This window comes from Heptranchias perlo, chromosome 12 (assembly GCF_035084215.1).
Source record: "Heptranchias perlo isolate sHepPer1 chromosome 12, sHepPer1.hap1, whole genome shotgun sequence".
NCBI lineage: Eukaryota > Metazoa > Chordata > Chondrichthyes > Hexanchiformes > Hexanchidae > Heptranchias > Heptranchias perlo.
The window spans coordinates 26,356,354-26,423,239 of record NC_090336.1 but is presented as its reverse complement, the minus strand read 5'-3'; the positions used below and the strand labels follow the sequence as shown (position 1 = coordinate 26,423,239).

At 46.9% G+C, this 66,886-nt stretch overlaps 1 protein-coding gene across 2 annotated transcripts; it reads left to right on the top strand.

Annotated features, from left to right (window-relative positions):
- The first annotated feature begins 7,274 nt into the window (after positions 1–7,274).
- LOC137327692 (leucine-rich repeat-containing protein 10B) lies at positions 7,275–36,678 on the top strand. 2 transcript variants are annotated; one of them, XM_067993496.1, is made up of 3 exons: positions 7,275–7,379; positions 7,458–7,692; positions 35,095–36,678. In XM_067993496.1, exon 3 carries the CDS (start codon positions 35,114–35,116, stop codon positions 35,993–35,995), a length of 882 nt encoding a protein of 293 aa, XP_067849597.1. In that variant the 5' UTR covers positions 7,275–7,379; positions 7,458–7,692; positions 35,095–35,113; the 3' UTR covers positions 35,996–36,678. The 2 variants fall into 2 exon arrangements, with proteins under 2 accessions (XP_067849597.1, XP_067849598.1); XM_067993497.1 differs by having other exon boundaries at positions 7,364–7,692.
- Positions 36,679–66,886: the final 30,208 nt, after the last annotated feature.

Genomic DNA, 66,886 nt, shown 5'->3' with positions numbered 1-66,886 from the left:
TATTATGTAACCAGCTGAGCCTTCGGGGGAAGTCCTTAGTTCTTTCTCCCTCCAAATATATATCTAATTGCCTTTAGTACGAATTTATACTGTCCGCTTTGATTGGCTTCCATGATAATTTATTTCACAGCTGTATTACCCTTTGCTTGATTTCCCTTCTTACTTCTAACTTCCTCATTTTTAACTTGTGTCCTTTGGTTTTTGAACAGTTTTCCTGGATCAACTTTGTATATTTATGTCATAATCTTGAGAACTTTAATTCGGTCACTTCTAACTCTCCTATTTTCTTACACAGTAATCACTATAGCATATATGCATTATATTCAGTAATCTACTCAGTATCAAATGCAATAATTAGAAGGACCTTATGCACTATCCTGTCTAAACCAGTGCCTATATGCATTTAACTGCATTATACTTAATTCATTGTGTAGTTGCATCTGTAATGCAGGCGCCTTTAGCTGTACCACTATATTTTGTGCTGCACTCCATAGTGCTGTTGCACATTGGGTTTGATAAAGTGCCCTGTAAGGTAGAGCTTGGATGTGAACATATGTTATGTGCTAGACCCGTAAAGCCCATGAAAAATTTAAATTAGGACTAGGTCCATAATTCAACTGGAAAACCTGAACAATGCTCACATAAAACGAATGCTGCAAAAGAAGCCCGTTTACTCATTTGGGTTTGTGCTCTTAAAGGGGCCTCACTCATTAGCATTTGCTGCCAGTACCTGATATTTATTTTACTCCTTCTTTGTTGGTGAGTTGTGTAGCTGTTTCATTGCTTTGCTGTTTAGCTATTTTGTCCCAAAGGAAGTCACAGTCAGCTTCTTAAAGCTGAACTGTCTCTGGTAGCTTGGCCTGTTTGCCTGGAAATATTTTTTACTGTGCTGCCTATATGGGTATCCCCCTTGGCATCCCTCTGGGAGGAGAAGGAGGATCAGAGGAGGTGTGTTTGACAGGTACGCTTGTAATTTAGATACTCCTTTAGGATCTGCTCTTTGCCGACGCTCTTATGTGCAGGGCCAGACAATTGTACTTGGACATGTCCAAAGGCGCCTACATGTGGTGACTATAGTTCACGAAGGATCGGGTCACAGAACTACACATTTACGCAGCCAGACCTAGAAAGCAATTCTGTAAAAAGGATAGCTGTGTCTGGGGCAGTCAACAACTGCTTTGGTGTTTTAAACCACTGAGTCTTTCCAAGCGACTGCAGCAGATCTCTGCCAAATGTCCTGTGAAGTCTGGAACCCTAGGTTCAGCAGTTAAAGGAGCCCTCAAGCTGGCTATCTGACTGTGACATCTCCAATTGCATGTGCAATTGCTCCTCCTCACTCATTATATATGCTTCATGAAGTGTTCCCTCATGCAACTCACTAACTGACCTCCTACCCCCCCCCCCCCCCACCACCCCCACTCCCCAGAATGTATCTGTGCTGCTGCTTACCAATGTAGGAGTGGATGATACAGGGTGCTGTGAGATGCTTGGTTGAGTTGGGTCATTGGGTTTTACAACCCTCTTCTGTTGGTCACCTTGAGCTGCAGTAGAAGGTTTTATAGAAAAAATAGCAGTATGACAACCCTTGAAATAGAGCTTTAAATGGTCGGATGTATTGTTCTATATTGCTGCAATGCACCTCAGGAGTGAAATATACAGGATCCACATGTACACTGATGACACCCAGCTCTACCTCACAACCACCTCTCTCTACCCACTACAGTCTCGCATTTGTCACACTGCTCGTCCGACATCCAGTACTGGATGAGCAAACATCTCCTCCAACTAAATATTGGGAAGACCAAAGCCATTGTCTTCGGTCCCGGCCACAAACTCCATTCCCTAACCACCGACTCCATCCCTCTCCCTGGCTACTGTCTGAGGCTGATCCAGACCGTTCGCAACCGTGGCATCCTATCTGATCCTGAGATGAGCTTCCGACTCCATATCCATTCCATCACCAAGACTTCCACCTCCGTAACATCGCCTGTCTCCGCCCCTGCCTCAGCACATCTGCTGCAAAAACCCTCATCCATTCCTTTGATACCTTCAGAGTTGACTTTTTCAATGCTCTCCTGTCCGGCCTCCTATCTTCCACCCTCCATAACTTGAGCGCATCCAAAACTCTGCTGCCCGTATCCCAACTCGCACCAAGTCCCGTTCACCCATCACCACTGTGCTCAATTTTAAAATTCTCATCCTTGTTTTCAAATCCCTCCATGGCCTCACCCCTCCCTATCTCTGTGACCTCGTCGAGCCCTACAACCCTCCGAGATCTCTGCGCTCCTCCAATTCTTGCCTCTTGCGCATCCCTGATTTTATTCGCTCCATCACTGTTGGCCGTGCATACAGCTGCCTAGGCCCTAAGCTCTGGAATCCCCCCCTAAACCTCTCTGCCTCTCGACCTCTCTCTTCTCCTTTAAGATGCTCCTTAAAACCTACCTCTTTGACCAAGCTTTTGGTCACCTATCCTAATTTCTCCTTATGTGGCTCGGTGTCAAATGTTGTTTGATAACGCTCCTGTGAAGCGCCTTGGGACATTTTACTATGTTAAAGGTGCTATATAAATGCAAGTTGTTGTTGTTGAATGAGTAAGTGAATAAGGAGATAATGAATGAAAAGCAAACAATGAAACTAGCCATGAACTTAGGAGAGGCCACCCTCTCACACATTCTATATTGCCTCCGTTTCCTCACAAATAATCACTGGTGCCGCTTCACTGAACCTCCTACTGTCAGCAGGGACATAAAAGGGACAATTTTCCTCATCACAACACTGGAAAAAAACTCCAGTTCCAATGTGCTGCAGAGAGGGAAAGAGGGAAAAGACCTGTTGTGCCGGGCCTCTGCTCCCATTGCTGGAATTTCTGGGGCTTTTCCAAATGGACATACCTGGGCCTGTGCCTCAAAAGGAGCAGGCATAGTATTCATATAGAGATGAGTCCCCCATTTCCTCTATGTCCATCCATCGAGTGCCTAAACACAAGGTTGTTCAATAATAATTCAGTTGAAGACACATGGAATGCCATTAAAGGCATAATGCTGTTCAGGCAGGATAAACACATTGGCAAAACTAACAAGCTCAGAATAAGCAAATATGATGCTGAATGAATTAACAAACAAATTAAAAGTTAGATAAAGAGGAAAAAAGGCCTCTACGAATCCTGCAGGGAGAAAGGAAAAGGGACTTTTTGGGATGAAGATAAGAAAATGCAGAAACATGTCCAAAGGGTGATCAGAAAAGCAAAGAAAAACCTGCAAAATAAGCATAGCAACGGAGCCTAAGCATCACAGTAAAATTCTTTCAGTACCGCAAGTGTAAAACAGCAGTCAGAGAAGAAGTGAAAACCATAAAAGATGCAAATGGACATGAACCTGAGGATGAGCACAAAACAATATATATTCTGAATGACTACTTCCTCCAAATATTCATAAGGAAGACATGAGCAACAAGAAATTCTCCAAACAAAGATATCCTAAGCATAATCAATGACTTCACTATACATGAGATGGAAGTCCTAGACAGGCTACATGAGTTCAAAACAAATGAATCCCCCAAGGATGGATGGTATTTAGCCCAGAGTGCTAAGAGAGACTTAGGAGGCGATTTTTGATGCTGTAGTTTCCTATTCTTCAGCCAGTTTTTTATCCATTCCCAGGATTTATCCTGAATCCCCAAAAATAGCCTCTCGGGTGGAAATTTAGCAAACGCCTTTCAGAAGTGGAGGTACACCATGTCATAGGGCTTACCACGGTCCACTTGGGTTATCACTTTCTCAAAGAAATCAAGAAGGTGGGGCAGGCAGGATTTTCACCTTCTAATTCATGCTGACTGCTATTAACTAGGTTATTGTTGTACAGATGTTCTTCAGATTTCGCCCTGATAATTAATTCCACTATTTTACATAGAATGGAAGTAAGACTAAAAGGTCTGTAGTTACCTGTTTCTGTTTTGTCACCATTTTTGAATGTGAGCATCACTTTAGCCTGTTTACAATCTACTGGTACCTCCCCAAAGTCCATTGACTCCCTCGTAATGATTGTCAATGCATGAAGAGCCACGAGACTGATCCTTAGTGTCATTGAGGTCTGAGTTATGAGGAAAGATTGGGGAGACTGGGTTTTTCAGACTGGAAAGGAGGTACCTGAGGGGTAATTTAATAGAGGAATAGTAGATTGTTAAGGGTATAGAAAAAGTTAACCCAGAATATTATTTTAAACTGCGGGAGTAGAATTAGAAGCTATATTGGTTCAAACTAGTAATAGGTAATTTTAGGATTGATATCAGGAAACTCTTCATACAAAAAGTGATCAACATGTGGAATAAAATTCCAGATAGAACACTGGGGCAAAAACACTGGAATCATTTCAGAAACAATTGGGTTCTAGAATAAGAGAACATTAGGATCCCTCCGGATGGACGAATTAAGATGAGCTGAATGGCATTCCTCAGCTGTAATTATCTTATGCACTCGAAATTGGGACATGAAAATCAGTTCAATATCTGCCAACTTTGAGCTTTTTCAAGTGATAGACTGAGTGCTCCAAGAAGCCCCATAAACTTAGTCACAGTTGTTTCCAGGTAAGTGCGACAATGCCTACAAATATGACTGGTTGGTGTCTCGGCAGGTGTGGCTGATCAGGCTTTTCTGACTGTTGATCACCCTACAGTGTAGTACTATGTAAAGCATGACATGCTGGCACATCGTATAGTGGAAGAATGGTTTCAAATTATTGGTGATGGTAAAATAAACCATCTATCATGCACAGATGAGTTTTGCAGCTTGTTTGCTCAGCGCTGAGCAATCCTGGATGCTCCTTATATTTAGGCAGTAATTGGCAAAGGCATGAATCAGCCAGAAAAAAGACATGAGAAGCATTACTATGTCACTCCCACCTCATTTGAATATTATAATGAAGTTCCCACCTGTTTCAGATGGGAGCATAATACAGCCATTACACAGGTCATTAGAAATGCGTGTCATGAGCAAGAGGAACAGAGATCGGGCAAGCCAGTGCTCTAACGGGCAAGGTGGCTCTAGCTCGACAAGCAGTAGGAAGCTTCTCACTGCTTTTTACAGATAAACTGCACAGTTTTAGCCATGTAAACATCAGCAATACCTTTACATATACTTGGGGGTCCCTCAAACGTGGCTCTACTAACCTGGTCCTAAGATCCCGAGACTTAGGTATGTGGGCTGTGTCCCCATGAAGGGAGCGAGTGCACTCCGCATTGGACAAACAGAAATTGTACAGGTGGTTCAGAAACTCTTAAATATGGTGACGAGTTTACATGCATGTCAGAAACCCAGCTGACCAAAAAAAAACATATCTCTGAAATATCGATGGATCTGCTGTATAATTCCAGTATTTTTGTTTCTACTGGGTTAATTAGCTGAGGAAACGAGTTGAGCGGGCAGGATGATGAATGCATATATTTGCATGTCAGGTGGTAAGAAGGTGCTTTCAGCGTAAGCCCTCTACTGGTGACGGTAGATAAAATAAACCATCTGTCTTGCACACGTGAGTTGCTCAGCTCTTTTGTTCCAGTTCTGTACTGTATGTTTATCTAGGAGAGTAGTGGTATTAACCTTAAAGAACAAGGTCAGGTCACACAAAGACAAATTACTTATGAGGCATGGAAACAAACACTGTCGGGTATAGGCTCACTGCTTTGCATACGGAGGTGTCTCATACTACTACTATAGCAAGACAGAGAGGAAAAAAAACAATCCTGGCCAACCAAATGGTTATAGATGCTCGGCACAAAGCTTGGGCTCAGGGAGCACTGAAATAAATTACACACACCCCATTCTAAATAGTAACTTCCATTATCTTATTGAGGCGTGTAGGGTATGAACGAAAGGTTACGACTGTCAAACAAATAATAACTTCACAAACCAAGCAGAGTTGCTGACCTCGTATTTATAGAAACCTAAAATCTAACAGATTCCTGTAATTCCCATTTAAAATATTAAGTAATGGCAGCTTATTTTTTTGTTTAAGTTCCAATTTCTCTCAGCACCCCCTTACATTACTGTATTAAAAAAATAATACCTTTTAAAATAAATTACATGAGGGCCCTGATGCACCACTGGGTAAAGGTGCTGCCCAGAGTAAGTCATACAGGCCAGAAACTCTCAGGTTCAATTCCCAGCCTATGCTGAGTTAGCTGATTTCAATTGGGGCAGCAACTGGAACATGATGATTAATCTCAGTGTCCCTGGGTATAAGATTTCCCACCCTAACCACGATCCAATGACTCATGCTGGTAAGTGTACTTGTGTGGATTTTGGACAAGGATATTTCTGGGGTTGGCTTCGATGCCCTCCACTGTCAGATAGTCTACCGACATTCATTTCAATGCTCACACATAAGGAATGGCCACTCAGGAGACGTGATAAAGAGCTGCCAGTCTTTTTGGAATCGTAGTCCAGCAGGAGTCAATATTTTGAACGGAAAAAGTAGGAAACGGAAGAAAAATACGATGGACTTCAAGTTAAGTGAATTGGGTTCAGATAATCAATATCCAATTATTTTAAAGACTAGAATTAATATATCACACCACTCAAAAACCTATCAAAGTGTTTTGCATACAATTAGTTTGAAGTGCAACGACTTCGAGACAAATGGGGCAGCCATGTTGTGCACAGCAAGATCCCACAAACAGCAATGAGTTAAGATGCTTTTTCTGGTGGTGTTGGTTAAGGTAGGAATGTTGGCCAGGACATTGGGGAACTACCTATTCTTTGATTAATATCATGGAGTCTATAATATCCACCTGAACCACCCAGTCAGACCCTGGGTTTAAGGGGTTATCTGAAGGACAGCATCTCCAGCAATGCAACATTCTCCCCAGTACTGTAATGAAGTGCCAGCCTTCTGTGTGTATTCTGCAAGAATTTCAGCCGTAAAGATTTAATCAAATCAACGTGAATTTCCTCCAGATCTGGCTCTATTTGAAAAGAGTCATGTCAACCACAGGTACTTGAAACATTTCCAATGATATATAAACAATATTAAATATAATTCAAATGGTTTATAGGGCAGCTGTACTTTTAAGAAAAACAAATCCCTTTATTGAAGTTAGCCACCGGGATCACGTTGGCTGGCTCTCCTTTCGTAAGGAAAAGCTCATCCCAGCAAAAAACGATTTTTAAAAAAAATGAATGGTTTAAGATAATTGCAATGGAGCCCGGTTGCCAAGGCGCCCGGGGTTTGGCGTAGTACATCCTAGCAACAGTCTCTGCGCTGTCAATTGCATGTGAGAGAGATCGGCGGAATACAGTATCCGTTCACCCCGGGGACTGTGCACACCAGGGGCGGGCAAGAGGATAGAGCCAGAGAGAGGGCGCAGCCTGCCCAGGACCATTGCAAAAGGTAGGGAGAGGGGAAGAGCGACCTGATGCAGCATTTCCATGCTCGAGTGCCTCATTTTTTTGCATGCTATCTCTTTAGATGTCTCCATGGTGATGGCGAGGACGCGCAGAGAGAAAGAGGGAGGCGGGGACGAGCTTTTTTCTTCCCCTCACTTGCTGTAATGTGTGTTGTGCAAGGATTCAGTAAAGTGACGTCTGCGGATCAGACAGGGTCTGGGTGGAAAAAGGAAGCCTGATCTTTGTTAACATGTCACCTCCTTTCGCTCCTGGATGTTGCTCCTGGTTTGGACAGTCTCCATCACACAATAGACAAGGTAGGAAACTCGGAGAGGGAGGGGTGGGGGTGGGCAATGCTTAATTTACTATCTGTACGTTGTATGAACACATTCATCTTCTCCAAATGTCCGTAAACTGGTATCGCGAACTTTTCGTCTCAGTTTGTCTCTTACCTTAAGACTACTGACTGACAGTAGTTCCTGCTATTTTGATAATCTTAAGACTGTTTCCGTCCTCCTCTTGTATGGATCCCCTGCAATGTTCTACTCCCATTCATGTCTATTACACTGAACATCAAGTGGCGATTTCACGTCTCCCCACACAGAGCCAACTGAGCTGGATTGACAGGATCGCTGGAACAAGTCGTGTCCATATATAAGAACGGGATCGGGATAACTGCAGTGTGAAGCTGGGCAGGTTTATTAAGGCTCCTTGGTTAGCCCCAGGACATCTATCACCACTGATGTGATTTCATAAACTATCTGCCACCGCTGTCTGATAAAATGGCTCATGTATTAACCCCTTTGTGGCCACAAATGTTCCCCTACCCAACCCCATCCTTGAGTTTGAATTAAACCCGACCCGTGGGAGCCACTGACTTATGATTCTGTCTGCACTGCTACTCTATCTCTTTCTGTCACTAACCTTTTATGTTATGTCATTTATTTTGTTAAGCTCGCGTGGAGCATAAACACCGGCACAGACCTGTTGGGCCGAATGGCCTGTTTCTGTGCTGTAAATACTATGTTAGATGTAATGCAATGTTACCCTCCCTGCCTTCCGTTTCTGTGAATAAGCAACGCAGAGAAAGGCTACTAATTCAACAGGATTTTTATTTTTGCATAATTCTCAGCCATTTATTATTTTTTAAAAAAACAGACTGAAGCAGCATTCAGTGAGGTAACTTTGCAATAACCAGAACTCTTGTGTAGTGCTGACAAGCTTTCTCTTCAATCACCCGGCTGGCAAAAACATTATCCTTTCTGTTTCCAATCCGCCCCATTCACGTTGACGTTATAAAAGTGCAGCTGATGCCGCGCACACACACCGATGGATGCATTGGGAAAATATAAACGTATCAACTTACTTTGTTCTGGCGCCAGCGGAGACCCCACTGTTTCGTGGGACCTGTGAAGTGCAGCCGAATTCACTAGCTCTGTTTTTTTTGCTCGACGTCTGATGGAGAACGAGGCCATGTGGAAGCATAAACATGCAGAGTGTGCTAGGAGGCTGATATGATATTGCACTGCCAAAATCACAACTGCAAAGTGTCGGAAAATGTCATACCCGTTCTTCTTTCCAAACCCACCTTCCTCACTCACTGCCTTGTCCGCTGACGAAATCTGTTAAAAGATACCGCTGTCAACATATGGGGGGACGTGGGAATGAGGTTCTTAATCAAAAATAATTATGTAGACCCAAACCCATTGAAACATATGGAGCTGTGTTTACTTTTAAGAGCGATACACATCAAAATGGGTCCCATTTTTAGACCAAATTGAATGAGTCTTACACCAGATAGGTGACGTTTGACAGATCTGCTTCATGTAAGAATAGGATTCTGAGCTAGATAAATATTTTCTCCCTTAGGCAAAGGATGATATATGATTGGATTGGGATTAACAGGAGCACAGATTTAGATGAGTTCAGAGAACTGGGTAGTTTACCCCATTGTACCCTCCCTATCTTTTAGCTAAAAGAAAGAATTTGTATTTATATGGCACCATACATCACTTCAGGACGTCCCAAAGCATTAGAATCATAGAATGGTTACAGCACAGAAGGAGGCTATTTGGCCCATTGAGTCTGTGCCGGCTGTCTTCAAGAGCAATCCAGCTAGTCCCACTCCCCTGCCCTTTCCCCGTAGCCCTGCAAATTTTTTCCCTTCAAATAATATCCAATTCTCTTTTGAAAGCCACGATTGAATCTGCCTCCACCACCTCCCTCAGGCAGTGCATTCCAGGTCATGATCACACTCTGTGTAAAAAAGTTTTTCCTCATGTCGCCTTTGGCAATCGCCTTAAATCTATATCCTCTGGTTCTTGATCCTTCCGCCAATGGGAACAGTTTCTCTCTATCTACTCTGTCTAGACCCTTCATGATTTTGAATACCTCTATCAAATCTCCTCTCAACCTTCTCTGCTCTAAGGAGAACAACCCCAGATTCTCTAGTCTATCCACATAACTGAAGTCCCTCATCCCCGGAACCATTCTAGTAAATCTTTTCTGCACCCTCTCTAAAGCCTTCACATCCTTCCTAAAGTGCAGTGCTCAGAATTGGACCCAATACTCCAGTTGTGGCCGAACCAGTGTTTTATGAAGGTTCATCATAACTTCCTTGCTTTTGTACTCTGTGCCTTTATTTATAAAGCCTAGGATCCCGTATGCTTTTTTAACAGCTTTCTCAACCTGCCCTGCCACATTCAACGATTTGTGTAGATATACCCCCAGATCTCTCTATTCCTGTACCCCTATTAGAGTTGTACCCTTTAGTTTATATTGCCTCTCCTTGTTCTTTCTACCAAAATGTATCACTTCGCATTTCTCTGCGTTAAATTTCATCTGCCATATGTCCACCCATTGCACCAGCCTGTCTATGTTCTCTTGAAGTCTATCGCTATCCTCCTCACTGTTCATTATACTTCCAAGTTTTATGTTATCTGCAAATTTTGAATTTGTGCCCTGTACACCCAAGTCCAAGTCATTAATAAAAATCAAGAAAAATAGTGGTCCTAATACCAATCCCTGGGGAACACCACTGTACACCTCCCGCCAGTCCGAAAAACAACCATTCACCAGTACTCTCTGTTTCCTGTCACTTAGCCAATTTCATTTGCATGCTGCCACTGCCCCTTTTATTCCATGGGCTTCAACTTTGATGACAAGCCTATTATGCAGCACTTTATCAAATGCCTTTTGGAAGTCCAAATACAACACGTCAACCGCATTGCCCTCATCGACCCTCTCTGTTACCTCATCAAAAAACTCAATCAAGTTAGTTAAACATGATTTGCCTTTAATAAATCCCTGCTGACTGTTAATTTTGTCCCGGATTATCATTTCTAAAAGATCCCCCCCACCCCACCAAGGTTTAGTTGACTGTCCTGTATTTGCTGGGTTTATCCTTACACCCTTTTTTTAAAAGGGTGTAACATTTGCAATTCTCCAGTCCTCTGGCACCACCCCCGTATCTAAGGATGATTTGAAGATTATGGCCAGTACCCCCGAAATTTCCACCCTTACTTCCCTCAGCAACCTAGGATGCATCCCATCTGGACTGGGTGATTTATCTACTTTAAGTACAGCCAGCCTTTCTAGTACCTCTTTATTAATTTTTAGCCCATCCAGCATCTCAACTGCCTCTTCTTTTATTGTAAACAATTTTACAACACCAAGTTATAGTCCAGCAATTTTATTTTAAATTCACAAGCTTTCGGAGGCTTCCTCCTTCCTCAGGTAAACGTTTACCTGAGGAAGGAGGAAGCCTCCGAAAGCTTGTGAATTTAAAATAAAATTGCTGGACTATAACTTGGTGTTGTAAAATTGTTTACAATTGTCAACCCCAGTCCATCACCGGCATCTCCACATCACATCTTCTTTTATTGTCACTTTGGCAGCATCTTCTTCCTTGGTAAAGACAGGTGCAACATATTCATTTAGTACCGCAGCCATGCCCTCTGCCTCCATGCATAGATTTCATTTTTGTTCCCTAATCGTTCCCACCTCTCCTCTTACTACCCATTTAATGTTTATATGCCTATAGAAGACTTTTGGATTCACTGTTATGTTAGCTGTCAGTCTATTCTCATACTCTCTCTTTGCCCCTCATTTCCTTTTTCACTGCCCCTCTGAACTTTCTATATTCAGCCTGGTTCTCACTTGTGTTATCAACCTGACGTACGCCTCCTTCTTCTGCTTCATCTTACTCTCTATCTATTTTATCATCCCGGGAGCTCTGGCTATAGTTGCCCTACCTTTCCCCCTCGTGGGAATGTACCTAGACTGTACCTGAACCATCTCCTCTTTAAAGGCTGCCCATTGTTCAATTATAGTTTTGCTGCCAATCTTAGATTCCAATTTACCCGGGCCAGATCTGTTCTCATCCCACTGAAATTGGCCCTCCTCCAATTGAGTATTTTTACTCTAGATTGCTCCTTGCCCTTTTCCATAGCTAATCTAAACCTTATGATACTATGATCGCTGTTCCCTAAATGTTCTCCCACTGACACTTGCTCCATTTGGCCCACCTCATTCCCCAGGAATAGATCCAGCATTGCCTCCTTCCTCGTTGGGCCGGAAACATACTGGTCAAGAAAGTTCTCCTGAACACACTTCAAAAATTCCTCCCCCTCTTTGCCCTTTACACTAATACTATCCCAGTCTATATTAGGATAGTTGAAGTCCCCCATTATCACTACTCTGTGGCTCTTGCACCTCTCTGTAATTTCCCTGCAAATTTGCTCCGCTATATCCTTCCCACTAGTTGGTGGCCTATAGAATTCACCCAGTAGTGTAATGGCACCTCTATTATTTCTTAACTCTAACCAAATAGATTCTGTCCCTTTCCCCTCCAGGACATCCTCTCTCTCCAGCATTGCAATATTCTCCTTAATCAATACTGCCACCCACCCACCCCCACCTTTCTTTCCTTCCCTATCTTTCATGAACACCTTGTATCCAGGAATATTTAGTACCCAATCCTGCCCTTTTTTGATCCAGGTCTCTGTTATCGGCACAACATCATATTCCCAAGTGGCTAATTGTGCCTGCAGCTCAACAACCTTATTTACCTCGCTTCATGTGATTACGCACATGCACTGTAAACATATCTTAAAACTTCTCGTACTCTCTCTTAGTCTGATCCCACCTAATACCGTACTATTTCTTACTCTAGTGCTATCTGTCTCTCCCAATCCTTTGTGCACCTTGTTTCTCCTTTCCACTGCTACATCCTGGTGTCCATCTCCCTGCAAAATTAGTTTAGACCCTCCCCCACAGCACTAGTGAACCTTCCCACGAGGACATTGGTACTGGCTCTGTTGAGGTACAACCTGTCCGGCCTGTACAGGTCCCACTTTCCCCAGAACTGGTCCCAATGAACCAATGAATTACTTTTGAAGTGTAATATCTGTTGTAATGTAGGAAACACAGCAGCCAATTTGTGCACAGCAAGGTCCCACAATGAGATAATGACCAGATAATCTGTTTTAGTGATGTTGGTTGAGGGATCAATATTGGCCAGGACATCAGGGAGAACCCCCCTGCTCTTCTTGGAATAGTGTCACGGGATCTTTTAGGTCTACCTGAGAGGGCAGACGGGGCCTCGATTTAACGTCTTATCTGAAAGAAATAAGGGTGGAAATTGCAGAGGCTCTGGCCACAATCTTCCAATTCTCTTTTTAATATATATTAATGACCTGGACTTGGTTATACAGGGTATAATTTCAAAGTTTGCAGATGATACAAAACTCAAGAGTAAGCAATGTGGAGGATAGTAACAGACTTCAGGTGGACATAGACAGACTGGTGAAATGGGCAGACACATGGCAGTTGAAATTTAACACAGAGAAGTATGAAGTGATGCATTTTGGTAGGAAGAATGTGGAGAGGCAATATAAACTAAATGGCACAATTTTAAAGGGGATGCAGGAACAGAGAGACCTGGGGGTGCACATACACAAATCTGTGAAGGTGGCAGGACAAGTTGAGAAGGCTGTTAAAAAAGCATATGGGATCCTGGGCTTTATTAATAGAGGCTTAGAGTACAAAAGCAAGGAAGTGATGCTAAACCTTTATAAAACACTGGTTAGACCTCAGCTGGAGTATTGTGTTCAATTCTGGGCACCACACTTTAGGAAGGATATTAAGGCCTTAGAGAGGGTGCAGAAGAGATTTACGAGAAAGGTGCCAGGGATGAGGGACTTCAGTTATGTGGAGAGACTGAAGAAGCTGGGGTTGTTCTCCTTAGAACAGAGAAGGTTTAGGGGAGATTTGATAGAGGTGTTCAAAATCATGAAAGGTTTTGACAGAGTTAGTAAGGAGAATCTGTTTCCAGTGGCAGCAGAGTCGGAAACCAGAGGACATGGATTTAAGGTGATCGGCAAAAGAGCCAGAGGCGACATGAGGAAACATTTTTTTATGCAGCGAGTTGTAATGATCTAGAATGCACTGCCTGAAAGAGTGGTGGAAACAGATTCAATAGTAACTTTCAAAAGGGAATTGGATAAATACTTGAAGGGAAAAATTTACAGGGCAATGGAGAACTCTTTCAAACAGCCAGCACAGGCATGATGGGCTGAATGGCCTACTGTTGTGTTGTACCTACTATGATACCTCTGACTGTGCACAGTCCCTCAGCACTTCACTGAAATGTCAGCCTAGATTATGTACTCTAGACCCCGGAGTGTGACTTGAACCTACAACCTTCTGACTCAGAGGCGAGAGTGCTACCATTGAACCAAGGCGGACACCTTAGGGTTTAAAACTACCCCAGTCAGAAGACTGAAGAGCTCCACTTTCTTTTTGATTGGTCTTTGAGTGCTGCAGGGTATTTCACCTCTGGAAACCTGGGCTCAAGCCCACCACAGACAGGTAAAGTGAAAGTTTATTCTGACAGCACGGTAAATCAGGGGAAGAAAGTTTTTCACTTCCTATTCCACTGCACCAAGCTTCTCTTCAAGTTCATTGCTGGAAAGACATATCTGCCAATATATTTGGGATTATAAAACAATTGACTCTAGTGTAAGTCAGGATGCAAAGGCACAATATAGTGCAGAGCTGATATGTAAAATATATGATGTAGTGTCAATGGATAGCCCTGGATCTCAGAAACAGATGTGCAATACTTTTCTACCAGTCATATGATCAATAATATCCACTTGCTTACATCAAGCAGTGTGAATCTGCACTCAGCTTCTGATGAGACAATAAACCTCAGATTCCACGGCATTATTTGAAGAAGAACAAGATGTTTTCCTAGCCAACATTCCTCCCTCAACTAATATCACAAAAAATAGATTAATCATTCATCTCATTGTTATTTGTGGGATCTTGCTATGTACAAAATGGCTGCCACATTTGCCTGCATAACAACAATTACTGCATTTTAAAGTAGTTTATTGTATATGAAATGCATTGAGACACTTCAGAGCTATGAATAGGTGCTATAATGCAAGCCTGCTTATTTTTTACGTTACAAAAATTTATGAAAAGCATAAGACCTATCAAGTATCATTTAACAATTTTATATTTTAATTTTCTTTGTTTTTGTTTTTAAAAAGTTGCAGTTTGCGACATTCGTGTGTTCCACTTCAACATGCTTGTACGCATTGCCAGTAGCATACACATTTGTACACTGCAGAGTTTATTTAGTACACATGTTTGCCTGCTGTAGTGTTCACTTAGTACACAAATTTGCATGCTGTGTAGATTCCCCTTAGCACACAAATTTATACCATGTATAGGCTTCCTTTAAAACACACATTGGTATGCTGTGTAGATTTCCATTAGCACACATATTTATGCACTGTGTAGAATTCCTTTCGGACATACATGAGTATGCCATGTGGCGAGAGATTTTCATCCTGCACCGAAAGTGGGCATTAAGTGGGCGAGGTGTCAGCAGTGCCCGCCCAAAGACACGGTCAGGAAGCTTGAAGCATTTTCAAGTTTGGGCCTATTTGAATTCCGATGGCAAGTTACAGGCGCCAAATGGGCGTTCCACTGCAGCTCGCCAGTTTTGGAAGGCCAAGAATCGTGCGGCTATTACACAGAGCCAGCCAGCAGGTCAGGGAGGGAACCAATCCGAGGGGCTGGCGAGAACGGACTGGCAGTGAGCCAGAAGATTTTTGTGGGGCCAAAAAATTACCTTTTCCTGAGCAACTGGCAGTGGTCCCTTTAAGGATTGCAAGAAACATTTACATGGATACTTTAGAACTGGTTCCCCTTCCTAGGCATTCCCAGCGAGGAACAACACTCACAGAGAGCATAGGTTGGGAAATCTTGGGCCTTCAGCCCCTGATTTTCCACCTATTCATTTCATTGGATGGAAAACTAATATCTGGGGCCCCATGATTTCCAACCAGAGCTCATTGTATTTGGTGATGTTGGTTCAAGGGCAAATGTAGGCTAGGACATCAGGCGAACTTCCTGCTCATCTTCGCATAAGGTCATAGGATCTTTTACGTCTGCTTAAGAAGGCAAATGGGTCCTCGGTTTAATATCCCATCTGATAGAATGCACCTCTGACAATGCAGTATTCCTAGAGTACGGCACTGAAATGTCAGCCTACATTGGGCGCTCAAGTCCCAAAGTCGGGCTTGAATGCATAACTTTTTGACTCAGAGGTGAGGTTGCTTCCAACTGAGCCAATGCTGACAATATCAAACTGAGATCTTGGGCTCGATTTTCCTGGGAAATTGCAGGTGCGTTGGGGGCGGGAGGGTTTCGAAAAGCGGGGAAGTCCCGTTTGGGTTCTGAGCCCGGCTCCAACCCGCTGACGTCCGAGTTTCCCATGGACGCACCTGCATGCGCGCGGGCGTCCCGAATCCGGAAGTCCCACCGGCAATTAAAGCTGGCGGGATGATAGTTAAAGAGCCAAATGTACCTCATTGAGGTACTTAAGGCACTTTACTTGTGACACATTACGTAGTTAGAACAATTTTCAACTTACCTGGGCGACTTTCCCACGGCTTCTGATTCATGCCTGGTTGAAGGGCCGGATCAGGCAAAAAGAGACAAAAGAAATTAAATAAAAAACCATTGCACAAAGTTAAAACACAAGTCAACCTACCTTTCCACCCTGCTCCGATGTCCAATGTCTCCCTTTCTGTTCTCCCCTTCTTCACCCACCCCGATCCCTTCTTCACCCCCCCCCGATGTCCCCTTCTTCGACCCTCGATGTCCCCTTCATCTTCCCTTCTTTACCTCCGATCTTCCCCTCTCCCCCTGATCTTCCCCTCTCCCCCTGATCTTCCCCTCTCCCCCCCCCGATCTTTCGTTCCAGCACCAGATGACGTCTCACTCTCTCTCTTTCTCTCCCCCCCCACCCCCTCGCGTTGCACCTCCTGAAGGCAGCCAGCCTGTCAACCATGTCGGAAAAGGTAAGTTTTGTTTATTCGGGTTTGTCACGCGCACTTTCACCCCCCTCCCCCCACTACCAACCCGCCACCATTTCAAAATTGTGCCCCTTGTCTGCTTGCTGCAGTAGTTTATTTGGATATTACTTCCACCTCCGTAACATCACCCGTCTCCACACCTGCATCAGCTCATCTGCTGCTGAAACCCTCACCCATGCCTTTATTACCTCTAGACTCAACTATACCAATGCTCTCCTGGCCTCCCATCTTCTACCCTCCATAAACTTGAGCTCATCCAAAATTCTGCTGCCCTTATCCTAACTCGCACCAAATCCCGTTCACCCATCACCCCTGTACTCGCTGACCTACATTGGCTCCTGGTCCAGGCACTCCTCGATTTTAAAATTCTCATCCTTGTCTTCAAATCCCTCCATGGTCTCGCCCCTCCCTATCTCTGTAACTTTCTCCAGCCCTACAACCCTCCGAGATCCCTGCGCTCCTCCAATTCTTGCCTCTTGCACAACCCTGATTTTAATCGTTCCACCTTTGGCGGCTGTGCCTTCAGCTGCCTAGGCGCTGGAATTCCCTCCCTAAATCTTTCCGCCTCTCGACCTCTCTCTCTTTTAAGACACTTCTTGAAACCTATGTCTTTAACCAAGCTTTTGGCCACCTGCCCTAATATCTCCATATGAGGCCTGGTGTCAAATCTTGTTTGAAAACACTCCTGTGAAGCGCCTTGGTTTTACTACGTTAAAGGCGCTATATAAATGTGAGTTGTTGTTGTTGTTGTTGTTGTTGTTGTTGTTGATCCCAGGATGCTACTTGAAAAAAAGCAGAGAGTACACTGTTGCTTTTACGATCTGGCTATGCACAAAATACAAAGTCACTGCACTTCAAAACAGTTCATTGTATGTGAGGCACTCTTGAGATGTTTCTGATCATAAGATAAGGCACTATACATATAGAAAGAAAGTGCTTGCATTTGTAAAGCGTCTTTCATAACCTCAGGACGTCCCAAAGTGCTTTACAGCTAATTAAGCACTTTTTGAAGTGTAGTCACTGTTGTAATGTAGGAAATGCTGCAGCCAATTTGCACACAGAAGATCCCACAAACAGCAATGAGATAATGACCAGATCATCTGTTTTAGTGATGTTGGTTGAGGGATAAATATTGGCTGGGGAGAACTGCCCTGCTCTTCTTCAGGTAGTGCCATGGGATCTTTTATGTCCACCTGAGAGGGGAGTTGGGGCCTCAGTTTTCCGTCTTATCTGAAAGACGGCAGCTACGACGGTGTAGCACTCCCTTAGTACTACACTGGAGCATCAGCCTAGATTATGTGCTTAAGTCTCTGGAGTGCGACTTGACCCCACAACCTTCAGAGCAGAGAGTGACCCACTGAGCCAATGCTGACACCATATGCACGTTAGTTTTTGAGAAGATGCTCATGCATCAGAGTTTTACTGTGATGGCGATTGGTTTAGCTTAAGGGATTGACCTCATGACAGGCCTCAGTTGCAGTAAAATTCTGGTACATCACTTCCACCTATCTGGCAAGTTGTCAACTGCTGATCAAAGTCCCAGAGATTTTCCTTAATTATCGGGCTGAATTTTATGGCTATAACATTACTGTCGGGCACTTTGATCATGAACTACTCCATTCCTCCCATTGAATTACTACAGCAAAAAATGTAAAGTTCTCTACTTAATTGGAGATATTAACCTGGAGATAACAGTTATCACTTGAATGTTTAATGCACTCACATCAGATTCCTCTCTTCACTGTTCTAATGGAGATGTTAGCTTATCTTTTGCAGCAGGGTGACTGATTACTCCTAGAGTGGCATGCAGCAAGAGTAAGATTTTTGTTATTGAGATGAAGGGAGTGTAGTGCAGGACATCACAAAGGTTGAAAAGACAAAATAGATTAAGAAATAATCAATAAATTATGTGAAGTATGGGTATTATAAACCTCTAAATTGTAGGGGGAACAAAAGGTTGGAGGATGCAAGGAACTCCATATTTTCAGGTCCAGGGAAAGAATGAATTACAATAGGAAATGATGAAGTGGGCCTTGACTTCAACACGAAGGAAGAGTATGTAGCTGGCATAGTTGGAGTGTAGGAGGAACAAAAACCTTATGCAATGCCCTCTACAATATGACTTAATTCTACCTTCAGAAAAACATCTCCCACGACATTAATGTGACATTTCCATTTCCTACACTAGTCAGCTTTGCGGCCTCTCTGAATTACAAACAGTTTTGCACCACGGACTCACATCCACTGGGAACTAGATTGAGATCTGCTTCAAATTCATATTGCATAGGGCCTTCAAAGCCAGCAAAGAGAAGAGTCTTTTATCATGTCAGTGTGTTGGATTCAAACCTGGAGTTCCAGGAGTTCCAGGAAAGTATATGAACCTGCACAGCACTCTGGCCCCAATCCCAGTTCTTTTCACTAGATTATCCATTGATTTTTGTTTCTTTCAAATCTAATGCTGCTAATTCAATCCGGTTCCTTGCGGGCATGTGCCCAGAGTACAGAGCTATCTGTAATTAGGCACTCATTGACACTTTCCCTCAGAGAGGACACATAGATGTTAATGTAATAAACAGAAAAATATTACATTGCTGCAATAGTGGGTGTTCTAATGAGACACAATATTAAAGTACAGAGAAGAGGGCCCTTTAACCTGCATCTAACTATGCTACATGGCCTACTCTGGGAGTGCCTTATACCAACACTAGAGGCAAGAATTTCTGCTGAATACTACCTGATTTTTGGGCAGTGTTCCACTGCGTGGTGTAGAAAGTGAGGACGGAGACCCGTACTTCTTGATTCCTGCCCATTTCTCCAGCCGTGGGATTTTTCAGTGTCATTTCCACCAGATACTGGATGTGCTCTCCCAAATATAGACAGCGCCATTTAAATGAGGTGGTAATGATGTTGTGATAGTGTATATCACATTTTCTGTCATTACTGTCTCAGTAATGCTGTACGTTACTGTCATCTGTACACAACACACATCCAGCATTGCTAAGTGATGCAGAATGTGTAAAAAAATTAAATGGCCGCAGCAGATACTGAAATTGTTACGGGGATAATCAACTGCCATCTCACATTGCTTCATTATAGAATCTTCATTTGAGGCAGCAACATGTTTTGTGTTTGGGTGGCTGCCTGGCCCTTTAAGCTTTTTAAACTTCTTATCCTTGTGTTCAAATCGCTCCATGACCTCACCTCCCTATCTCTGTAACCTCCTCCGGCCCTACAACCCTTTAAGAACTCTGCGTTCCTCCAACTCTGGCCTCTTGTGCATTTCCTACTTCCTTCGCCTCACCATTGGTGGCTGTGCCTTCAGCCATCTAGGCACCAAGCTCTGCAATTCCCTCCCCAAATCTCTCTGCCTCTCCACCTCTCCTCCTTTAAGACATTTCTTAAAACCTACCTCTTCCTCCAAGCTTTTGGTCACTTGGTTAGACAAATCCCTGGTTAGACCGCACCTGGAGTACTGTGTGCAGTTCTGGGCACCGCACCTTCGGAAGGACATATTGGCCTTGGAGGGAGTGCAGCGTAGGTTTACTAGAATGATACCCGGACTTCAAGGGTTAAGTTACGAGGAGAGATTACACAAATTGGGATTGTATTCTCTGGAGTTTCGAAGGTTAAGGGATGATCTGATCGAAGTTTATAAGATATTAAGGGGAACAGATAGGGTGGATAGAGAGAAACTATTTCCGCTGGTTGGGGATTCTAGGAGTAGGGGGCACAGTCTAAAAATTAGAGCCAGACCTTTCAGGAGCGAGATTAGAAAACATTTCTACACATAAAGGGTTGTAGAAGTTTGGAACTCTCTTCCGCAAACGGCAATTGATACTAGCTCAATTGCTAAATTTAAATGTGAGATAGATAGCTTTTTGGCAACCAAAGATATTAAGGGATATGGGCCAAAGGCAGGTATATGGAGTTAGATCACAGATCAGCCATGATCTTATCAAATGGTGGAGCAGGCACGAGGGGCTGAATGGCCTACTCCTGTTCCTATGTTCTTATGTTCCTGTCCTAATGTCTCCTTTGGCTTGGTGTCAACTATTGTCTGATTACACTCCTGTGAAGCACCTTGGGACATTTTACTACATTAAAGGGGCTATATCAATGCAAGTTGTTGTTGTTGCTTAAGCTGCTGCTGATGTCAGATTCCTGCAACAGCAGTCATCTCCTGTCCCCATCCCCCTCTCCTCCCAGTGGTGACTTCCTAAACACAGATATCAATACTGTCAGGAACTTGTCGAAAATACTTAAATGTACCTGACTCCTGAAAGCTCACATTAGATAGTGCCAACCACCTCTAATAGATGGAAAGGCTGTCATACTTAAGGTGGCAGTCGCACCAGGGAATAAAATACCATCCTGAATGTTTAAAATTAGAAAGTGTTCATTTTTGTCGCACCAATATCTCTCACTTTGATAAGCACAAAGTAAAGAGCTAATAAAGAGTCCTTCACTTTATTATAATTATCTTGTTAAGCTTGTTAGATGCTGATTCCTTTCATGTAATTTTTTTTCTTTTCTTCTCCCACCATATTAAAGATGTGGAGATGCCGGTGATGGACTGGGGTTGACAATTGTAAACAATTTTACAACACCAAGTTATAGTCCAGCAATTTTATTTTAAATTCACAAGCTTTCGGAGGCTTCCTCCTTCGTTTACCTGACGAAGGAGGAAGCCTCCGAAAGCTTGTGAATTTAAAATAAAATTGCTGGACTATAACTTGGTGTTGTAAAATTGTTTACAATCACCATATTAAAGGCCTTACATAAATATAGTTGGTTGCTGTTGTGTTAACAACTGTCTCCAGATCTACAATTTAGTCATAAGTCCCAGCACCAGTGACTACACCTTATTTTCTGGGGGCTTTGTTGTAAAATGGTTCACGGTTTCTGTGAGGAAATTATTGGCGTGAAACCTTGTTATTAACTCTTCTGTTCTGGCTGAGAAACTCAAGCGGACAATAACTATTATTGACAATAACAATAACTCCACTCTATTGTATAAAATAACAAAGTCAGCGTCAAGGCATTTACTGGATTGTAGTGATTTGATGCAACTACTTGACTTTCATCTGTGCAATTTATTCATTTTCCGTCCTTTATTTGTTTGTAATGTTTTTAACTCTCCTGAGGTCTCTCTGGTCACGCATCGTTCTCCAGGAGAAAGAGTAAACCGTTGACCTACTGCAGGGTGTCTGTCTGTATTACTCAATCATAAAGGACAAATGAAAAGCCAAGGATGAGAAAAGGCTATTTGGCTCCCCGAAACTTGTCCCACTAACATTCCCCTTGTAGTAGCCAACTGCATTCTGAACATCCCTAATATTTTTATCTCAACGATTCTGCCTGCCAAATTATTCCATTAGTGCAAACAACTGTTTGGTTAGAATAAAATTGTCCAGCATGACTGGGTCTCTTTGGGATCGCTCCTGGCCTCCATACGTTGCCAGTTCCTAATGACACAACTAATATGAGGGGCTAAAGCATATGAGAAAATCATGGGTACAAACATACATCTTTGGCCCAGTGCATTTGTGCATCAAGTCACCATTGCTAAGCCATCATCATGGTATTTATTTAAAGGCATAATGCTGACCATGCAGGATAAATAACCACAGACTAAACAAGCATGACCCTAAACTAATTAAAAATAAAATAAATAGGAAAAAATAACCTCGACAAATCCTGCAGGGAGAAAGTGGCAGGGGTTCTCTGGGATAAAATAAGAACATGCAGAAACATGTTAAATCAGTTGTCATAGCTGCACAAAAGCATAGCTGCAGAGGCAAAACATAACAGTAAGAAATTATTTCACTACTACAACAGTAAGAGGGCAGAAAGAGAAGTGAGGACCATGAAACAAACATAAGCTACATGACCTCCCCAAGCACAGATAACTTAAACAATATTAATGGCATCAATATAAATGAGATTCTCCTTAAACCCCTCTCCCCTACCTCCTGTAGCCTCACCTTCAATAACAAGTGCGAGAAGCTCATGGACTTCCTTGTCACTATGATTGAGACCATCCGGCCAGCTGCCTTTGCTGCTTCCCAACCTTCCCCTAGTCCACCAAGCCAAACTTGTTTGAATCCCTCCAATCAGGTTTCCGCCCGTACCACAGTACTGAAATGGCCCTTATCAAAGTCACAAATGATATCCAATATGACTGTGACTGTGGTAAACTATCCCTCCTCATCCTTCTCGATCTGTCGACAGCCTTTAACATGGTTGACCACACCATCCTCCTCCAATGCCTCGCCTCCGTCGTCCAGCTGGCTAAGTCTGCGCTCGCCTGGTTCTATTCTTATCAATCGAGCCGCAGCCAGAGAATCACCTGCAATGGCTTCTCTTCCCACTCCTGCACCGATACCCCTGGAGTCCCCAAAGGATCGATCCATGGCCATTTCCTATTTCTCATCTACATGCTGCCCCTCGGCAACATCATCCGAAAGCACGTCATGTTCCACATGTACACTGACGACACCCAGCCCTATCTCACCACCTCCTCTCTCTCGATCCCTCCACTGTCTTTCATTCGTCACACTGTTTGTCTGATGAGCAAAAATTTCCTCCAATTAAATATTGGGGAGACCGAAGCCATTGTAATCATTCCCCGCCACAAATCCCGTTCCCTAGCCACCAACTCAATCCCTCCCCCTGCCACTGTCTGAGGCTGAACCAGACTGTTCTCAATCTTGGAGTCCATTTTGACCCTGAGATGAGGTTCCGCTCCATCGCCAAGACCGCCTACTTCCACCTCAGTAATACTTTCCGTCTCCGCCCCTGCCTCAACTCATCTGCTGCTGAAACCCTCATCCGTGCCTTTGTTACCTCTAGACTTGACTATTCTAATGTTATTCTGGCCGACCTCCCATATTCCACCCTCCATAAACTTGAGCTCATCCAAAACTCTGCTGCCTGTAGCCTAACTCGCGCAAAGTCCCGTTCACCTATCACCCCTGTGCTCGCTAACTTACATTGGCTCCCAATCCGTCAACGCCTCGATATTAAAATTCTCATCCTTGTTTTCCAGATCCTTCCATGGCCTCTCCCATCCCCATCTCTGTACCTACTCCAGCCCTACAACCCTCTGCGATCTCGGCGCTCCTCCAATTCTTACCCTAAGCTCTGGAATTCCCTCCCTAAACCTCGCTGCCTCTCTACCCCTCTCTCTTCCTTTAAGATGCTCCTTAAAACCTACCTCTTTGATCAAGCTTTTGGTCACCTGTCCTAATATCTCCTTAAGTAGTTTGGTGTCAAATTTTGTTTGATAACCCTCCTGTGAAGCGCCTTGGGACGTTTTACTACGTTAATCCAAGTAGTAGTAGTAAGTAGTAGTAGTAGTAGTAAGTAGTAGTAGTAGTAGTAGTAGTAGTAGTAGTTGTTGTTGTTGTTGTTGTTGTTGTGATGGAGTCCTAAACAGGATAAAAGGCTCAACACAAATAAATCCTCAGGGATAGGTATCATTTAGCCCAGAGCATTAAGGGAGACTAGAGGGGAGATTTGTAACACATTGACAATCATTATGGAGAAATCACTGGATGCTGGGGTGAGTTATAAGTAGTAACAGAAAAAACATTGTGCCTATTTTCAAAAAAGCAAACAAAACAGACACAGGCAACTACATTAGTGTTCCTTCAAACAATGGAATCAATTATCAGGAGTAAACGTGAGGATTACAACAATAATCTAGTAAACAACAGTCAATATGGATTCAGAAGGGGAAGATCCTGTGTAAAGCTCTATGGCATGTTGTAACTAGACTTCTAAAAGGCATTTAACAAAGTTCCAACCAAAAGGTTATTAGTTAAGCTCCAAGGTGTGTGGATTCAGAGTAAAGCTTAGGAGCGGATAAAAAATTAGGTAAAGGGTGGAGATTAATAGGTACTTGTTGGATGAGTTATGTTGTGACAGGGGAGGTTCTGAATGGAGTATTCCACTGATTAGTATTCCTACCACTGCTGTTTCTAATTTACACCGATGACTTGGGTTCAGAAACTCAGTGTAAATTGGTCAAATTTGCAGATCATACCAAGAGCATAAGAACATAAGAAATAAGAGCAGGAGTAGGCCATACGGCCCCTCGAGCCTGTTCCGCCATTCAGTAAGATCACGGCTGATCTTTGACCTCAACTCCAATTTCCCACCCAATCCCCATACCTCTTCATTCCTCTAGAGTCCGAAAAACAATCGATCTCAGCCTTGAATATACTCAACGACTCAGCATCCACAGCTCTCTAGGGTAGAGAATTCCAAAGATTCACAACCCTCTGAGTGAAAAAATTCCTCTTCATCTCAGTCCTAAATGGCTGACCCTTTATCCCAAGACAATGCCCCCTAGTTACGGACTCTCCAGCCAGGGGAAACAACCTCTCTACCCTGTCAAGCCATCTAAGAATTTTATATGTTTCATTGAGATCATCTCTCATTCTTCCAAGCTCCAGAGAATATAAGACCATTTTACTCAATCTCTCCTCAAAGGACAACCCTCTCATCCCAGGAATCAATCTAATGAACATTCATTGCACTGCCTCTAAGGCAAGTATATCCTTCCTTTGGTAAGGAGATCAAAACTGCTCCAGGTGAGGTCTCACCAAAGCCCTGTACAATTGCAGCAAGACTTCCTTGCACTTGTGCTCCAAACCCATTGCAATAAAGGCCAACATACCATTTACCTTCCTAACTGTTGCTGTACCTGCATGTTAACTTTCTGTGTTTTGTGTACGAGGACACCCAAATTCCTCTGAACACCAACATTTAATAGTTTCTCATCATTTAAAAAATATTCTGTTTTTCTATTTTTCCTACCGAAGTGAATAACCTCACATTTCCCCACATTATATTCCATCTGCCACCTTCTTGCCCCCTCACTTAAACTGTCGATATCCCTTTGAAGAATCTTTATGTCCTCCTCACAGCTTACTTTCCCATCTAGCTTTTTATCGTCAGCAAACTTGGATACATTACACTCAATCCCTTTGTCCATGTCATTAATATAGATTGTAAACAGCTGAGGCCCAAGCACTGATCCTTGTGGCACCCCACTAGTTATATCCTGCCAACCTGAAAAATGACCCGTTTTCTCTGTTTTCTGTCCATTAACCAATCCTCTACCCATGCTAATATATTACCCTTAACCCCCATGAGCCCTTATCTTGTGTAACAACCTTTTGTGTGGCACCTTATCGAATGCCTTTTAAAAATCCAAATATACTACATCCACTGGTTCCCCTTTATCTACCCTGTTAGTTACATCCTCAAAAAAATCTAATAGATTTGTCAAACACGATTTCCCTTTCATAAAACCATATAGATTCTGCCTAATCATATTATGATTTTCTAAGTGCCCTGTTACCACTTCCTTAATAATGGATTCCAGCATTTTCCTGATGATTGATGTCAGGCTAACTGGCCTGTAGTTCCCTGTTTTCTCTCTCCCTCCTTTCTAGAATAGCAGTGTTCCATTTACGACCTTTCAATCCACTGGGACCGTTCTAGAATCTAGGGAATTTTGGAAGATCAAAACCAATGCATCCACTATATCTGCAGCCACCTCTTTTAGAACCCTAGGATGTAGGCCATCAGGTCCAGAAGATTTGTTGGCTTTTAGTCCCATTAATTTCTCCAGTACTTTTTCTTTGCCAATATTAATTACTTTAAGTTCCTCACTCTCATTAGACCCTTGAGTTCCCCATTATTTCTGGTATAGTTTTTTGTGTCTTCTACTGTGAAGACAGATACAAAATATTTGTTTAACGTCTCTGCCATTTCCTTATTCCCCATTATAATTTCTCCTGTCTCTGCCTCTAAGGGACCCACGTTTACTTTTGCTACTGTATTTCTTTTTACATGCTCGTAGAAGCTCTTACAATCTGTTTTTATATTTCTTGCTAGTTTACTCTCATTCTATTTTCTTCTCTTTATCAATTTTGCTGGTTTCTAAAACTCTCCCAATCCTCAGGCTTACTACTCTTCTTTGCAACATTATAAGCCTCTTCTATTAATCCTTTAACTACTATCCTTAACTTCTTTAGTTAGCCACGGATGGATCACTTTTTCCGTGGAGTTTCTAGTAGGAGGCAATGGAATTAGAGGAGGCAGATCAAAAATTACAAAATGGGTTGGACAAAATATGCAAGTGGGTAGAACAATGGCTGATGACATTTTTTGGGGTCAAATGTAAAGTCCTACACATAGGAAGGAAAAATGGGCAACTCATGTATTTCATGAATAGCAATGAAATAGCTAAGGATAAGATTGAAACAGATCTAGCAGTGTTAGTAGACTCAATGCTCAATCTCTCAACAACAGAATGCAGTACTACACAATCAAAATAGTGGAGCACACAAGGTAGGGAAAGTCATGATTAAATTGGATAGTGCTTTGGTCAGACTGCATCTTGAGTAATATGTTCAATTCTGGTCACTGGAACAAGGGGCGACATTCAAGACCTGGAGACAGTGCTAAGAAAAAACTGAAGGTTTATCACTACTGTTGGAAGTCTGAGATATCATGAAAGACTGGAGAAACTTAAGTTTTTCAGCCTTGAAAGAATCACCTGAGAGATTTGGGGGAAAAATTCGATAAGGGTCGTTTTCGGGCAGGGTATGCACTAGTACCCCACACCCAATGGACCCTACGCTGGCAGCATGTGAACTTCGTGCTGCCTGCTAATTATTATGGTATCTCCGTGCAGCCAGTGCAACCTGCGCTGCTGAGAGGCTGCATGGAGAATGATGAAGTTGGAAATGGGGCGTGCACAGCGCACGTCATCAGCTGCCTGTACCTCTTAAAGATGCAGGTGCACATTTCAAATGACAGGTACACAGCTTACTTGGAGGAGGGAAAGATGGCCACGAGCATAGCAGGACCGGCACGAGAGAGGGCTCCACGCTTCTCTGATGATGCCCTGGAGGCCCTGGTGGAAGGGGTGGACGAAAGGAGGGCCAACACGCAGGGTGGCCGGAGACCCTCCAGACTGCAGCTCCACAGGCATTGACAGGCTGTGGCGCAGGAAGTAAACGCCAGGAGCATTGCACCATGCACGTGGGTACAGTGCCGAAAGAAGTTCAATGATTTGACACGAGTGGTCAAGGTGAGTGAATGCAAGTGTCAAGTGGCACATCCTACCAACTGCACCATTGCTCCATGCATCACACTCCCCGTCACCCACCCACCAACAAACACTGCCCATCCATATGCAATGCTGCACTCAGCATGCTGCATCTCATCCGCACATAGACCACACTTTCAGGCCACACAACCATCACTCACAAATCACACAAACTGGCAGCTATTCGAACACGACAGGCACATCATCCACACACCTTGCAGGACACTCGCTGACACACTGTCCTCTGTCTTGCAGGAGAAGGTGGCGCATAACAGCCGGCAACAGGAGGGACCTGAGGCTGGACGGGCACGTTTACTCATCCTCAGCCACCAAGAGGAGAGAGTGCAGAGGATCATTGGGCAGGCCGTCGCTGCAGCCGTCACAACATGCCGAGCTGGAGGTCCCGATGAAGAGGGTCTCTGCATATCTAATGATCCTTCTCCTTTTCCACATCTCCCTCCTCCCATAATCTTTTCTGACTCACATGCTGCACATGCTGTCAGCACACACATCTTACTTGCTCCTCTCCCCACTCCACAACTCAACCTGTTTCCCTTTGTCATTGCAGATACCCAAGAACACGTGGTGGCACCGTCTGGGGAGGAGGATGAGAGGGACACTGAAGCCGCACCGTCATTCGATCTGACACTTGCTTCCACCAGTTCAGAGACTGACACTGCACGTCCTTTAGAGGTTAGGTTAGAGGAGGGATCTGCACGTGGTGAGACACCGAGCACAAGTGCGCAGGAGCCGGGGCGGGGGGAATGGATACCACAGGTGCCAGGTCGCCGTAGGGCGAGGTCACTCACTAGTTCTGCTGCAGAGGAGTCAGATGAGGACTCCGATGGGCCAGGCTACAGAAGATGGCTGATGGACGTACACCACCAAATGCCTGGGGCACTGGAAAACCTGCCAGAAAGCCTGCGCACAATGACAAGAGGCATGGAGGAGTCCAGCTCCAACTTGGCACAGGGCTTTGCGCACAGCATGGAGCCCATCCTTTCCAACATGGAAGGGGTGGTCACCTCCATCAGCGTACCTGTGGAACTCACCATGATGCAGCGTCCGATGACTGATATCACAGCTTCGATTGCAGCACAAACATCTGTCATCCAAGGTCTGACTGCTGCATTTGGAGCTCAGACTGCTGCCTTGGAAGCTCAGACTGCTGCTATCGTGGGTTTGGGGACCACTGTGGAATGGGATTTCCAGGGCGTCACAGCACTCCAGCAATCCGTTCTCCAGCTGATCACCAGGATTGCTGAGGTGCCGCCCCGGGTGAGTGGCAGTGGCGCTGTGGCAGTCGGACTTGCTGTCCTCTCTCAGGACAGCAGCCTTCCTGCTCCCACCCCTGACACTCCACCAGTGCCCCTGTTGTTGCCGATCGGCCAGCCAGGCCAGACAGCTGCAGCCCAGAGCTGCTCGAGGTCGTCCTCCAAGGCCATCTGCATGCTCCTCCATTGAAGGCCAGCAGCCTCCCACCTGGGTATGGTAGCATAGTGGTTATGTTACTGGACTAGTAATTCAGATGCCCAGACTAATAATTGGAGTTGTGAGTTCAAATCCTGCTACGGTAACTGGGAAATTGAAATTCAATTAATAAGATAAAATCTGGAATTAAAAAACTAGTATCAGTAACAGTGGCCATGAAACTACTGGATTGTTGTAAAAACCCATCTGGTGCACAAATGCCCTTTAGGGAAGGAAACCCTGCTGGCCTATATGTGACTCCAGACCCACAGCAATGTGGTTGATTCCGAAATGGCCGAGCAAGCCACTCAGTTGTAAAATTTTGCTTAAAAAAAAGTCATAATAAGAATAAAACCACACGGACCACGAGGCACCGGACACGACAAAGGCAAACCAAGCCCAGTCGACCCTGCAAGGTCCTCCTCACGAACATCTGGGGACTTGTGCCAAAATTGGGAGAGCTGTCCCACAGACGAGTCAAGCAACTGCCTGACACAGCCATACTCACAGAATCATACCTTTCAGCCAACGTCCCAGACTCTTCCATCACCATCCCTGGGTATGTCCTGTCCCACCGGCAGGACAGACCCACCAGAGGTGGTGGTACAGTGATATACAGTCAGGAGGGAGTGGCCCTGGGAGTCCTCAACATTGACTCTGGACCCCATGAAATCTCATGACATCAGGTCAAACATGGGCAAGGAAACCTCCTGCTGATTACCACCTACCGCCCTCCCTCAGCTGATGAATCAGTCCTCCTCCATGTTGAACACCACTTGGATGGAAGCACTGAGGGTAGCAAAGGCACAGAATGTACTCTGGATGGGGGACTTCAATGTCCATCACCAAGTGTGGCTCGGTAGCACCATTACTGGCCGAGTCCTGAAGGACACAGGTGCCAGACTGGGTCTGCGGCAGGTGGTGAGTGAACCAACACGAGGGAAAAACTTACTTGACCTCGTCCTCACCAATCTCCCTGTCACAAATGCATCTGTCCATGACAGTATTGGTAGGAGTGACCACCGCACAGTCCTTCTGGAGACGAAGTCCCGTCTTCGCACTGAGGACACCATCCAACGTGTTGTGTGGCACTACCATCGTGCTAAATGGGATAGATTCAGAACAGATCTAGCAGCTCAAAACTGGGCATCCATGAGGCGCTGTGGGCCATCAACAGCAGCAGAATTGTATTCCAGCACAATCTGTAACCTCATGGCATGGCATATTGCTCACTCTACCATTACCAACAAGCCAGGGGATCAACCCTGGTTCAATGAGGAGTGTAGAAGAGCATGCCAGGAGCAGCATCAGGCGTACCTAAAAATGAGGTGCCAACCTGGTGAAGCTACAACTCAGGACTACATGCATGTTAAACAGCGAAAGCAAAATGCTATAGACAGAGCTAAGCGATTCCACAACCAACGGATCAGATTAAAGCTCTGCAGTCCTGCCACATCCAGTCGTGAATGGTGGTGGACAATTAAACAACTAACGGGAGGAGGAGGCTCTGCAAACATCCCCATTCTCAATGATTGCGGAGTCCACCACGTGAGTGCAAAAGACAAGGCTGAAGCATTTGCAACTATCTTCAACCAGAAGTGCCGAGTGGATGATCCATCTCAGCCTCCTCCCGGTATCCCCACCATCACAGAAGCCAGTCTTCAGCCAATTCGATTCACTCCACGTGGTATCAAGAAACGGCTGAGTGCACTGGATACAGCAAAGGCGATGGGCCCTGACAACATCCCGGCTGTAGTGCTGAAGACTTGTGCTCCAGAACTAGCTGCGCCTCTAGCCAAGCTGTTCCAGTACAGCTACAACACTGGCATCTACCCGACAATGTGGAAAATTGCCCAGGTATGTCCTGTCCACAAAAAGCAGGACAAATCCAATCCGGCTAATTACTGCCCCATCAGTCTACTCTCAATCATCAGCAAAGTGATGGAAGGTGTCGTCGACAGTGCTATTAAGCGGCACTTACTCACCAATAACCTGCTCACCGATGCTCAGTTTGGGTTCGGCCAGGACCACTCGGCTCCAGACCTCATTACAGCCTTGGTCCAAACATGGACAAAAGGGCTGAATTCCAGAGGTGAGTTGAGAGTGACTGCCCTTGACATCAAGGCAGCATTTGACTGAGTGTGGCACCAAGGAGCCCTGGTAAATTTGAAGTCAGTGGGAATCAGGGGGAAAACTCTCCAGTGGCTGGACACATACCTTGCACAAAGGAAGATGGTAGTGGTTGTTGGAGGCCAGTCATCTCAGCCCCAGGACATTGCTGCAGGAGTTCCTCAGGACAGTATCCTAGGCCCAACCATCTTCAGCTGCTTCATCAATGACCTTCCCTCCATCATAAGGTCAGAAATGGGGATGTTCACTGATGATTGCACTGTGTTCAGTTCCATTCGCAACCCCTCAGATAATGATGCAGTCCGTGCCCGCATGCAGCAAGATCTGGACAACATCCAGGATTGGGCTCATAAGTGGCAAGTAACATTCACGCCAGACAAGTGCCAGGCAATGACCATCTCCAACAAGAGAGAGTCTAACCACCTCCCCTTGACATTCAACAGCATTTTCATTGCCGAATCCCCCACCATCAACATCGTGGGGGTCACCATTGACCAGAAACTTAACTGGACCAGCCATATAAATACTGTGGCTACAAGAGCAGGTCAGAGGCTGGGTATTCTGCGGCGAGTGACTCACCTCCTGACTCTCCAAAGCCTTTCCACCATCTACAAGGCACAAGTCAGGAGTGTGATGGAATACTCTCCACTTGCCTGGATGAGTGCAGCTCCAACAACACTCAAGAAGCTCCACACCATCCAGGACAAAGCAGCCCGCTTGATTGGCACCCCATCCACCACCCTAAACATTCACTCCCTTCCCCACTGGCACACAGTGGCTGCAGTGTGTACCATCCACAGGATGCAGTGCAGCAACTCGCCAAGGCTTCTTTGAAAGCACCTCCCAAACCCGCGACCTTTACCACCTGGAAGGACAAGAGCAGCAGACACATGGGAACAACACCACCTGCATGTTCCCCTCCAAGTCACACACCATCCCCACTTGGAAATATATCGCCGTTCCTTCAGCGTCGCTGGGTCAAAATCCTGGAACTCCCTCCCTAACAGCACTGTGGGAGAACCTTCACCACACGGACTGCAGCGGTTCAAGAAGGTGGCTCACCACCACCTTCTCAAGGGCAATTAGGGATGGGCAATAAATGCTGGCCTCGCCAGCGATGCCTACATCCCATGAACGAATAAAAAAAATGCTCCAGCCACTGGGGAAGCACCTCGTAGGAGCACTAGGATAGATAAAGGTACACGAACAAAAGGCACTAAGGGAATGCATAAGGGTGAATAGTTCTGTTATGTTTGCATAATTTCTTTTATTCATTGATAAATGAGACTTTGATTTTGCATTTGGTGGTGGTTTTTATTTGTGCAATGAGCTGAGAGGGAAACCAATGTGTAATCAGATGGAGGGCGATTTGATTGTCTTGTGGGAGCGGAAAGGTGGGGAATGTAGGACTGTTGGTGAGTTGGGGGACGTAGTTCAAATTATTGATAGCGGGCACGGATCAGGCGAGCACGCACAGCCCTTGCTGACAAGGCGTGTGGTTCCTGTTGCACCCTTGCGTCTTCCTCCACTTCCTCTTCCGGCTCCACCCCCTCCTCCTCCTCTTCATCTACCCCTGGCTCAGGGTCTTCTCCAGTCATTGGTGGCAAAGGCTGGTCCCTCATGATGGCGAGGTTGTGCAGCATGCAGCAGATCACCACGAATCTGCCCACCCGCTCAGGGGAGTACTGGAGGGCTCCTACAGACCGGTCCAGGCAGTGGAAGCGTTGTTTGAGGAGGCCTATGGTGTGCTCCACGATGTTGCGTGTGGCAGCATGGCTGTCATTATAGGCCTGCTGTGCACGTGTGCGTGGGTTCCCGACCGGTGTCATGAGCCATGACGTGAGGGGATAGCCCTTGTGGCCCAGTAGCCAGCCTTTGACTTGCCGAGTCAGGTGAAAGATAGCTGGCATGTTGGACTGCCGCATGACAAAGGCGTCGTGACTGCTCCCAGGGTAGCAGGCATCAACCTCCATGATTCAATCCGTGTGGTCGCTCACCAGCTGCACGTTGAGGGAGTGGAAGCCCTTTTGGTTGACGAAGATGGCTGAGTTGATGGGTGGGGCATGCAGCGCAATATGCGTACAGTCAATGGCACCCTGCACCATGGGGAAGCCAGCAATGCCGATGAACCCCCGTGGTCACTCGTTCTGCTTGTCTCTGTGGAGAGGGAAGGTGATGAACCTGTTCCTCAACTGGTACAGTGTGTCTGTGACCTCCTTTATGCAGCAGTGCACTCCATACTGTGAGATGTTGCACATGTCGCCAGCAGAGGCCTGAAATGCTCCTGAGCCGTAGAAATTTAGCACCACGGTGACATTCACAGCCACAGGCAATGCTGTCCTTGCCCTGCTCTGAGGCTGCAGTTGTGGTCACACCAGTTAACAGATATCGGTCACGGCCTCCTTTGAGAACCTCAGGCATCGTATGCAATCCTCCTCGGTCATGTTGAGGTAAGAGAATTGGTCCTGGAAGTCCCTCATTGGGTACGTCCTCCTACTCAGTGCCCTGCGCCTCCTCGTTCTCCGTCTCCTCGCAACTTGACCTGGTGTGCGTGGCCTCTCTGCATGCTCCCAGTCGTGATCAATGCCCAGCGGGAGCCCTAGCAGAGCACCCATGGTTGCCAGGAATGTTGTTCAACCACGGTTGTAACTTTCCGAGCCATAAGGCAGTACCTGCCAAACCACTCTCAAATGTAGTCCAGGAAATCTCAGTAAGAATCGGGAGCTTCAAAAAACACTTCCTACTCCTCCAGCAGCCAGAAGCAATAATCCAGCAACTAACCTGCAACACCTGCGTGGCCCCTTTAAATAGCACAGGTTGGGGGGTCCTTCAGGCACTGTCAGACACGTTCAGATGGTCGGGGTTAAGTCATTGCGTTGAGTTGAGCGTTAAAGTCCAAAATGGTGTCTATCACTTTAAATCAGCTTTGCACACTGCACACATTTTCTCCCTACTTTACATGCTTCCAGCATTCGGTATTTGTGCCTGCGCTAACTCCTATACCAAGATGGCATCTGGTGCACGTCACGCTGGAAACGTGAGTCCGCATCCAAGACGCCATCTTGGATGTCGGAGAGGCCGTGTAGCACCGAACAATGGGTGCTAAATGGCCCAATTTAGTGCCCATTATCTTTTAGTGGTATATAAGATTGCAAAGAGTATTTAAAACCTAAATCGGAAAAATCAGCTTAATCTAAATTGTGAGTAGGACAAGGGGACACAAGTTCAAACTAGTAAAAAAATCAAATTTAGGATTGATGTCAGGAAGTTCTTATTCACACAAAGAATGATCAGTACATGGAATGGATTCCCGGATAGAGTGGTGGAGGCAAAAACCCTGGAATCATTTAGGAAATAATTGGATGCCACAGCGGAGGACTTTAGGGTCTTTCTGGATGGATGAACTAGGATGGGCCAAATGGCCTTTCCCATCTGTAATGATGTTCTGATTGTGTGATCATGCAGTTCATATTATCTAAACATCTGCATTTCTGCCTTGTAACTCTCTTACAGCCATCTGTGACTTTTTCATCCAAATGGGCATTTTCGTAATCTATGTTATAAATTTTCCATTCTGATTTTTTTATGCTGTGTAGGGAGGGCTGACCTCCAAGAATGAAAATGGGGAGTGCGTTTCAGAAGGTTGCCTCCGCCTTAACTTGCAGCTCTGATGATGAACTGAGCTGCATTTCGAACGACATGGACGAGGTAATGGCCGACAGGATGCTGGATGCCAGCCACAAGAAGATAAAGAGACTCCCAGTTCCAATCTGCTCCTTCACATACGTAGAGAAGCTGTACATCAGCAACAACAGGCTGAGGGAACTCCCGAATGAGTTTGAGCAACTGGTCAACTTAAAGATCTTAGCACTGGACTTTAACAAATTTGAAGATGTGCCTAAAGTTGTATGCAATATGCAGAACCTAACCCGGCTCTACCTTGGTAGCAATAGATTAATGACAATTCCTCCAGAGTTCAGGAATCTAGAAAACCTCAGGTGTCTATGGATAGAGAGCAACTATTTCAGAAAATTTCCCAAACAGTTAATTAATATGCCCAGTCTGAAGTCGCTACAGATGGGGGACAACAAGCTAAAGTCTTTGCCAGAGGATCTGGTTAGGTTCATAAGCTTGCGTGGATTTTGGTTATATGGCAATAGATTCGAGGACTTCCCAAAGGTGCTACTGAAAATGGAATTTCTAGAAATCCTTGATGTGGACAAAAATAAACTCACCGAGTTCCCTAATATGGAGCACCTTTCAAGACTCAAACTGCTTTCCTACGACCATAATCCTGCCAAGCACCCACCAAAAGTGGCAGATGGCGTGACATTGGTGGGCGAAGGGGCAGAGGAACTACTGGCTGCCAGGGCTCAACAAAATGAAGAGAATGAGGAAAATGATGAGCTTCTGCATGGCATCCTCAAAAATGGCTCCACGGCGCTGGAAACGGAGGGCAGCTTCTCAGCTTTAGACTGTTCTCAAGAAGAGACATGAGGCCGGCTGCGGATACCAGCCATGGAATATCACATATCAGGCACCGAGTGACAGCTCTATTGAAGTCGTTGTGAGATGGTGTTTAACCCACTCTGGACCAGTGGGGAATGGAGCAGGCAGCTGGAGATATAAATGGCCTTAGGGGCGAAAAACAGGGCAAAAAACTGGTCGAAAAACAGTAGAACGCAAAAAAAAATAGAAAAGTTGGTTATTTCTTTATATAAGCCAATCCAAGTCAGATTACAGGATGTGGTCTTTTAAAACAGCCAGGGCCCTTCTAATGATAGATCATGCTGTGACAGATTTATCAGCCGATTGTGTTAACAGTGTGGATGTGCCACACGCAATTTAGGATCTTATGTGTCTGTATCACCAGATTAACTCAAGAATGTCTGTGGCCCTGCATCGCAGCGATAAGGTAACGGGGATAATACTTTGTAAGAGACAGTTGTCAAATGATACCAATAACAGTGTTATAATTACCACAGTAATAAAGAAGGAGGGTTTGTTTTCATATTGCAATAAGATTTGGGGTGACAGTTACATATTTATTAATAAGTCGCTCTTACTAATAAATTTGTAATGAATGGAACAAAATAATGTGTCGCTAGAATGTGGTTACTCTTGTGCAATGGATCATATTCAGCGCCATTATTAAACTCCATTCATCACTTTGAAAATAAGCTGTTTCATCATTTGTTTACATGTTAGAATAATTCCAACGAGTTAAAAATAACAATTCATTCTGTCCATAGCAGTGGGGGGGTGGGGGGGGGGAACGAGAGAAAGGAAAAAAAACCATATACACACAGTATTTGCATGCAAGACTGCTTTGAGTTTCCATTTCCTTAAATGGCAAGGGAGAGATTTTTTTAGCTGGAAGGGACTGTGCCAGGAATGCAGCTTAGATCTGATCACAGATCCACTCCTTTACTTCCGTTTAGGGAGAAAGGATTCATGATGTTACACAATTATAAACCAGGAAATGAGGGGCGAAAATATTACAATAACTGTGAAAATTGTCGTACAATTGACATGGAATATTGGGGGAAATCCTGTGTAAAGGTCATCTGCAGCGGCATTAATTGATGCAATTAAATAAGTTCTGCTGGATTTTACCGAAGACAGTTTAATTTCTATTTCCTCCCCTTTCTATTTTATCCCCTTCTCAGAGCAATGATTCTTTCTATGGTGCAATTCCTCAAACACCAGTACCTTACCCGCACCCAAGTGGCCATTCGTCGTGTGTAAGCCCAGAAAATGAATGTCAGCAAGTTATTCAACCGTGCAGGGCATCAGGTACAAGCCCAATCCTGTCCTTACTTCACATTAACAAACACGTACTTTCCAGTATGGGGAAATAATCAAGAACAGACACTCTGGCTGATGTTTCCCTCTAGCCTGGGGTGCTACCGCCAACTGTATTGCTTCAGTTGTTCACTGACTGAGATCAAACCTGAGGCCTGTGATCAGTATGATTACGTTCCATCCTACACAATGCCTTGACCCGCTCAGCCGTCAGGAAGCTGCCAATTTCATTCCTGCTGGGACACCCCATAATATTAACTTAAAACAAGTGTAAATACAGCAGCCATTAATAGGGATAACGGTGAGTTGGCTGCTGTCTTCTGCCATGGCGCTCACGCTCAGAGCCTCTCGCCTCTGCTGCTTCTCTTCCTCTTCCATTATTATGCAGAACAGGGCTATTCCTATTGGGAAGGCCATTCCAGCTGCTTAGTCCTTCTAAACATGTGGGGAGGCGGGGGGGTCTGAAAAATTTCGGGTGCACTGAGACTGACAGCGCTTTGGTTAAGTATAGTGCAGATCTCAGGAAGAAATTTTTTTTAAAAATCACGAAGGAAATTGCTATTGAATTCCAGAAATCTCGATTATGCTGATATCAGGTGATCTTGGGCTGTTTTGGGGCAAAAATCTACCCAAGTACATTATTCGCGTAAATCCAGGAAACTCGCACGAGCTGGCCTTTTGCATGGGGGTGGAGCTATGTAAATGAGCGATAGAGAGTTTTTGCGGGCATATCTCAGAGGCGGTGCAAACAATCGAGGAAATTCCCACACAGGGGTGTTCCAGCATAAAAGTGGCGTAAGTCAGTTACATGCCAATTTCCTTGGAAAAAAACGGCGCAACGCTTTTAGTTACACCAAAACTTTCCAGGAAATTCAGGACGAATAGTTTCCTGTCAAATGGATTTTAACAAAAACAGTAAAGGGAAGGGGTTTGGGGGACGCAACAATATAGGAAACTGTGTCTAGAGTGTAATTAGGAGCTACAGGATGGTCCTCGATTTTGTAGGAAAGCCATCCTACTGACCTGGTGATACACTGAACCCATGCAGTTCCAAACTAGGGGCTGAAGCAGTTCTATAATTATGTGAACATAGAAACGTGGTGGGAAATGGGAAAAATAAAAATACTGTTGGAAAGAAATACAAATGGAAGTGCAGAATTACAGGTTGAAATTGTACTGTCTGACATTACCACCGTGAGCATGTTAATGTATTTTATGAAATCCTTTTGTCAGCTATTTTAGTGAAGGTATTATTTTAAACAGGTTAATCCCTCCATTAAAACAATGGGTAGAGGAAGTTTATACGAATGTGTTTGTGCGTCATGTGCTAATATTACACAGTGTGATTTCACCCCAATAGCGATAATATACAAGAACCTGCAAGTCCACTTCTGGATTGCGTCTCACTTCCCATTACATCTGCTGTTCCATTCATACTCCATGTCGAATGGGGGTTGCGGCTGTGCTCTTCACTAATCATAGACTACGGTCAATTTTAATGAATTCTCAGGAAGTTATGCCACAATGTTGTAAAGTGATGGTGTAACTGGAACAATATTTCTTTTATCTGGCTATTGATGGTACGTGGGGATAACATACTTATCGGCTGGAAGTATAGTCAAATATTTACGATATATCATTTTGGGGACAAAAATGATGTTTTGAGGAGCTAATACAATAACCCTGGTCAGAACTAATGAGGTTTCTGTGTAGAGCACTGCACGGGGATAACTGCCCACTGTTTACATGACAACGATCATGGAAACACTTTCAAGCAGGGTCTTCAGGAATTTGTTTATATATCACAGGTTTTGCTTTATCTACCAAGTTTCTCCCCTCCTCTCCTACACCAGCTGACCAATTCTGGCATAAATCCTCTGATATCTCATCTGAGTGACTGTCTTCACGTGTAAGACTAGAACATGAATGTAGACTATTTGACAATGGGAGGCATGACAACTGAGCCTAATCCTGTCCTCACACTTTCCAGTCGGGGTTCTCTTTCAACCATTCTGACTTGGACATATGGCATCATTTCTTCATAGTTGCTGAGTGTGGAATTTCCTACCTAACACCATTATGGGATCACCATCACTACAAGGACCTCTGCTTTCAAAGGGCAACTACAGATGGGTAACAAATGTGGCATTGCCAGAATGACTCACATCCCAAGAACAAATAGAAAAAGATAGCCATCAGAAGTGGGAACCCTAGTTGATATTTGTTATCCCTGGATCAGGGATGCATTAATCAACTGCAGCACCTCTGCTGCCTATTGGCAGAGAGCAGCTAACTCAGCACAGACCAGCACTGTATCCTGAGACCTTACTGTTTTGTATGGCCTGGTGCTACAATCAGGCAGTGCCTTTACCCACTGTGCCATATGACAGATTTAAGAATGGCAACATCATATAGATGTGATTTCAGCATTGGGTACCACTGTCAAACTTCTAGTGTAAACACAGTGAACACTGTGGATTGGGATATTTACAATTGTGCATTGGCATCTCTTTAAGTAATTATTGTTAAAATGATCAGATGTCTATGAATATTTACAAGGTAGAAAATATTAAACAGTAGCTAGGAGAAAGGTTATCGCTGACCTTTAGGTGATCCATAGCATTCCTGTAGCTGGCATATTTTCAAACAATGAAACCCCACAGTTGACAGAGCGTGTCGTTATACTGGAACCATAAAAGACTTTAACAAGATTACATATTAGACTGTGCTACTTCATTTATGCCATACCTCCATGGAATCAAGCACAAGGACACCAGGTGATTGGGCAGATAGGGCAATTCGACCAAAAGCACCACTCATGTCGGGCTTAAAGAGTTGTGTGCAATGGTACTATCTGGTGACTCATGGCGCAACTGTTGGAACGGCGAGGGACAGTCAAATAGATGAATGAAATACACGGTTTGGAGATTGAACTGAGTCTTGTCCTGCATTAGCACGGAACAGATCCTTGGGCTCTGTTCTGAAACTGCCCCGAATAAGAAAATTCTGATAAAGTTTTGGCTTTTGGTCAGAATCAGGGTCAAATAATCACATTGTGCGCACTATGGCACCACGGTAAGGTTGTCGGTGCACATTGTGCGCACTATGGCACCACGGCAAGGTTTCGGTGCACATTGTGCGCACTATGGCACCACGGCAAGGTTTCGGTGCACATTGTGCGCACTATGGCACCACGGCAAGGTTTCGGTGCACATTGTGCGCACTATGGCACCACGGCAAGGTTTCGGTGCACATTGTGCGCACTATGGCACCACGGCAAGGTTTCGGTGCACATTGTGCGCACTATGGCACCACGGTAAGGTTGTCGGTGCACATTGTGCGCACTATGGCACCACGGTAAGGTTGTCGGTGCACATTACTCTCCCAGTGTTGTTTTGTTTCTGACATTCCTGAAGCTTTTTTTCTGTACTAAAATCCCATAAATTTCCAAGACAAAAAATACTATTTGTATTTGTAAAAAAATACCAAAAGTCCATTTGTTGCATACTGTACCACACCGGTGATGGGATAGTGCAATGTTTTGGAAAACCAACGCATTCCATCCACTGAGAGCTGGTACATGGGTTCGATTCATTACCTTGCTGAATTGCCAGTCTTGATTGCACCAGCGCAGGGAGCCATCAAGCCAGATGTTGTCTCCACCCAGGCAGGAAGGGTGAAGAAATTACCAGTGAAAGGCTTCCCTGTCCTAGTTTTGCAGCCTTCACTGAAAATGGGTCTGAGCAGTTTTTATGGATGCCTAGGAGCAACTCTTCTGCCTGCCTGCTCGGCTGCAGATGGAGCATGACCTGAGGACGCCAGTCGGGTTAAGGAACAAATTGTGCCACATCATGCAAAATCACCTAGTTATCCAGTGGCAGTGAATAATATTTGTAATGTCCAAGGTAATTTTTTTTCTGTCACCACTTTTCTCCCGTCCTCTCCTCAGCTGCTGGCTGTCTTCTTGTACCTCACCAAAGTGGCCATTCCTTTTGTGTGAGTACAAGCAGTGTGTGTCAATAGGCTATTCATTAGTAGAGGCATCAAAGCTGAACCTGATCATGCCATCGTCTGACATGTGCACTTAAGCAGGGGTCATTGGATAGTGATCGGTAGTGGAAAACCCTGCCTGAGTTTTTTAATCTTGCTTGGGGTACTGAGATCAGCTGTAGTGCTGCTGCTGCAACCTGGGGTAAAAGCAGCTGACTTAGCATACACCTGGGATTAAAGCTGGGATATTCCTGGTCTGTGGCTCAGTTCCACTCTGGGAGGCATATTTGCCAAGCCAAAAGGGGGCAGTACCAGGGTGAAAAATAAAACAAAAATCGATAATTATACTTCATAGTTTCAAATTACCTGTTGGTTGACAGTGATGCACGGTATATTCTAGGAATAATTCAGAGACTGTATTAAGATTTCTCGGTCCATTCGTCCCCATAGGTTAAACAGTCCCACTGTTACGGCAAAGAATTCTGGGTGCCAGCTTACTCATGCGAAAGCCCATCAGGAATTGAGTTGCACCTGTGCCACTCAAGGCCCAGATCTCTCACATTCACGATGGAGCACTGGAGCAAGCTTGCTGCTCAGCCGTACTTTTTTATAGATCTGTTCCAGAAGGGCCTGTGTATCTCTCTGCTTACTCCTTCTCAGCGCCTTTTGATGCAAGCTGTTTAAAAAAGCAACAGGACAGCTGACAGGAAGCACAGGATTATAGTTATCTGGCCTCATCTGTGTCTCCCACGTCTATCCTTTTTCTCTCACTCTCTTTTCCTTTTACACGATTTCAATTGCTTTCTACGCTTCGGTTTGATGATATGGTTGCTTCAATATTTACTGCAGTCTCTCATGGTTTCACAGATTCATATTTGTGTGCATTTTTTAATTAACGATACAGCAGCAGTCTCCAACTCTGCTCAACCAATGTTCAAAGGCTGCAAGTGGATCCTGGTGAAACTGTAGTGCATAGGCCATATTATAGACTGTCAAAATAAAAATCAAATAATACATTGAGCCCTGGCAGCAACGTAATTATGTAAATTTGTTGCATAACTGTGCTCAGCCTCAGAGACTGATTCAAGGGTTCTCACTTGCTGCTACAATTTTCTCCTCTCCTCTTTTGACGAGGCTGACTCTTGCTGAAGAGCAGATCCACTGGCACTGGCAGTCCTCCAGGACTATGCCTAAGTGGTTATTCTTCATGTGTAGACATGACATTAAAAGGTGGAGGCCATCAAAACTGACCCAAATCCTGTCTTAAAACCCAAATTTAATATTACCTAATCGCTACTTCCTGATTTACCTCATCTTCTTTCCTAGTCTCTTCAACCCTTGTGATGACCTCCATAAAAGGCCTTTACCTTGCACACTGGAGACGCAATGATATATCTGCTGAATGCCCACTATAGACGAGAGGTACTCCATTTACACACAATATGGAAGTAATTTTAACTTTCGGCAGGGTATATAACGGGCGATATTGGACCAGCTGCCAATCTGGTAGGGTAAATAACGGGCGATATTGGACCAGCTGCCCATCTGGTAGGGTGAATAACGGGCGATATTGGAGCAGCAGCCCGATTGGGTAGGGTGTATAACGGGCGATATTGGACCAGCTGCCCGAATGGGTAGGGTGTATAACGGGCGATATTGGACCAGCTGCACGATTATGTAGAGTGAATAACAGGCGATATTGGAGCAGCTGCCCGATTGGGTAGGGTGTAAAACGGGCGATATTGGACCAGCTGCCCGATTGGGTGGGGTGAATAACGGGCGATATTGGACCAGCTGCCCAAATGGGTAGGGTGAATAACGGGTGATATTGGACTAGCTGCCCGATTGGTTGGGGTGAATAACGGGCGATATTGGACGAGCTTCCCGATTGGGTAGGGTGTATAACGGGCGATATTGGACCAGCTGCCCGATTGGGTAGGGTGAATAACGGGCGATATTGGACCAGCTGCCCGATTGGGTAGAGTGAATAACGGGCGATATTGGACCAGCTGCCCGATTGGGTAGAGTGAATAACGGGCGATATTGGAGCAGCTGCCCGATTGGGTGGGGTGAATAACGGGCGATATTGGACCAGCTGCCCGATTGGGTAGAGTGAATAACGGGCGATATTGGACCAGCTGCCTGATTGGGTGAGGTGAATAACGGGCGATATTGGACCAGCTGCCCGATTGGGTGGGGTGAATAACGGGCGATATTGGACCAGCTGCCCGATTGGGTAGAGTGAATAACGGGCGATATTGGACCAGCTGCCTGATTGGGTGAGGTGAATAATGGGCGATATTGGACCAGCTGCCCGATTGGGTGAGGTGAATAACGGGCGATATTGGAGCAGCTGCCCGATTGGGTAAAGTGAATAACGGGCGATATTGGAGCAGCTGCCCGATTGGGTAGAGTGAATAACGGGCGATATTGGACCAGCTGCCCGATTGGGTAGAGTGAATAACGGGCGATATTGGACCAGCTGCCCGATTATGAAGGGTGAATAACGGGCGATATTGGAGCAGCTGCCCGATCGGGTAGAGTGAATAACGGGCGACATTGGACCAGCTGCCCGATCGGGTAGGGTGAATAACGGGCGATATTGGACCAGCTGCCTGATCGGGTGGGGTGAATAACGGGCGATATTGGACCAGCTGCCCGATTGGGTAGAGTGAATAACGGGCGATATTGGAGCAGCTGCCCGATTATGTAGAGTGAATAACGGGCGATATTGGACCAGCTGCCTGATCGGGTAGGGTGAATAACGGGCGATATTGGACCAGCTGCCTGATCGGGTGGGGTGAATAACGGGCGATATTGGACCAGCTGCCCGATTGGGTAGAGTGAATAACGGGCGATATTGGAGCAGCTGCCCGATTATGTAGAGTGAATAACGGGCGATATTGGAGCAGCTGCCTGATTGGGTGGGGTGAATAACGGGCGATATTGGACCAGCTGCCCGATTGGGTGGGGTGAATAACGGCCGATATTGGACCAGCTGCCTGATTGGGTAGAGTGAATAACGGGCGATATTGGACTAGCTGCCCGTTTATGTAGAGTGAATAACGGGCGATATTGGACCAGCTGCCCGATCGGGTAGAGTGAATAACGGGCGATATTGGACCAGCTGCCCGATCGGGTAGGGTGAATAACGGGCGATATTGGACTAGCTGCCCGTTTATGCAGAGTGAATAACGGGCGATATTGGAGCAGCTGCCCGATTGGGTAGAGTGAATAACGGGCGATATTGGACCAGCTGCCCGATTGGGTGGGGTGAATAACGGGCGATATTGGACCAGCTGCCCGATCGGGTGAGGTGAATAACGGGCGATATTGGACCAGCTGCCCGATTGGGTGGGGTGAATAACGGGCGATATTGGACCAGCTGCCCGATTGGGTGGGGTGAATAACGGGCGATATTGGACCAGCTGCCCGATTGGGTGAGGTGAATAACGGGCGATATTGGACCAGCTGCCCGATTGGGTGGGGTGAATAACGGGCGATATTGGAGCAGCTGCCCGATTGGGTGGGGTGAATAACGGGCGATATTGGACCAGCTGCCTGATTGGGTGAGGTGAATAACGGGCGATATTGGACCAGCTGCCTGATTGGGTGAGGTGAATAACGGGCGATATTGGACCAGCTGCCTGATTGGGTGGGGTGAATAACGGGCGATATTGGAGCAGCTGCCCGATTGGGTGGGGTGAATAACGGGCGATATTGGACCAGCTGCCCGATTGGGTAGAGTGAATAACGGGCGATATTGGACCAGCTGCCCGATTGGGTGGGGTGAATAACGGGCGATATTGGACCAGCTGCCCGATTGGGTGGGGTGAATAACGGGCGATATTGGACCAGCTGCCCGATTATGTAGGGTGAATAACGGGCGATATTGGACCAGCTGCCCGATTGGGTGGGGTGAATAACGGGCGATATTGGACCAGCTGCCTGATTGGGTGAGGTGAATAACGGGCGATATTGGACCAGCTGCCTGATTGGGTGAGGTGAATAACGGGCGATATTGGAGCAGCTGCCCGATTGGGTAGAGTGAATAACGGGCGATATTGGAGCAGCTGCCCGATCGGGTAGAGTGAATAACGGGCGATATTGGACCAGCTGCCCGATCGGGTAGGGTGAATAACGGGCGATATTGGACTAGCTGCCCGTTTATGTAGAGTGAATAACGGACGATATTGGACCAGCTGCCTGATTGGGTCAGGTGAATAACGGGCGATATTGGACCAGCTGCCCGATTGGGTGAGGTGAATAACGGGCGATATTGGACCAGCTGCCCGATCGGGTAGAGTGAATAACGGGCGATATTGGACCAGCTGCCCGATCGGGTAGGGTGAATAACGGGCGATATTGGACCAGCTGCCCGATTGGGTAGGGTGAATAACGGGCGATATTGGACCAGCTGCCCGATCGGGTAGAGTGAATAACGGGCGATATTGGACCAGCTGCCCGATCGGGTAGGGTGAATAACGGGCGATATTGGACCAGCTGCCCGATTGGGTAGGGTGAATAACGGGCGATATTGGACCAGCTGCCCGATCGGGTAGAGTGAATAACGGGCGATATTGGACCAGCTGCCCGATTGGGTAGGGTGAATAACGGGCGATATTGGAGCAGCTGCCTGATTGGGTGAGGTGAATAACGGGCGATATTGGAGCAGCTGCCTGATTGGGTGGGGTGAATAACGGGCGATATTGGACCAGCTGCCTAATTGGGTAGAGTGAATAACGGGCGATATTGGAGCAGCTGCCTGATTGGGTAGAGTGAATAACGGGCGATATTGGACCAGCTGCCTGATTGGGTGAGGTGAATAACGGGCGATATTGGACCAGCTGCCCGATTGGGTGAGGTGAATAACGGGCGATATTGGAGCAGCTGCCCGATCGGGTAGAGTGAATAACGGGCGATATTGGACCAGCTGCCCGATTGGGTGGGGTGAATAACGGGCGATATTGGACCAGCTGCCCGATCGGGTAGAGTGAATAACGGGCGATATTGGACCAGCTGCCCGATTGGGTAGAGTGAATAACGGGCGATATTGGAGCAGCTGCCTGATTGGGTAGAGTGAATAACGGGCGATATTGGACCAGCTGCCTGATTGGGTGAGGTGAATAACGGGCGATATTGGACTAGCTGCCCGATTGGGTAGAGTGAATAACGGGCGATATTGGACCAGCTGCCTGATTGGGTGGGGTGAATAACGGGCGATATTGGACCAGCTGCCCGATTGGGTAGAGTGAATAACGGGTGATATTGGACTAGCTGCCTGATTGGGTAGAGTGAATAACGGGCGATATTGGACCAGCTGCCTGATTGGGTAGAGTGAATAACGGGCGATATTGGAGCAGCTGCCTGATTGGGTAGAGTGAATAACGGGCGATATTGGACCAGCTGCCCGATTGGGTAGAGTGAATAACGGGCGATATTGGAGCAGCTGCCTGATTGGGTAGAGTGAATAACGGGCGATATTGGACCAGCTGCCTGATTGGGTGAGGTGAATAACGGGCGATATTGGACTAGCTGCCCGATTGGGTAGAGTGAATAACGGGCGATATTGGACCAGCTGCCTGATTGGGTGAGGTGAATAACAGGCGATATTGGACCAGCTGCCCGATTGGGTGGGGTGAATAACGGGCGATATTGGAGCAGCTGCCCGATTGGGTAGAGTGAATAACGGGCGATATTGGACCAGCTGCCCGATTGGGTAGAGTGAATAACGGGCGATATTGGAGCAGCTGCCCGATTGGGTGGGGTGAATAACGGGCGATATTGGACCAGCTGCCCGATTGGGTGAGGTGAATAACGGGCGATATTGGACCAGCTGCCCGATTATGTAGGGTGAATAACGGGTGATATTGGAGCAGCTGCCCGATTGGGTAGAGTGAATAACGGGCGATATTGGACCAGCTGCCCGATTGGGTGGGGTGAATAACGGGCGATATTGGACCAGCTGCCTGATTGGGTGAGGTGAATAACGGGCGATATTGGACCAGCTGCCCGATTGGGTGAGGTGAATAACGGGCGATATTGGAGCAGCTGCCCGATCGGGTAGAGTGAATAACGGGCGATATTGGACCAGCTGCCCGATCGGGTAGGGTGAATAACGGGCGATATTGGACCAGCTGCCCGATTGGGTGAGGTGAATAACGGGCGATATTGGAGCAGCTGCCTGATTGGGTCAGGTGAATAACGGGCGATATTGGACCAGCTGCCCGATTGGGTGAGGTGAATAACGGGCGATATTGGACCAGCTGCCCGATCGGGTAGAGTGAATAACGGGCGATATTGGACCAGCTGCCCGATCGGGTAGGGTGAATAACGGGCGATATTGGACCAGCTGCCCGATTGGGTAGGGTGAATAACGGGCGATATTGGACCAGCTGCCCGATCGGGTAGAGTGAATAACGGGCGATATTGGACCAGCTGCCCGATCGGGTAGGGTGAATAACGGGCGATATTGGACCAGCTGCCCGATTGGGTAGGGTGAATAACGGGCGATATTGGACCAGCTGCCCGATCGGGTAGAGTGAATAACGGGCGATATTGGACCAGCTGCCCGATCGGGTAGGGTGAATAACGGGCGATATTGGACCAGCTGCCTGATTGGGTGGGGTGAATAACGGGCGATATTGGACCAGCTGCCCGATTGGGTGGGGTGAATAACGGGCGATATTGGACCAGCTGCCCGATTGGGTGGGGTGAATAACGGGCGATATTGGACCAGCTGCCCGATTGGGTGGGGTGAATAACGGGCGATATTGGACTAGCTGCCCGATTGGGTGGGGTGAATAACGGGCGATATTGGACCAGCTGCCCGATTGGGTGGGGTGAATAACGGGCGATATTGGACCAGCTGCCCGATTGGGTGGGGTGAATAACGGGCGATATTGGACCAGCTGCCCGATTGGGTGGGGTGAATAACGGGCGATATTGGACCAGCTGCCCGATTGGGTGGGGTGAATAACGGGCGATATTGGACCATCTGCCTGATTGGGTAGAGTGAATAACGGGCGATATTGGATCAGCTGCCTGATTGGGTCGAGTGAATAACGGGCGATATTGGACCAGCTGCCTGATTGGGTGAGGTGAATCACGGGCGATATTGGACTAGCTGCCCGATTGGGTAGAGTGAATAACGGGCGATATTGGACCAGCTGCCTGATTGGGTGGGGTGAATAACGGGCGATATTGGACCAGCTGCCCGATTGGGTGGGGTGAATAACGGGCGATATTGGACCAGCTGCCCGATCGGGTAGAGTGAATAACGGGCGATATTGGACCAGCTGCCCGATCGGGTAGGGTGAATAACGGACGATATTGGACCAGCTGCCCGATTGGGTAGAGTGAATAACGGGCGATATTGGAGCAGCTGCCTGATTGGGTAGAGTGAATAACGGGCGATATTGGACCAGCTGCCCGATTGGGTAGAGTGAATAACGGGCGATATTGGACCAGCTGCCTGATTGGGTGAGGTGAATAACGGGCGATATTGGACTAGCTGCCCGATTGGGTAGAGTGAATAACGGGCGATATTGGACCAGCTGCCTGATTGGGTGAGGTGAATAACGGGCGATATTGGACCAGCTGCCCGATTGGGTGGGGTGAATAACGGGCGATATTGGACCAGCTGCCCGAATGGGTGAGGTGAATAACGGGCGATATTGGACCAGCTGCCCGATTGGGTGAGGTGAATAACGGGCGATATTGGACCAGCTGCCCGATTGGGTGAGGTGAATAACGGGCGATATTGGACCAGCTGCCCGATTGGGTGAGGTGAATAACGGGCGATATTGGACCAGCTGCCCGATTGGGTGAGGTGAATAACGGGCGATATTGGAGCAGCTGCCTGATTGGGTAGAGTGAATAACGGGCGATATTGGAGCAGCTGCCCGATTGGGTAGAGTGAATAACGGGCGATATTGGAGCAGCTGCCCGATTGGGTAGAGTGAATAACGGGCGATATTGGAGCAGCTGCCCGATTGGGTAGAGTGAATAACGGGCGATATTGGACCAGCTGCCTGATTGGGTAGAGTGAATAACGGGCGATATTGGAGCAGCTGCCTGATTGGGTAGAGTGAATAACGGGCGATATTGGACCAGCTGCCTGATTGGGTGAGGTGAATAACGGGCGATATTGGACCAGCTGCCTGATTGGGTAGAGTGAATAACGGGCGATATTGGAGCAGCTGCCCGATTGGGTGAGGTGAATAACGGGCGATATTGGACCAGCTGCCTGATTGGGTGAGGTGAATAACGGGCGATATTGGACCAGCTGCCTGATTGGGTGAGGTGAATAACGGGCGATATTGGACCAGCTGCCCGATTGGGTGGGGTGAATAACGGGCGATATTGGACCAGCTGCCTGATTGGGTGAGGTGAATAACGGGCGATATTGGACCAGCTGCCCGATTGGGTGAGGTGAATAACGGGCGATATTGGACCAGCTGCCTGATTGGGTGAGGTGAATAACGGGCGATATTGGACCAGCTGCCCGATTGGGTGAGGTGAATAACGGGCGATATTGGACCAGCTGCCCGATTGGGTGGGGTGAATAACGGGCGATATTGGACCAGCTGCCCGATTGGGTAGGGTGAATAACGGGTGATATTGGACCAGCTGCCTGATTGGGTGAGGTGAATAACGGGCGATATTGGACTAGCTGCCCGATTGGGTGGGGTGAATAACGGGCGATATTGGAGCAGCTGCCTGATTGGGTGGGGTGAATAACGGGCGATATTGGAGCAGCTGCCCGATTGGGTGGGGTGAATAACGGGCGATATTGGACCAGCTGCCCGATTGGGTGGGGTGAATAACGGGCGATATTGGACCAGCTGCCTGATTGGGTGGGGTGAATAACGGGCGATCTTGGACCAGCTGCCCGATTGGGTAGAGTGAATAACGGGCGATATTGGACCAGCTGCCCGATCGGGTAGGGTGAATAACGGGCGATATTGGACCAGCTGCCCGATTGGGTGGAGTGAATAACGGGCGATATTGGAGCAGCTGCCTGATTGGGTAGAGTGAATAACGGGCGATATTGGAGCAGCTGCCCGATTGGGTAGAGTGAATAACGGGCGATATTGGACTAGCTGCCCGATTTGGTAGAGTGAATAACGGGCGATATTGGACCAGCTGCCCGATTGGGTAGAGTGAATAACGGGCGATATTGGACCAGCTGCCCGATTGGGTGGGGTGAATAACGGGCGATATTGGAGCAGCTGCCCGATTGGGTGGGGTGAATAACGGGCGATATTGGACCAGCTGCCCGATTGGGTGAGGTGAATAACGGGCGATATTGGACCAGCTGCCCGATTGGGTGGGGTGAATAACGGGCGATATTGGACCAGCTGCCCGATTGGGTGAGGTGAATAACGGGCGATATTGGACCAGCTGCCCGATTGTGTGGGGTGAATAACGGGCGATATTGGACCAGCTGCCCGATTGGGTGAGGTGAATAACGGGCGATATTGGACCAGCTGCCCGATTGGGTGAGGTGAATAACGGGCGATATTGGACCAGCTGCCCGATTGGGTGAGGTGAATAACGGGCGATATTGGACCAGCTGCCCGATTGGGTAGAGTGAATAACGGGCGATATTGGACCAGCTGCCTGATTGGGTGGGGTGAATAACGGGCGATATTGGAGCAGCTGCCCGATTGGGTAGGGTGAATAACGGGCGATATTGGACCAGCTGCCTGATTGGGTGGGGTGAATAACGGGCGATATTGGACCAGCTGCCCGATTGGGTAGAGTGAATAACGGGCGATATTGGACCAGCTGCCCGATTGGGTGGGGTGAATAACGGGCGATATTGGACCAGCTGCCCGATTGGGTGGGGTGAATAACGGGCGATATTGGACCAGCTGCCTGATTGGGTGAGGTGAATAACGGGCGATATTGGAGCAGCTGCCCGATTGGGTAGGGTGAATAACGGGCGATATTGGACCAGCTGCCTGATTGGGTAGAGTGAATAACGGGCGATATTGGACCAGCTGCCTGATTGGGTGAGGTGAATAACGGGCGATATTGGACCAGCTGCCTGATTGGGTGAGGTGAATAACGGGCGATATTGGAGCAGCTGCCCGATTGGGTGAGGTGAATAACAGGCGATATTGGAGCAGCTGCCCGATTGGGTAGAGTGAATAACGGGCGATATTGGACCAGCTGCCTGATTGGGTAGAGTGAATAACGGGCGATATTGGACCAGCTGCCTGATTGGGTAGAGTGAATAACGGGCGATATTGGAGCAGCTGCCTGATTGGGTAGAGTGAATAACGGGCGATATTGGACCAGCTGCCTGATTGGGTAGAGTGAATAACGGGCGATATTGGACCAGCTGCCTGATTGGGTAGAGTGAATAACGGGCGATATTGGAGCAGCTGCCTGATTGGGTAGAGTGAATAACGGGCGATATTGGACCAGCTGCCTGATTGGGTGAGGTGAATAACGGGCGATATTGGACCAGCTGCCTGATTGGGTAGAGTGAATAACGGGCGATATTGGAGCAGCTGCCCGATTGGGTGAGGTGAATAACGGGCGATATTGGACCAGCTGCCTGATTGGGTGAGGTGAATAACGGGCGATATTGGACCAGCTGCCTGATTGGGTGAGGTTAATAACGGGCGATATTGGACCAGCTGCCCGATTGGGTGGGGTGAATAACGGGCGATATTGGACCAGCTGCCTGATTGGGTGAGGTGAATAACGGGCGATATTGGACCAGCTGCCCGATTGGGTGAGGTGAATAACGGGCGATATTGGACCAGCTGCCTGATTGGGTGAGGTGAATAACGGGCGATATTGGACCAGCTGCCCGATTGGGTGAGGTGAATAACGGGCGATATTGGACCAGCTGCCTGATTGGGTGAGGTGAATAACGGGCGATATTGGACCAGCTGCCCGATTGGGTGGGGTGAATAACGGGCGATATTGGACCAGCTGCCCGATTGGGTAGGGTGAATAACGGGTGATATTGGACCAGCTGCCTGATTGGGTGAGGTGAATAACGGGCGATATTGGACTAGCTGCCCGATTGGGTGGGGTGAATAACGGGCGATATTGGAGCAGCTGCCTGATTGGGTGGGGTGAATAACGGGCGATATTGGAGCAGCTGCCTGATTGGGTGGGGTGAATAACGGGCAATATTGGACCAGCTGCCCGATTGGGTGGGGTGAATAACGGGCGATATTGGACCAGCTGCCTGATTGGGTGGGGTGAATAACGGGCGATATTGGACCAGCTGCCTGATTGGGTGAGGTGAATAACGGGCGATATTGGACCAGCTGCCCGATTGGGTGGGGTGAATAACGGGCGATATTGGACCAGCTGCCTGATTGAGTGGGGTGAATAACGGGCGATATTGGACCAGCTGCCCGATTGGGTGGGGTGAATAACGGGCGATATTGGACCAGCTGCCTGATTGGGTGGGGTGAATAACGGGCGATATTGGACCAGCTGCCCGATTGGGTAGAGTGAATAACGGGCGATATTGGAGCAGCTGCCTGATTGGGTAGAGTGAATAACGGGCGATATTGGACCAGCTGCCCGATTGGGTGAGGTGAATAACGGGCGATATTGGACCAGCTGCCCGATTGGGTTGAGTGAATAATGGGCGATATTGGACCAGCTGCCTGATTGGGTGGGGTGAATAACGGGCGATATTGGAGCAGCTGCCCGATTGGGTAGGGTGAATAACGGGCGATATTGGACCAGCTGCCTGATTGGGTGGGGTGAATAACGGGCGATATTGGACCAGCTGCCCGATTGGGTAGAGTGAAGAACGGGCGATATTGGACCAGCTGCCCGATTGGGTGGGGTGAATAACGGGCGATATTGGACCAGCTGCCCGATTGGGTGGGGTGAATAACGGGCGATATTGGACCAGCTGCCTGATTGGGTGAGGTGAATAACGGGCGATATTGGAGCAGCTGCCCGATTGGGTAGGGTGAATAACGGGCGATATTGGACCAGCTGCCTGATTGGGTAGAGTGAATAACGGGCGATATTGGACCAGCTGCCTGATTGGGTGAGGTGAATAACGGGCGATATTGGACCAGCTGCCTGATTGGGTGAGGTGAATAACGGGCGATATTGGAGCAGCTGCCCGATTGGGTGAGGTGAATAACAGGCGATATTGGAGCAGCTGCCCGATTGGGTAGAGTGAATAACGGGCGATATTGGACCAGCTGCCTGATTGGGTAGAGTGAATAACGGGCGATATTGGACCAGCTGCCTGATTGGGTAGAGTGAATAACGGGCGATATTGGAGCAGCTGCCTGATTGGGTAGAGTGAATAACGGGCGATATTGGACCAGCTGCCTGATTGGGTAGAGTGAATAACGGGCGATATTGGACCAGCTGCCTGATTGGGTAGAGTGAATAACGGGCGATATTGGAGCAGCTGCCTGATTGGGTAGAGTGAATAACGGGCGATATTGGACCAGCTGCCTGATTGGGTGAGGTGAATAACGGGCGATATTGGACCAGCTGCCTGATTGGGTAGAGTGAATAACGGGCGATATTGGAGCAGCTGCCCGATTGGGTGAGGTGAGTAACGGGCGATATTGGACCAGCTGCCTGATTGGGTGAGGTGAATAACGGGCGATATTGGACCAGCTGCCTGATTGGGTGAGGTGAATAACGGGCGATATTGGACCAGCTGCCCGATTGGGTGGGGTGAATAACGGGCGATATTGGACCAGCTGCCTGATTGGGTGAGGTGAATAACGGGCGATATTGGACCAGCTGCCCGATTGGGTGAGGTGAATAACGGGCGATATTGGACCAGCTGCCTGATTGGGTGAGGTGAATAACGGGCTATATTGGACCAGCTGCCCGATTGGGTGAGGTGAATAACGGGCGATATTGGACCAGCTGCCTGATTGGGTGAGGTGAATAACGGGCGATATTGGACCAGCTGCCCGATTGGGTGGGGTGAATAACGGGCGATATTGGACCAGCTGCCCGATTGGGTAGGGTGAATAACGGGCGATATTGGACCAGCTGCCTGATTGGGTGAGGTGAATAACGGGCGATATTGGACCAGCTGCCTGATTGGGTGGGGTGAATAACGGGCGATATTGGAGCAGCTGCCTGATTGGGTGGGGTGAATAACGGGCGATATTGGACCAGCTGCCCGATTGGGTGGGGTGAATAACGGGCGATATTGGACCAGCTGCCTGATTGGGTGGGGTGAATAACGGGCGATATTGGACCAGCTGCCTGATTGGGTGAGGTGAATAACGGGCGATATTGGACCAGCTGCCCGATTGGGTGGGGTGAATAACGGGCGATATTGGACCAGCTGCCTGATTGGGTGGGGTGAATAACGGGCGATATTGGACCAGCTGCCCGATTGGGTGGGGTGAATAACGGGCGATATTGGACCAGCTGCCTGATTGGGTGGGGTGAATAACGGGCGATATTGGACCAGCTGCCCGATTGGGTAGAGTGAATAACGGGCGATATTGGAGCAGCTGCCTGATTGGGTAGAGTGAATAACGGGCGATATTGGAGCAGCTGCCTGATTGGGTAGAGTGAATAACGGGCGATATTGGAGCAGCTGCCCGATTGGGTGGGGTGAATAACGGGCGATATTGGAGCAGCTGCCTTATTGGGTGAGGTGAATAACGGGCGATATTGGACCAGCTGCCTGATTGGGTGAGGTGAATAACGGGCGATATTGGACTTGCTGCCCGATTGGGTAGAGTGAATAACGGGCGATATTGGACCAGCTGCCCGATTGGGTGGGGTGAATAACGGGCGATATTGGACCAGCTGCCTGATTGGGTGGGGTGAATAACGGGCGATATTGGACCAGCTGCCTGATTGGGTGAGGTGAATAACGGGCGATATTGGACCAGCTGCCCGATTGGGTGGGGTGAATAACGGGCGATATTGGACCAGCTGCCTGATTGGGTGGGGTGAATAACGGGCGATATTGGACCAGCTGCCCGATTGGGTAGAGTGAATAACGGGCGATATTGGACCAGCTGCCTGATTGGGTGGGGTGAATAACGGGCGATATTGGACCAGCTGCCCGATTGGGTAGAGTGAATAACGGGCGATATTGGAGCAGCTGCCTGATTGGGTAGAGTGAATAACGGGCGATATTGGAGCAGCTGCCTGATTGGGTAGAGTGAATAACGGGCGATATTGGAGCAGCTGCCTGATTGGGTAGAGTGAATAACGGGCGATATTGGAGCAGCTGCCCGATTGGGTGGGGTGAATAACGGGCGATATTGGAGCAGCTGCCCGATTGGGTGGGGTGAATAACGGGCGATATTGGAGCAGCTGCCCGATTGGGTAGAGTGAATAACGGGCGATATTGGAGCAGCTGCCTGATTGGGTGAGGTGAATAACGGGCGATATTGGAGCAGCTGCCCGATTGGGTGGGGTGAATAACGGGCGATATTGGACCAGCTGCCCGATTGGGTGAGGTGAATAACGGGCGATATTGGACCAGCTGCCCGATTGGGTGAGGTGAATAACGGGCGATATTGGAGCAGCTGCACGATCGGGTAGAGTGAATAACGGGCGATATTGGACCAGCTGCCTGATTGGGTAGAGTGAATAACGGGCGATATTGGACCAGCTGCCTGATTGGGTAGAGTGAATAACGGGCGATATTGGACCAGCTGCCCGATTGGGTAGAGTGAATAACGGGCGATATTGGAGCAGCTGCCTGATTGGGTAGAGTGAATAACGGGCGATATTGGAGCAGCTGCCTGATTGGGTGAGGTGAATAACGGGCGATATTGGACCAGCTGCCTGATTGGGTGAGGTGAATAACGGGCGATATTGGACCAGCTGCCCGATTGGGTAGAGTGAATAACGGGCGATATTGGAGCAGCTGCCTGATTGGGTAGAGTGAATAACGGGCGATATTGGACCAGCTGCCTGATTGGGTAGAGTGAATAACGGGCGATATTGGACCAGCTGCCTGATTGGGTAGAGTGAATAACGGGCGATATTGGAGCAGCTGCCTGATTGGGTAGAGTGAATAACGGGCGATATTGGAGCAGCTGCCTGATTGGGTGAGGTGAATAACGGGCGATATTGGACCAGCTGCCTGATTGGGTGAGGTGAATAACGGGCGATATTGGACCAGCTGCCCGATTGGGTAGAGTGAATAACGGGCGATATTGGAGCAGCTGCCTGATTGGGTAGAGTGAATAACGGGCGATATTGGACCAGCTGCCTGATTGGGTAGAGTGAATAACGGGCGATATTGGAGCAGCTGCCTGATTGGGTAGAGTGAATAACGGGCGATATTGGACCAGCTGCCTGATTGGGTGAGGTGAATAACGGGCGATATTGGACCAGCTGCCTGATTGGGTAGAGTGAATAACGGGCGATATTGGAGCAGCTGCCCGATTGGGTGAGGTGAATAACGGGCGATATTGGAGCAGCTGCCCGATTGGGTAAAGTGAATAACGGGCGATATTGGACCAGCTGCCTGATTGGGTGGGGTGAATAACGGGCGATATTGGACCAGCTGCCTGATTGGGTGGGGTGAATAACGGGCGATATTGGACCAGCTGCCCGATTGGGTGAGGTGAATAACGGGCGATATTGGAGCAGCTGCCCGATTGGGTAAAGTGAATAACGGGCGATATTGGACCAGCTGCCTGATTGGGTGAGGTGAATAACGGGCGATATTGGACCAGCTGCCTGATTGGGTGGGGTGAATAACGGGCGATATTGGACCAGCTGCCCGATTGGGTGAGGTGAATAACGGGCGATATTGGACCAGCTGCCCGATTGGGTGGGGTGAATAACGGGCGATATTGGACCAGCTGCCCGATTGGGTAGAGTGAATAACGGGCGATATTGGACCAGCTGCCCGATTGGGTAGAGTGAATAACGGGCGATATTGGACCAGCTGCCCGATTGGGTGAGGTGAATAACGGGCGATATTGGACCAGCTGCCCGATTGGGTAGAGTGAATAACGGGCGATATTGGACCAGCTGCCCGATTGGGTGAGGTGAATAACGGGCGATATTGGACCAGCTGCCCGATTGGGTAGAGTGAATAACGGGCGATATTGGACCAGCTGCCCGATTGGGTAGAGTGAATAACGGGCGATATTGGACCAGCTGCCCGATTGGGTGAGGTGAATAACGGGCGATATTGGACCAGCTGCCCGATTGGGTAGAGTGAATAACGGGCGATATTGGACCAGCTGCCCGATTGGGTGAGGTGAATAACGGGCGATATTGGAGCAGCTGCCCGATTGGGTGAGGTGAATAACGGGCGATATTGGACCAGCTGCCCGATTGGGTAGAGTGAATAACGGGCGATATTGGACCAGCTGCCCGATTGGGTAGAGTGAATAACGGGCGATATTGGACCAGCTGCCCGATTGGGTGGGGTGTATAACGGGCGATATTGGATCAGCTGCCCGATTGGGTAGGGTGTATAACAGGTGATATTGGACTAGCTGCCCGATTGGTTAGGGTGAATAACGGGCGATATTGGACCAGCTGCCCGTTTGGGTGGGTTGAATAATGGACAGCCTATGTTGATATCGCCCATTTTACATCATCACCAAAAGTCAAAATGGACCCCTACGGGTGTCAGACATTGTACCTGATGAGGCATTGGGAGTGACTACACCTCTGTCACAAGCACACCTTTTCGTGCAAGTAACAGCTCCTCAGTTCCAGTAGGTATTCAGACTAGGTTTATATTATAAATTCACTGTAGCGTTACATGAGTTGTCACGGAGACAGACTTATTGCCTAGTGTAGGCCTAACAGTACATGAGTCATGCAGTGATGGACATGTGAGAATTGCTTTTTGTTTTACTTAGTGTATTTGCATTTCTATACCTGACTACAGACTAACTGAAATTGACTGCATGCCTGGTTTTTAACCACATAGTCTCGTTTTTGAAGTGGCCACCTGCTAAATTTTGTATTTGGAAATCAGGCAGCAGACATTTGTTTTCAATCCCTGCTTTTAAAAATGTCTGAGCAGGAATAATGGAGCCACAATAGTCAGTGAGAACTGTATCCCTCCTGTAAGCACATTGGTCACTGCATCCGGACCATTTGTTTCTCCACTGATGTTTCCTTTGTGAAATGATTGTATCATGTGAGAGAGGGAGAGAACGCACAAGAGGGAAAGAGAATATTACCAAGCACAATTCAGTGATGTAGCAGACTGCAATAAGCTGCAGCATCACCTTTCCTGAGGCATTTTGTAGCTTTGTTGCAAAATCATATAAAAAAAAGTTGGACAACCATCAGGAGATAGTGGTAGCTGCTGTTAAATTAATGATGCTACAGTTAACATTGTCAGTTAAGTTAATGTCATGATTCCTTGTTACTAAGTGAATGATGCCATACATCATTCCCTGTTGCTAAGCAGTTGGTGTCAAAAACATTTTATATCAACGATTTTCCCTCCAAAAGGTTCCCCCGCTACATTTCCTTTCTATTGGCTAAGCGGTAATTCCAAATTTGGAACCATCCGATTTTCAGTCATTTTTTGAATAAACTGACAAATTTCTACAATGTAAACTTGACACCACGAGTATGGATTTTAAAACAGAAGTCCATTTTCTTTTCTTCACTTGCTTCTCTGTCCTATAATTTGGAGCCATTAATTATCAAAGTTTTGAATGAATTTTCATCATCACCAAAAAAAAACCCCTCAAAAATCAAGCCATGATCCCATCTCACTATCCTGCTCTTTCTCTGCTCAGCATTTGGCAAGAGGCAGCAGCATCAGTTTGTCCTCCTGCCTGCGGGAGGGGGCACAGCTGCTGGATGAATTCCATTTAGCGGTGAGGCTAAGAATTGGCAGAATTTGTCCAAAGTGCATGTTAGTTCAAGTATCTATAGAGTGTGGGATCTGAACTCACAATCCTCTGCCCTCCCACCAGCACTGCCAAAAATAGCATGTCAGCGACTGTTTGTTTATTTTATTTTTGTCTAGCTCTCCTTCCCTCTGCTGTGTGTATGCGCTTTTATTTTTTTTAAAAAAAGTAATCAATGATTCAAAAGCTGGCGCTGGGCAACAGGCAACATTTGTTTATTCTAAAAGAATCTCATTTGGAAACTGGACAATATTTAGAGAAAATGGGTGTTACAAAGTGTCTTTTCATTAGGGCATGGCAATTGCTCTCTTCTGCAGAGCTAACCTTTAAATAAAGTCAATCCAAGCACTCAAGCAAGTTTAAAATAAACCAGATCAAAGGTTTTCATGCTTAAAAATGACTGGAACCAATTTCCCTCTTCAATATTCCTGCTGAAGAAAGTAGGAAAGTTTCTGGCTGTACCATTATATATCGTGTGAATTTACCTGACATTGATACTCTTTTGGAATTTTGAATACTCAAATCGATACTGTCGGCCTCACATTCAAGTTTTTAATTCATATTGACTAACTAATTCGCAAAATCTCCCTCATTAATATTTGATTTGTTTTCAACCTCAGTGACAGAGATACAACGAGCAAACTGTTGATAATAGTGGTGTCTTCACAGTGCCTTTGCTAGGCTACGTGACACAGGATAGGGTAGACTCACCGATCCCTCACTCTCACAGGGGAGCGGCAACATTAGCATCGATTCTCCCACCCAGGTTCCCTTCGAGTGTGGCTCCCCGTTGGGAGCATGGGAGTCAGTGAATGTTTGATCATGGGCTCAATTTTCAAAGTGAAAAACGAGTGGGTTGGGGGTGGGGGGGGGGCATTGAAAATTGCCACCATTTCAGACCCGCCACCAACTGGTTTTCACCGGGGTGGGAAGAGGGGCGGGCAACCAATCCGCTCCCAGGAGGCGGGTCGGGCCTTAAAACCTTTCAAGGAGGCTTCGGGCCTCCATTTTGTTGGACTTCACAATTTCAACCCTGGGGGACCGGGATTCCCGGGCCTTCTGTTTTACGCCTCGTGAAAGGAGGTGAGAAGGCCCGAGACGAACTGATAGGTGCCTAGAAAGCTTGTGGGCCCGGAGGAGCGGGAGTGCTTTCCTCAGGCCCAACAAGCCTACCTGCACCGACCCCCCACCGATCGTGGACACCCGATCCCCAATCGCGGACCCCACCCCCCCTCGATCGCGGACCCACGATCTTCAACCCCGATCCCCGACCCTGGTCCTCCCACCCCTGACCCCCGATCCTCTGACCCCCGACGCCAATCCTCTCCCCACTCCATTCCTCTCACACCCGACCCCCGATCCTCCCCCTCAATGAGCGCGGACTCCCGAGATGACCCCCTGATCCCGACAACCCCCCCCCATGACTGACCCCCGTTCCCTCCCTCTGACTCATGACCATGCCAACCTATGCCCACCTGTGCCAATCTATGCCCACCCATGTCCCATGCCCACCCATGCCCCTGTGCCCACTCATGCCTCCCTGTATCCCCCCCCCCCATCCATACAACCAAAAACTTACCTGCAGACTTACCCGAAGAAGTCCTCTCCCTGGCTGGTCTCTTGTCTGACCGAGACCAGCTTGTCACTCAGGCCGATCAGTCAGATGGGAAACTGACAAAAAAAAAGACGTCCTTACGTCAAAAACCCGTACTAATGGGTTTCCTAACCTCAATTTGACCCCCCGGCTCCTTTCCTGGCTTGATTTTAAAATTGAGCCCCATGTCTCAATTGCTCACTGACAGGAGCACATGGAATAAACTCAGGTTCTTTGCCAGTTTGTTGCTGCTATTTTGCTCTCCCATTGCTCCCACTAATTGGGGTAAATTTTAACAGGGCGTGGGCTGGGGGCGGGGGCGGGGGTGGGGGGGATTTCCTGATGGGAAACCTGGAAGTATGGATTTCCCAGACGTTCTTACGATTGTGACGTAAGGTCGTCTTTCAATTTTTTTCTGTAGGTATCCCGCCTGACAGCCAGCCAGATTGACAGGCTGGCTGTCAATCGGATGGGAGAGCCACCAGGGAGCGGATGCCAGCAGGTAAGTCTTAGATCGGGAGGGGGGTCAGGGTTGGGGGGTCATCGAGGGGGTTGGGGATCATCGGGGAGTCGGTCATTGAGGGGAGTCATCGGGGTCAGGGGTCATCGGAAGAAGTCATCGGGGGAGTCATCGTTGTTGGGGGGTCATCGGTCACCATGGGGCCCAATTATGGGGGGGATCGGATATTGAGGGGTTCGGAGCTTGTGGGGGAGGTTCGTTGATCATGGGGGGGGGGGGTCGGAGATCATGGGGGGTCAGATCGTGGGGGGGTGGGTCGGAGATCGTGGGGGGGTGGGTCGGAGATCATGGGGGAGGGAGTCGGACATGAGTTGGGGGGGTCCACTGATCGCACGTGTGGGATCACGGCAGGTAAGCTTGTTGGGCCTGGAGGAAACACTCCTGCTCCTTCTGGCTCACAAGCAGTGCAATAAAGGCACTTACCTGCTGAGCCGGGCCTTCTCGCCTCCTCTTACATGGTGTGAAGTAGAACCCTGAGAATCCAGGCCCCTAAGAGTTAAAAATAAAATGGAGGCCGGCAGCCTCCTTAAAAGCTTTCACTGACCGACCCGCCTCCTGAGAGCGGATTGGTGACCTGTCCCTCAACCCGCCTCTGTTAAAACCGGAAGTGGGTGGGTTGGGGTTGGGTTTTACTTTTTTTAACGATTTTTACCTTCCTACCCACCCGTTCATGGGGTTAAAATTTACCCCATTGTGTCAAGCTTTCTGTCTGTGCTGTGCACACTGATGCACATGGCCTGACAGTGGGTATTAAAGGACTGGGGTAGATTTTTTGATCATTTACGTGTGATATTTGTGGGTGTAACTGATTGATTATGCTAGCATTATGCCAGATCTCCATTTATTTAGATCTACGTCCAATTACACATCCAATTTTTCAGTGCCCCAGGAAGCACTGGCCAGTTTGTTGCTGGATGTAAATAAATGAAGCTAAACTGACATCATTGTGTCAATCACACAATTTCCCGGCCTAGTGTCCTACATCTACCCGCCCATATAAAATGACATCCAGAGTTTCTAGGACTGAAGTGGGATCTTTCCAAGCAGCCAGTGGGGATATCAGCAACATATAAAGAACTTGCATTTATATAACTCCTTTCACGACCTCAGCATGTCCTAAAGCACTTTACAACCAATGAGGTACTTTTGAAATGTCGTACTGTAGAAAATGTTGTAGCCTGTCCATCGATGTTTTAAGCGAGTCACTAGTGCCTTATTTGCTTGAACAATTTCATGCTATCCATGGACAACTGGCAGCAGTATGATAAGGCCCTGTAATTCTACGGAGTGGCAGGATTCCCGAAAGTATCAGGGGTTGTAGATTGCACCTATATATCCTTTACATGTTTTCTGATGCAATACCACTACCTAAATGAATCAGAACGGATTCCACTCTAAGAACGTTCAGCTAGTACAACACTGTATTATGCAAGTAAATGCTCGCTCTTCAAGCAGCTGTCACGATGCTTTCAGTTTACGGCAATCCACTTTGTTACCAATATTTGACTCAAAGGAAAGTGGCAGAGTGGCTCCTCAGCAATCAAGGCTCTCCTCTACAGCCCTGGCTCATGACACCCCTACAGCATCCATGAACACCAGCTGAAAACAGGTATAATAAAGGCCATGCTTCCACTATGATAACCCTTGAGTACATCACTGGCATGCTGAAACAGCACTTCAGGTGTCTGGGAAAGTTTAGGGGGTGTCCTACTCTATTGGCCTCTTAAGTTTGTGATAGCCTGCTGCATGTTGCACAACTGCATAGAGGTATCATCATGTAGGCGCCAGAGAAGAATGCCCTGCAACCTACATTAAGGGAACCACCAAGAGCAGTAGAGGGAGCTTTTAGGGGCTGTACAAGAGAATCTGTTGCCAGTTGTAAGAGCTACTCCACAGGTTCTCATAGAGGACATCCTTTCCTAAGGTGGAAATTTGCCCACTCCATCAACAGTCTTGTGTATATCTTCTCCATGCCCTTCACACAAAGGCCTTCACCTACAGTGCTTTAAATCTTCCTCACCACTCCTAAATCTCCCATTCCAGACACTTGCTCAACTATACTACAAAACCTTAGCATCAACACTATGTGCATACACCACAACTAACATTTTAAAAGAAGCCTACATGAATTGTGTGCATTTACTGTTTGCTTCTGTGCTTCCCCTTGGTGATGATATGCGATGAATGTAATCTTAAACATGTTCTTTTTGCTTTGTCTACATGAATGTAGGTGGTCCAGAATGTACCCTGTTAAAAATGGACATTCATGGTAAAGAATATGGCGAAGTAACAATGATAAGTGCCATAAATTCTCATTTCTTGCATTATTGAAAGATAATGGCGGATTCTCCTTCATAGGCATTCTTAATAAAGTGACTAAACTTCTTATGACACTGCTTCCAGGTATGGTGTAGGTGGAATCCACAGTAGTCATAGCTCTTCTCATTCTCCCTGTGCCACTTACTGTCAAGGAAAGCTCCCTTGCCTTTGCCTTACTTCCTTCAGTTGAATTTCAGCAAAGAAATGTCAGTTCTCTGGGCTACTGTACTTCTTCCAAATATTCTTTTATCAAAGAAGCTTGCTGCCTTGAAAACTGAAAGCTACGATGCCTGCCCTTTAATGCAGCACCAGATTTCCCATCCAAGGGCAAGCAGCTGATTACAGGCGGTATGTTAGTGAGAGTGACCCCAATTACAAGCAGTATGTTAATGAGAGTGACCCCAATTACAGGTGGTATGTTAGTGAGAGTGACCCCAATTACAGGTGGTATGTTAGTGAGAGTGACCCCAATTACAGGTGGTATGTTAGTGAGAGTGACCCCAATTACAAGCGGTATGTTAATGAGAGTGACCCCAATTACAGGTGGTATGTTAGTGAGAGTGACCCCAATTACAGGTGGTATGTTAGTGAGAGTGACCCCAATTACAGGTGGTATGTTAGTGAGAGTGACCCCAATTACAGGTGGTATGTTAGTGAGAGTGACCCCAATTACAGGTGGTATGTTAGTGAGAGTGACCCCAATTACAGGCGGTATGTTAGTGAGAGTGACCCCAATTACAAGCAGTATGTTAATGAGAGTGACCCCAATTACAGGTGGTATGTTAGTGAGAGTGACCCCAATTACAGGTGGTATGTTAGTGAGAGTGACCCAATTACAGGTGGTATGTTAGTGAGAGTGACCCCAATTACAGGCGGTATGTTAGTTAGAGTGACCCCAATTACAAGCAGTATGTTAATGAGAGTGACCCCAATTACAGGTGGTATGTTAATGAGAGTGACCCCAATTACAGGTGGTATGTTAGTGAGAGTGACCCCAATTACAGGCAGTATGTTAGTGAGAGTGACCCCAATTACAGGTGGTATGTTAGTGAGAGTGACCCCAATTACAGGTGGTATGTTAGTGAGAGTGACCCCAATTACAGGTGGTATGTTAGTGAGAGTGACCCCAATTACAGGCGGTATGTTAGTGAGAGTGACCCCAATTACAAGCAGTATGTTAATGAGAGTGACCCCAATTACAGGTGGTATGTTAGTGAGAGTGACCCCAATTACAGGTGGTATGTTAGTGAGAGTGACCCAATTACAGGTGGTATGTTAGTGAGAGTGACCCCAATTACAGGCAGTATGTTAGTGAGAGTGACCCCAATTACAGGTGGTATGTTAGTGAGAGTGACCCCAATTACAGGTGGTATGTTAGTGAGAGTGACCCCAATTACAGGTGGTATGTTAGTGAGAGTGACCCCAATTACAGGCGGTATGTTAGTTAGAGTGACCCCAATTACAAGCAGTATGTTAATGAGAGTGACCCCAATTACAGGTGGTATGTTAGTGAGAGTGACCCCAATTACAGGCAGTATGTTAGTTAGAGTGACCCCAATTACAAGCAGTATGTTAATGAGAGTGACCCCAATTACAGGTGGTATGTTAGTGAGAGTGACCCCAATTACAGGCAGTATGTTAGTTAGAGTGACCCCAATTACAAGCAGTATGTTAATGAGAGTGACCCCAATTACAGGCAGTATGTTAGTGAGAGTGACCCCAATTACAGGTGGTATGTTAGTGAGAGTGACCCCAATTACAGGTGGTATGTTAGTGAGAGTGACCCCAATTACAGGTGGTATGTTAGTGAGAGTGACCCCAATTACAGGTGGTATGTTAGTGAGAGTGACCCCAATTACAGGTGGTATGTTAGTGAGAGTGACCCCAATTACAGGCAGTATGTTAGTGAGAGTGACCCAAATTACAGGCAATACGTTAGTGAGAGTGACCCCAATTACAGGCAGTATGTTAGTGAGAGTGAACCCAATTACAGGCAATATGTTAGTGAGAGCGACCCCAGAACTATTGTCAGGGCAAGTGCACTGAAGGTCAGACAAGTGCTCTCCCTACCTTCCAATTGGTCATAACGCCAATTGGAAAATCGATATTAGGGACTCACTAGAGTCTTGCCTGAAGGTGTTGCCTCCTTGCTGAAGTTGGATATCTTGCTGCAGGTCATTACTGGTACCTCAACCATTTGACCACTCTTCATGAATGAATCTAGACTGTGTGTCACAGCAAAGCCCGATCCTGCCCTAACCAACATCCATACACACTCATAGAGTAGCAATAGCAAGCAAGAATCATGACTGATTTCTCCCTCCTTAACCCAGGGGTGTTAAAACCACTTATAGTACCCTTAATTCTGTCCTGGTTGAGATCAGCTAAGTCAAATGTGGACTTTCCTGGAATATACACCTCTGCAACTAGCAGGATACCCTCACTCGAGCTATCCCTAATATATTCTTAATCCCACATGGACCACAGTGCAGAAGCTTTGTGACACAAGAAGCTGTTCAAAACATTCTGCAGCATTTCAGATGTTTCTTCACAATTCTGTTCTATTTAATCCATCACAGTGCTAGTTTCTGATCTAGGAATCGCCACCTAAATTAATCTACCACCTGATAAGCACATGGCAAAATCAACTCATCACCAATAAAGGGTACTCTGTACTTGGAATTAACTGCAATCAGGGTAACACAATTATGAATGGATTTTAGCAAGGTAATATTTAGATGTCACCTGAACTCAACCACCTGTTAACAACTTGGCTGAATTGTCAAGGTAACCATATAATCTAAGGGTTAGTGTGCAATTGAACTGGTAGAGAGAGATTGACAGGGTGGTGATTTATGAGCAGTGCATTCTGGGGGCACCTGATCTTAAGGTCACTGCAGCTGTGATACAAAGGTCAATGAAAAGGAATGAGTTGTGTAGTAGCAGCATGGGGTTCGGATTTACATCAACCTATCTGTTATCCTGTCTGTCCATCAATCTCTTTCATAGCTTGTCTTAGTAGAGTAATACGACATTGGCTGTTATCAAATCTGTCGGATTGCTGTGTTTACCACGTTAATGCTTTTAGCCATTATTTAAGTTCCAGGCTAAAATTTGGAGATAGCAACAACTGGTGCCTTTATTGGCACCAATGTGTTTCTCAATGTGAATCCTCCTGTCTGATGTGTTTGGAAGAAAAGAAGGATTTGTGGAGTGATGCCAGGCAGGAAGATTAGGCTCCACAGGCCCACCCACACACTTGCATCTGTAGATAGAAGTGAACATGCATCACTTTGGCAAATAATTACTGGATGCAGAAG

Excerpts from the sequence above, each read along its gene's own strand:
- LOC137327692 (XM_067993496.1), top strand. The coding sequence starts at position 35,114 with ATGAAAATGGGGAGTGCGTTTCAGAAGGTTGCCTCCGCCTTAACTTGC.